Source organism: Chiloscyllium plagiosum, unplaced genomic scaffold (assembly GCF_037043375.1).
Source record: "Chiloscyllium plagiosum isolate Xiang-an unplaced genomic scaffold, Cpla_swu_hap1 HiC_scaffold_10, whole genome shotgun sequence".
In the NCBI taxonomy this organism is placed as follows: Eukaryota; Metazoa; Chordata; class Chondrichthyes; order Orectolobiformes; family Hemiscylliidae; genus Chiloscyllium; species Chiloscyllium plagiosum.
The window spans coordinates 93845965-93918053 of NW_028270148.1; positions in this window are offsets into that span (position 1 = coordinate 93845965).

Here is a 72089-nt window from a genome sequence, read left to right on the forward strand (position 1 = left end):
GTGACTGTCTGTATGGAGTTTGCACATTCTCCCTGTGTCTGCGTGGGTTTTCTCTGGGTGCTCCGGTTTCCTCCCATTGGCCATGCTAAATTGCCCATAGTATTAGGTGCATTAATCAGAGGGAAATGGGTCTGGGTGGGTTACTCTTTGGAGGGTTGGTGTGGACTGATTGGGCTGAAGGGCCTGTTTCCACACTGTAAGGAATCTAATCTATAACTTAGACTTGAACGGTTAGGGTTAAGTTGAGGTAAATAGGAGTTAATAGACAAACTGTGATCAAACACAGAATTGTTATGGTGTAGATGGATATGATGGGCTCATGCACTGCAGTTTATCAGGTGAAAAGATGTTTGCACTTACGCCAATATCTAGTTTTCCATGTAAATTGTGCTGAATCTTAATCTGTGGTCATATAATTTGAGCACAGGAAAAGATTTGTACCACTGTGCCAATAGACACTTGAATGTCGCAATTCTGTCCCTTGACTCTGCATCTACTTATGAATTGATCAATAATTTCTGAGGGTTGTGTGCAAAGGACATGAATTTCCAATAATATTTTCAGTCCAGCATATGTGAAATGGCTGTGTTGGTATTTAACTCAGAGTTATTCTCCTGCCTTTTCCCCGTACCCCTGCCCATTGTTTCCAATTAAATAACATCGAAAGCTCTCTAGAAAGCCTCAGTTGAACCTGCCTCCACTACAATACTTGACAGTGCATTCCAGACCCAACTACTTGCGATGTGAAAAAGTTCCTTTATCCCCCCACTACGCATTCGCTTGTTTTGCAAAACTGTGCTCTCGGGTTTTTGATCTTTTGATAAGTGGGAACAGTTACTCTGGATTCCCACTGTCCGGACCTCACATGATTTTGTAAACATCTATCAAAATTTGAATTGAATTGAATTGAGTTGAATTGAATTAGCTTTATTGTCACATGTACTGAAATGAGTATAGGGAAACGTTTGCAATTCATCAGTTACTATACCATCTTAGGTGCAAAGGTAGCTGGTTATAGATTGTTCGAGACAAGCTCTTAGGAAAAAAATAAGAGAAAAATAAAGAAATAAAATTTTAAAAAAATATCTTAGCCTTCTCTGCTCCAAAGGAAAATAGTCACTATTGTTCCAATCTTTCCTCATGACTGAAGTGCCTCATCCTTGGGACCATTCTGTTACACCTCTGCCACCCTCTCTCAAATGCATTTGAGTCACAGAGATGTACAGCGCGGAAACAGACCCTTTGGTCCAATTCGCCCATGCTGACCAGATATCCCAACCTAATCTAGTCCCATTTGCCAGCACTTGGCCCATATCCCTCTAAACCCTTCCTATTCATATACCCTAGACTCTGACCTGCTCTTGTAGCCACTGTGTTTATTTGGTGATTCCATTTGAGTTTCTAGTCAATGATAACCCCTAGGACGTTGATAATGGGGGAATTCAATGATGTTAACACCATTGAATGCCAGTGGGTGGTGGTTTGATTGTCTCTTATTGGTGATCACAGTTATGTAACATTCAATGGCGTTACCATCACTGACTTCCTCCACTATCAATGTGCTGGGAATTATCATTGACCAGAAATGCAACTGAAATCACCACATAAACACAGCGGCTACAACAGCAGGTCAGAGACTAGGAATACTGCAGCAAGTAACCCACCTCCTGACTCCGCAAAGCCTGTCCACCATCTACAAGACACAAGTCAGGAGTGTGATGGAATACTTCCCACTTGCCAAGATGGGTGCAGCCCCAACAACACTCAAGAAGCTTGACACCATCCAGTATAAAGCAGCCCGCTTGACTCGCACCACAGCCACAAACATCCATTCCCTCCACCACCGATGCTCAGTAGCAGCAGTGTGTATTATCTATAAGTTGCACTGCAGAAATTCACCAAAGATCTCAGATAGCACCTTCCAAAACCGACGTCCACTTCCATTGAGAAGGACAAGAGCAGCTCATACATGGGAACACTACCACCTTCAAGCTCCCCTACAAGCCACTCACCATCCTGTCTTGGAAATATATTACTGTTCCTTCGCTGACTCTGGGTCAAAATTCTGGAATTTCCTCCCTAATGGTGGATCAACCCATAGCAGGTGGACTGCAGAGATTCAAGAAAGTAGCTTACTACCACCTTCATCAGGGCAACTAGGGACAGGCAGTAAATGCTGACCAGCCAGTGATGCCCACGTCCCAGCAATGAATATTAAAAAAAAGTCTCTTGCCAATGTAGAGTCAACACGCTGAGCAATACAGTTATAAATGGATATGTATTGCAATTCCAAATCTGTAAACTCCATTGTACTGCAGGGCCAATTCAGAATTGCTATTCAGTAGACAGTATTCAGTGCAGATAACACTAACCAATCATTGCTAGTCAATGCCCTCAGGAATACGTGATGTCTTGATCAAAGAATGGGAAGATGAAAGATTCACAGCACTGGCTTGTGGGTAACATATTATCTAACCTGAACATGGGACAGAATGTTTGAACACTGATGGTACGTGGAATCCAGTACAAATCAACAGAATATGCCCAGAATCAAGGTTGCATCAAGTACAAACATCAAAATGCATGGCAGTGAGTCCAAACAGATGCCAAATCAGAACAACACCACAACCATATACACCCAGGCAGTTCCATTGCAAACAGAACAGTCTAGGACACAACACCAGTACAGTATGCTCAACCGACTGCCTGGAAGTGCACAGCAGCCTCCAACAATGATCACCAGAACTGAATTTGGATAAACAACTGACCAATATATTTCAGAATTATGTAAATGTATTGACTTGCATAATGACTTGATTAGACACAGTGTTATTTGCTGCCATAAATACAGTTTCATTCTTTCAGAGTAATCTTTTGTTTAAAAACAAGGGGAACTTTGCAAATGATGTATTTGTAGCTTTAAGGGAATACATGTCAATCATTGCCACTTTGACAGAATGTGATGTATTAATCCCATAACTTCATTAAATTTACAACAGAAGACGGTCGGGAGTTTAACATTTATACTTAGCGCTCTAGTTAATGTATCATTTGGCAGAATGCCTCATTATCAGAACTTTGCAGCAAGCACCAAGACATTGTTTGGTTGAGAAGGGTGAGGAGGGCATCATCTGTGAGATCCTTCATGTATGTCCAGACGGGACCTGATCGGGTGTACGCGAGAACTCTGTGTGAGGCTAGAGAGGTGATTGCCGGGCCTTTTGCTGGGATATTTGTATCATTGATAGTCACAAGTGAGGTGCCAGAGGACTGGAGGTTGGCAAACGTGGTGCCACTGTTTAGGAGGGGCGGTAGGGACGGGCTGGGGAACTGTAGACTGGTGGGTCTGGCCTTGGTGGTGGAAGGGTTGTTGGAGGGAATCCTGAGGGACAGGATGTACATGTATTTGTAAGGACTGATTAGGGAGAGTCAGCATGGCTTTGTGCGTGGGAGGTCATGTCTCACAGACTTGATTGGGTTTTTTGAGGAAGTGGCAAAGAAGATTGATGGGGGCGGAGCAGTGGGTCTGGTCTATATGGACTTCGGTAGGGCGTTCGGTGGGGTTCCCCATGGGAGACTGATTAGCAAGGTTAGATCTCATGGAATAAAAGGAGAACTAGCCATTTGGATACAGAGCTGGCTCAAGGGTGGAAGGCAGAGGATGGTACTAGAGGGTTGTTTTTCGGACTGGAGGCTGTGGCCAGGGGAGTGCTGCAGGCATCGGTGCTGGGTCCTCTACTTTTCGTCATTTAAATAAATGATTTTGATGCAAGCATAAGAGGTACAGTTAGTGGCTTTGCAGATGACACCAGGGTTGGAGGTGTGGTGAACAGCGGGGAGGGTTACCTCAGATTACAGCAGGATCTGGACCAGATGGGCCAATGGACTGAGGGGTGGAAGATGGAGTTTAATTTGGATAGGTGCGAGGTGCTGCATTTTGGGAAAGCAAATCTTAGCAGAACTTATACACTTAATGGTCAGGTCCTGAGGGGTGTTGCTGGGCAGGGGGACCTTGGAGTGCAGGTTCAAAGCTCCTTGAAAGTGGAGTTGCAGGTAGATAGGGTAGTGAAAAAGGTGTTTGGTATGCTTTCCTTTATTGGTCAGAGTACTGAGTACGGGAGTTGGGAGGTCGTGTTGCTGGTGTATGGGACATTGGTTAGGCCACTGTTGGAGTGTTGCATGCAGTTCTGGTCTCCTTCCTGTCGGAGGGATGTTGTGAGGCTTGAAGGGATTCAGAGGAGATTTGCAGGGTTGTTGCCAGGGTTGGAGGATTTGAGCTATGGGGAGAGGCTGAACAGGCTGGGGCTGTTTTCCCTGGAGCATTGAGGGCTGAGGGGTGACCTTGTGGAGGTTTGCAGGATTGTGGAGGGCATGGATAGGATGGATGGACAGGGTCTTTTCCCTGGGGTCAGGGAGTCCAGAACGAGAGGGCATAGGTTTAGAGTGAGAGGGGAAAGATATAAAAGAGACTTACAGGGCAACTTTTTCACACAGAGAGTGGTATGTGTATGGAATGAGCTGCCAGAGGATGCGGTGGAGGCTGGTACAATTACAACATTTGAGAAGCATTTGGATGGGTATATGAATAGGAAGGGTTTGGAGGGATATGGGTCGGGTGCTGGGAGGTGGGACTAGATTGGGTTGGGATATCTGGTCGGCATGGACGAGTTAGACCGAAGGGTCTGTTTCCATGCTGTACATCTCTATGACTCTATGACTCTCTGTGCCACATTGTCCCACATCTCCTTCTGGAATGTGCCTTTGCAAAGGAAGTCTGGAGAAAGATGCAGTGGTTTTTGTAGAGGTTCATCCTGAGCAGCTCCATGACGCAGGACTCTGCTCAACAGTCTGTTCTCCGGGACGCACACTGAGACAAACATTGATTGTGTCTGCAGGATCATCAATTCAGTGAAAGATGGTTTTCAGTCTGCCCAAAACTTGTTGGTCTTCCAGAGCAAGGCGTTGACTTCGACTGAGTATAGCAGACTGACACATTCCAATGTCCAGGACTGCATGCTGAAGGATGCATTAAAGCTTGGAGCATCTGCCACCAAGGTACAGTGAGGCAAGACCACCAATTAAGGTCTTTCTGCCAAAGTATAATGGGGAGATGTCCAGTTATTGGACCCTCCCAGTGCCTCAAATGTATGTAAATAGTGTCTTATACAAGTTAGAGAAGTCTTGGGCATGTTTGTTCTCCATATAAAAGACTGCAAACAGAATGAACTGTTCTTGTGACTGTATGTATATAAAGACCTTTTATGAATAAAGCATGTTATTGAAATTTTCAAAGATGTATTTTTATCTTCATTTGGAGGACCTACATTATTGTTTCATCATTCCTTGTCACTTGATTGTTCTGCTTACTTTAAGGAGAAGAATCTAAAATCCTTGTTGGCTAAAAATATTCAAGGCATTTTGTCATGTTGTCCTTAGCTATAAACTACAGCCATTTCCTCATCACAGATATTGGGTTAACTGGTAACAATTTCCACACCAAAAGACGGGAGAACAAGATCGAGGCTGATTTTCCAGAGCAGCGCTGAGCGAGTATGGAACTGTCAAAGTCCTGTCTGTCCTCTCCGCTGGATCTAAACAATCCCATGACTGCATTGTGAACAACAGACAGGCTTTGGAGTCAACCAACAATTAAAGCAGATGATCAAGTCATGATCACATTGCTGTATGTAGGACTGTGCTGTACACAGACTGACTGCTATGTTTCCTAGATTGTAGCAGTACTATTGTACTTCATTCCTGCAAAACAATTTTAAATGACCACAGGATGTAAATGGTGCATGTGAAGAGACAAAAAAAAGTGGTAATAATTTCTATTGTTGTTAAACCCAAACATGAGACATTATAAAGTAAAGGTTTTCCATGTTTAGTACAGGAAAGAATTGAACATCATCCCAGAGGAGAAACATTGCATGGAATTGAAAACTAAGGTAATGTCAGAAAGGACATTCTCCAATGTGCTGAATTACCAGCTGAATTTATGCAATGCTCTTCAATTGCCTGAATGTAGCATCAGCAGAAGGTTTAGCTGCTCTGTTGTGACTAGATTAAAGGTCTTTCTTGTTTGTGTGACCACAAGAAATCCTTCCCTGTTTGCTCTTGTTCTCCTAGTGTTCTTGGGAAATATAGCTCTTATACTTGAGAGGACTCCTGCGTCATAGGTCATAGTTCATCACTGACGCTTCCCTTAAGTTGTCTTCGTGAGGAGGCAAGGGATCAGCCCTGGCTGGCTTCTTTAGAAATTCCCCTTTCACTGAATAAGATCTGGGCTAATATGGCAAAGGGGGGTGGGGGTGAGGGCTGTGCGTGCGGAAAGAATTGAGTGCATGTTACTGACTGGTACAGTCATAGAAGAACACAGGGATCTACCACCTCAGGATTATAATAGCACTGTACATTACGGCCATTTAACTCATCCCAAATAACCACCATCTCAGCTAAGCTCTAATTTAGACAAAGATGTACCAAACCTAATACTTATTGGATCGACTGACTTTGAATGTATCAGGGATTGCATTAATTTGTAATGTGTGTTTAATCATGAAAGATTGCTGAAGGGTGAATTTGCACCATCGAAGAAATAATGGGAAGTATCACCATTCAACAGCAGTGAGTACTGACATCCAGAGGTTCCCGAAATCTATCCTCAAGTTTAGGCTACAAAGAGAGATAAAGCATTGGAAAGACTGCAAAGTGTAGAGATTCACTTCTTCAAAAGACTTGCACATGGACTTCAAATGTTCAATGAAAATGTCTTTCCAGTTTGGTGATTAAACTGCAAGATTTGCAGTCAAAGTTATTGTTCAATAAAGTACTAGTTCCGAAAGGGTTAGTGTTGTAGACTGCATTAAGTTCCATCCAATCAGATGATATCTGAAAGGCTTGTGGGCAATAAGGTAGAACACTTTAGGGTCTTATGGATTACTGACATATATCCACAGGCCGCCTCATAGCCTTAGTAACAATATTGATCTTACTAATGTAACTGTTTTCCATCATGAGACAAAATGATATCTCGTTAAGACAGGAGTGTTTCCTTGTTCAGACTCACTGGTGTTTGTTCCTTTACCAATGTTGGTCTAAAGGTTTATTTGGTTCGACGAGGGAAGGAGATAGTATCATAAATACATTGCTTGATACTGCAAGGTATTCTGGATGAAAAGACACCAAAAAGAGAGCTTCAATATTGATTGTTGCTGTTCTTGACAGTATGTCTGGGAACCTAACTGAGGATAAAGAATAATTTGGGTTGACATGCAAAAGTAGAATGTCATTCTCAATGTTCAGTATTCATCCATCGATGCATTGTTCCAAGGACTCTATAGTCAGATGTCACTGCAGTTGTTTTCTTGAACTGACAGAACTGGGCCTGAGAATAACCTGGGTTCAGGAGCAATCCCTGAGTATGGCTTCTAGTTCAGAATCTCTGTAACATGAGGCTCATTCTCCTCCAATATGACAGAAAAAGGACTGTCTTCAAGCTGGTAGAACTCTTGGAATTTCTTCATAAAATATCACCTAATTGCCTTGGGACAAAGCTTCAGTAAAAATGGTCTGGAAGATCTTCACAAAATGTCCAAATTTCTTCATATGGAAGGTCATGTTTCTGGAGGGGCTGAGGTAATGCTCACAAAATGAGACGTAAATATTATCTTGACAAAGTGTGTATTGCAGTCAGGTTGGAACATCTAGTTGCCATTGTAGAAGACCAGGTTAGACACAAGCTTGCCAACATGATAAAGATTTGTTCAGATTCTGTAAGATATAAATAAGTTTGTCAATAACATTACTGTTGAAGGTAAACGTTGCTTCAAAATAGTCTTTAACTGAAAGTACGTGACCTCCCAGAACCTGAATCTTGGCTATTGCTTGTTGAAGGTATACAATATGAAACTGTTCTAAATTATCAGTTGGCAAAGTAATTGTTGTGCCTGAATGAAGACAATATCTTGGTGTCAAACATCTTGGTTTTCAAGATTACTGATCAATAATCTTAGATCATAATATTCTGTTCTGGGTCAACACTATCCAATAAGAATGTATATGATCGCCATATTGTCTTGTTAATTTACTCCATTTTCTGGAATCTCCTTCATTCTTGAGGTGAACAGTTTGACTTACTTTTGCAAAACGCTTTGAAAATTACAAAATCTGCTGCAGTGAAGGCCTTGACCACCCCCTGCTGGTCAATCCTGTCCCATGTTTTGCCTTCTCACACCGAAATGCCAATACCACAGAATGGCAGGTCCCATCTTTTCCTCTTATTCACTGGGTAGACGGACAGCTTTGGGCCTAATCAACTGACATGTTCAGGCCAAGCTTCTGAGTTGCGCCCAATCACCCCATATGTTTGGGCCTTGCACTCAGCTTGCCTGGTACACTGGGCCACCCTGATCTGGCATCAAGCCTTGTCCGGTATACAATAAAGATTTGTTCAGATTCTGTAAGATATAAATAAGTTTGTCGATAACATTACTGTCGAAGGTAAACGTTGTTTCAAAATAGCCTTTAACTGAAAGTACATGACAGTCGAGAATCCTGATGAGCTGATTCATCAGAACCGCATCGTTGCTTGAGTTGGCTCCACCACATACAGCCACTTTGAAGAATAACTTTGCCTCACTTTGGGTACATCTTCAATAATGTCACCTCACTTCCAGTAAGTTTTCAAGTTGCTGTTCAAGAAAGACTCTTTCTTTGTGGTTCCTCAATCTTATCTCATGGTTACTCAATGTTGCAGTGGTTCCTTAACCTTGACTCATGGCTACTCAATGTTGCAGTGGTTCCTTAACCTTGCCTCATGGCTACTCAATGTTGCAGTGGTTCCTTAACCTTGCCTCATGGCTACTCAATGTTGCAGTGGTTGCTCAACCTTGATTCATGACTACTCCATGTTGCAATGTGGCTTTTCATATTCCACTGAGAAAAACATCACCATCAACTTGAGAACAGTGTCTCCACCTCTGCTACAATGTTTCAGTGTAGGCTGTTTGGCTCTCCATACAAGTTTGGACCTGACCTGTTGGCTTCGTTTAAACAAAGATTATTAGCAACATGCCCATGGTGGTGAGGCTGCAGGACCTGATGCTGTAACAGGTTGTACCAAGTTCCAACCTTCCAGCAGAGTCCTATCACATGACCATTGAGATCAAAGTTACATCACGTCTTACCCCAGAGGCTCATTTATATATTCATCAAACCTTATTTCTACAGGTTGCGCATTATAATAAGCAGGCAGTAGGAGGTTTGAGTGCGACTTCATTACTTTGCTTGGGTTAATCACATCCCTTTTTCAGATGCAGTTAATTTTATTTTGCCCTTGAACACACAGTCCAAGTCAGGAGTGAACAATTAATTTTTCCGGCCTGAAAAGTCTTTTATTAATCTAAATTAAAAGAAAATCTATTGAGAAGAGCAAAATGTAAGGTCAGCGTTGCATAGTGTCATTTAAGACATAAAAAGAGATAATTTGACCCATCTACAACATTTCGGCTCCTTATGCAGAAATCCACTCAGTTTCACTCACTCAAGTAGCTCCTGTGACCTTGCAAGTTTATTTCCTTCAAGTGCATATCATTTATTTTGGAAATCATTCATTGTTACTACCTCCACAACTCTTATGGACAACAAATTCCAAATCAGTGTCAAAATAATTCTTCTTCACACCTTTCCTACCCTTCCCCAGGCATGTCTTACCCAAAACCTTAAATCTGTGTCCCCTCATCCTTGCACAATAAGGTAATGTCATAATCTTGCACATCACTATCAAATCTCTTGCTCCCACCCCCAAAGTGTTAATTTGTTTTGAATTATTATCACCGCATGTACCTAAGTGCAGTGAAATATTTAGTTTTGCACGCAGTACAGGCAGATCATACCATTCAAGGTCATAGGGTGATAGAACAAGGAGTACAATGTTATGGATGCAAAGAAGGTGCATAAGAAGCAAGATCAACATTAGATTTGAAATCTGAGAGGTCTGTCCAGAAGTCTAGTAACAGCGGAGAATAAGTTATTCTAGAAACTGTTGTACATTTGTTTAAGCTTGGGTATCTTCTGCCTGACAGAAGAGGTTGGAAGAGAGGGGTCTTTGACTATATTTTCTGCCTTTCCAAAGCAGTGGGAAGTGTAGTTGGAGTCAACGGATAGAAGGTTGGTTTGCATGATGGACTGGGCTGTGTTCACAACTTTCTGTAGTTTCTTATGGTCCTGGGCAGAGCAGTTCCCATACTAAGCCATGCTGACAGGTTGAAGTTGAAGGGCAGAAAAGAGAGAGAGAGAGAGAGTTTTCACACAGCTCCCTGTTAAACTTCCAACCAGTTCAAGACTGAACTAAAACTGCTCAGCTCAGCTGGAGAGCTGACCGCTCCCCTTTCATTATACAGGTCGCTTCTAAAACATGATCACTTTGGCCTGAAGTCTCATGTGTTTGCATATAAACAAAAAGCCTCTCAAAATCCTTTTCATCTCTGTATCAAAGAAAACTGATCCAGAGCCCGATGATAGAATACTTTCCATGGTGCATCTGTAAATGTTGGTGAAAGTCCTCATGGACATGGTGAATTTCCTTAGTCTCTGAGGAAGAAGAAGCATCATTGTGCCTTCTTGACAGTCACATCAACGTGGGTGGACCAGGATGGATTGTTGGTGATTGTCACTCCTAGGAACTTGACTCTCTCAATCATCTCCACCTCAGCTCCATTGAGTAAAATCCTTTTTACTCTAAAGTACACACCTAGCCTTTTGAGTCAACCTTGTAGCTGAAATTCTCTGGAATCAGTTTGGTAAATCTCTCTGCATTCTGTCAAGAATCCTCACACCCTCATAGATATGCAGTGACCAGAACTGGCCACAATTCTCTATAAAGCTTTCGTCAGGCTACAACTAAAGGTTTTGCATAACTTCCCTACTTCTGTACTCAATGTCTCTATTTGTGAAGCCCCAAGATTCCTCATGCATTGTTAACCACACTCTGTCACAAAGATAGTCCCTTTTCTTCCTAAAAGCTGTTCCTTGGCTCAAGCAGACTCTGCCCTTCATTTGTTTTCAGCGGGGTAATAAATCAGGCCGGGCTCTGATCAGTTTGGTTTGATACAGAGATGAAAAGGATTTTGAGAGGCCTTTTGTTTATATGTAAACAGATGAGACTTCAGGCCAAAGTGATCATGTTTTAGAAGTGACCGGTATAAAGGAGTGGTCATCTTTCTAGCTGAGCTGAGCTGAATTGAGCAGTTTTAGTTCAGTCTTGAACTGATTGGAAGTTTCACAGGGAGCTGTGTGGAAACTCTCTCTCTTTTCTGCCCTTCAACTTCAACCTGTCAGCACGTGTTCCATTTACACTGTTTTTAAAGGGAGTTTGCTTATTGAGACTGTTGTGTATATTCGGAGCAGCATAATTAAGTCTAGTTGGATAGGCTGAGTTCTGTTGGGTTCTTTATTCTATTCTTTGTATTTCATTGTGTAATTTTGTGAATACGTTTTTGTCTGTTTTAAAATCTAGTAGTCAACCTCGCTAACTTAATCCAAGTATTTTTCACTGTACACTTACCAGAACAAATTGCAAAGTTATGGTCTGAGCTGCCTGCTTAAGAATGTTTTGAGTGGTCTGGCCTAGTCCATAACAATTCTCAATGTGTCTTGCTCCCTTTAAAGAATTGTGTACATGCATCCCTGAGATTTATTTGCTCCTTTGTGAGAATGGTACCATTACATCACTCTAGCCTCTTCCCATTCCTCTGTCAGAACGTATCACATCATATTTCTCAGTATTAAATTCCATTTGCCCCATTCTGTCATTACATCTATGACTTGTTGCAGACAATCCTTTGTCATTCCCATTTTTTTGCCATTCCCACAAGTCTAATATTGGCAGAAAATTTTGAAACTTTACTCAACATTTCTAAATCCAAGCAATTTATATATGACAGAAAAATACCTTACTCGTAGCGTTGACTTGTGTGATGTATAACTACCTACTGCCCTCCAGTCTGAAAAGCAATCATCTACCATGATGCCCTGAGTTTAATCTAATCTCATCTAGTCAATTCCTTTCTCAAATTGATGAGAATTGAGGAGGATGCAGCCATCCTCATAAATCTACCTTTTATAAATCTGTCCAGGCTCTCCTGAACTAAGTCAAACCTTTCCAAGTGTCTGTTAATTATTTTCCCCCTAATTAAGAATTTCAAAACCTTACTCCCCACTTGTGGGCGGCATGGTGGCACAGTGGTTAGCACTGCTGCCTCACAGCGCCTGAGACCCGGGTTCAATTCCCGCCTCAGGCGACCCAATGTGTGGAGTTTGCACGTTCTCCCCGTGTCTGCGTGGGTTTCCTCCGGGTGCTCCGGTTTCCTCCCACAGTCCAAAGATGTGCAGGTCAGGTGAATTGGCCATGCTAAATTGTCCGTAGTGTTCGGTAAGGGGTAAATGTAGGGGTATGGGTGGGTTGCGCTTCGGCGGGTCGGTGTGGACTTGTTGGGCCGAAGGGCCTGTTTCCACACTGTAATGTAATCTAATCTAAAAGTAAATGAACTGGTTTACGTGCTGGGACAGTCATTCTACCTCTTCTTAAATAAAGGTGTCTCATTTGCCAATCTTCAATCCGCTGGCTCTTCACCCAAATCGAAAGAAACTTGAAAAACTAAAGCAAGCTTGAAAAGCCTTCTCATTATCTCCACACCAATTTCTTTTGCTGACCTGGGTGTAAGTGATTCGGAACGACCATCATGATCAAAGTTCCCAGAAGCTCCTTCCTCTAAATTTTCAAACTGAACATTTCCTGCTCTCTCTGGTTCTCCTGATACTTTGCCACATACCTATTTCTTAAAAAAAAACACGCACACAATGAACTCATTAACTATGCCCTACACCGTTATGCACACACCGTCCCCTTTATCCTTAATCTGACCTATTCCACTTCTTCCTCCTTCTTTTATCATGTAATTTTGATAGCACAGTGGGATTTTGGGCACTTTCCAGTCTGGGTCAAGGAGAAGGCAAAGTAAGGTCTGTCCTCAGGCTTGGGCTTCAAAGTGACATATGTATTATACATTAAGACTAAATACTGATTACACAATAATCATAGATATACTAGAACCTGGCTTCCAGTTACATTTGGTAAGGATTCATCCATCCCTATTGAGTGTTCATGTCCATATTGTAGTCTGGTCTGGTGCAGAGTTCTTTCCAATGCATTCTGAATCCACAATACACTGTGGTATTTATACTCAGTGAGGTGCAACTCCTTGACATCATTACCATGTTTCTCTCGTGTCCTCAGGACCTCACACAACAATACCTGTTCACAGTTTACATGCCGGTTGAGGCTTTTGGCTTCGTTTTACATTGATCAACACTGTATTCTTGAACTCCTCCAGATTTCTTTTCCTCTTCACCTCCTCTCTCAACCTATCAGTTTTTATATTCTTGTCTTTAACGTTGAAGCTTTTGACAGCCATACATTTGGGTGCTGCACGTTCGGAGACAGAAGGTGGGAGGAAAAGAAAACAAGGCAGAAGGCTACATTTCATGAAGAACGCATATGTACAGTACAGCATTCTGACAATCCTGATGAAACAGCGTTTGGAAAAGACAATATGCCGATGTTTGAGGAATGCCATACTGTGTCAGAGAATTAACTAAACCAATTACTTGGCAAATTCCAACGAGGAAAGGCTGAGGCACTTGGGGTTGTTTTCATTGGAAAAAGAAGGTTTAGGGGTGACTTGATAGAGGTGTACAAGATGATTAGGGGTTTAGATAGAGTTGACCGTGAGAACCTTTTTCCACGTATGGAGTCAGCTATTTCGAGGGGGCATAGCTTTAAATTAAGGGGTGGTAGGTATAGGACAGATGTTAGGGGTAGGTTCTTTACTCAGCGAGTTGTGAGTTCATGGAATGCCCTGCCAGTAGCAGTGGTGGACTCTCCCTCTTTATGGGCATTTAAGCTGGCATTGGATAGGCATATGGAGGATAGTGGGCTAGTGTAGGTTAGATGGGCTTGGATCGACGCAACATCAAGGGCCAAAGGGCCTGTACTGCACTGTATTCTTCTATGTTCTATGTTCTATGTGTCTCCAGCAGAGTGTGTAATTAATATATATATTGGACAAAATTCTTTGGATGACATTAGGTATTAATAGTGGTGAGAAAAAAAGTCAAAATTAAATTAGGTCCTGCTTTATTATGTTTTATGATTTTATTTTAATTATAATTTTGTCAGTAAAGTCCTCTTTAAAATAAGTTTAACTTAAAATAGGTAGAATTGTCACAATCTTTTCAGGTGTTGGTTCTCATGGTTAATAAAATGGCTTTTAATAATACTTTCTGAATAATGGATCACCTCAGCTCTTGCAAAAACAATAATAGTTGCTACACAAAACCTTTTCCTTAAAGTAAGGCATTTTCTAGCACCATGATACGGCTATACCATTCATACTGGTATATTTAGAGCATTTGATTTTTTTTGGTTAAAACGGTGATTTGAAACCACAAAGTGCAGTTAATGATCATCCTTTATTCCCACGACAAAATCATAGCACTTACCTTTCTTGATTTAATGTTGTTTTTGGCTTTTCTCATGCCAATGAAATTCACCTGGAAAAGGTTGGGATTTGCAAGTAAAGAACTGCAAGTTGCAAGCCATTGGTTTAGATGGACACTTCCAGGGCAATACTGAGGGAAAGCTGCACAGTCTGAAGTCTGTCTTTCACAGGAAACATTAAAGAGAGGTTTTGTCTGCCTTTTGCATTAATGTACGAAATTCCATGGTCTAACTTTAAATAAGAAACTGCATTTATGCAGACCATTGAGTATAGGAGTTGAGATATCATGTTGAGGATGCACAGGACGTTGGTGAGGCCACTTTTGGAGTTCTTCATTCAGTTCTGCTCACCCTTTTTTAGGAAGGATATTATTAAATTAGAAAGGGTTCTGAAAATACACACCTTGTTATTGCTGGGACTGGAGGGTTTCAGTTATACCGAGAGGCTAGATAAGTTGGGACTTTTTTCACTGGAGTGCAGGAGGTTGAGCTACAGAGGTTTATAAAGTAATGAGGGGCATAGATAAGGTGAATAACAAAAGCCTGTTCCCAAGGGTTCAGGAGTTCAAAACAAGGGAGCATATTTTTAAGGCCAGTGGAGATAAATTTAAAAGGGACCTGAGGGGCAACTTTTTTCACACAAAGGGTGGTTCATGTGTGGAACAATTTGCCAGAGTAGGTAGTAGATGCAGGTCAAGTTGCAACATTGAAAAGACACTTGGGCAGGTACATGAATAGGAAAGGTTAAGAGGAATATGGGTCAAACATGGGCAAATGGGATTGACTTAGATTGGCAGGAAACCTGGTTGGCATGGACGAATTGGACTGAAGGGTCTGTTTCTGCGCTGTGTAACTGTATGAGAACTGCAGAAGCACTGCAAAGCACTGACTAAGTTAGCCAGCATCTGTAAAAACGCTCACAGAATTAAAGGTGTGGACATTAACAAGGGATTACACATCGGAGTGTGCATGGAGTTTGGATGGGCATCCAGAAGTGTGGAATTCCCTGCGTGCTAGGTTAGGTCCAGTCTATAATCCTGGAGGAGCTTCTGATCCCAGAATTTAAAATCCCATGAGGTTTTGTCCACAATCCTCGGGGGGAATGATCAGTCCTCAGTAGATTTTGCCCAACTGAAGGGGCAGTTTAAGAGTTTCCATGGAGAAATAGTCTGTTCCTCTTGACCCACAAGCAGTGCTTGAAAATCTCGGTTGGCCACTATTAAACTTACCGGGCAATTTAAATCAGAGGCACAGGAGAAGTCACTAGGACTGATGATCTTCTCATTATCATTTTGTTATTTATCTGGAACTCTGAGAAGGTGAAAGCTGCTATATAAATGGACATTCGTTCCCTTTAAACCTAGAATGAGAAAAATTGTACCATTTTAATGACTCATGGGTTAAATTCCTTCTTGGATGACTGGTTCTTAATCAGACAATGGCCTCATTACATGTTTGCATTGCCACAAATACAATGCATCAATTATTTTTAAATTTTCTGGCTGAGCTGTTTGGAACAAAGCCACAAATTTTGTCTTTGGTCTGAATTTTCCTCTGCGCTATTTCAGCCCTCATCAATCAGATTGAGGTCAAGCATTCGATTTTCTCTTTGAAATTGCAATCTCTGGTTTCCTGTGACCTTTATAAACTTATATTAAAATACATAACATAATTAGTGTTTGCCAATACACAGTGAGTCCTTTTCATAACTCACTGCAGGAGACATCTGAGACCTGAGCTGCATTGAGCATTCTACAGAGAGGATGCCCTGTTGACTGTCATTAACTCTGCAGGATCATCAGTGCTACATTGAAAGCTACAGTGTGTCACGAGGTATTAGAAGAGAGGAACAGCAGTGGGCCATTCAACCCATCATGTCTGTTCAATCATCAATCAGATCAAGGCTGATCTGTTGCTCAACATCATGTACCTGCTATTGTTCCACACATCTTCATGGATGACGCTATCAATCCTGCACAACAACAACAACAACCAGAATGTGCATTTTTATAGCTCCTTTCATTTACTAAAATGAGTTAGAGTGCTTCATGGGAGCATCATCAAGCAAAATTCAACCTTGAGACATGAAGGGGGATATTAGACAACTAAATATCTCATCGAAGAGCTGGATTTTAAGGAGCATTTTGGAGGAAAGAGGTTGAGAGGTTTAAGAAGGGAATTCTTTGGGGTGTGGGGTCGGGTGGGTAAGGGTAAGATGATTGGAATGAGATTTGACAGCAGGACCTCATAGAATACGAGTTCCCTAATTGTTAACATGATCCAGTTAGGGAGTCCTGGCTGACAGATATAAACAGGAGTGTCAAGGGTTCTGGTCACTCTAGGAGCCAGCTCTGCGCTACCTGGATCTGTGACATGTACTACACATGTGCAAATGAAGGGTGATTTGGTGATGGGATACTGGCCTCTGTGGAGTTATTTTGCAGGGTGGGGGAGCACTGTTGGGGATGGATGATTGTGGATGAGGACTGTCAATGGTATGGGGAAGGGGTGAGCGTTGTCATCACTGCTGAGGGTGAGTTTTGGGTCTTTTCCTTCTATAGAATGTACTTAAATGTCAACTCTGAGAGCTATCAACCTTGCCTGCACCTCCTTACTACACCTCTCCTAGCCCCAGCATTAGTCAGTCAGTATTAGAGATACCTCGAAAAATAGGAAGGATTCCAACAACACTATCAACAAATCAATGCTCTCAAAAGCACTTTAAAGCCAAAAGATCAATTACTTCACCATTGATTTCATTTTGCAATACTTTTGTAATTAATTTCCATGATTTATATCGAGGCAAATCTTATGGTATATTTGACAGTGGAGAGGGCACATAAAATAAAGTGGGTGGTCAGTCACTCACCCCTGTCCCCATATATCAATGGGTATGGGAGGTGTCAAGATGGCAAGGGGTACAGATGGTACTCTGGGTGGGGGATTTCAATGTCTACCTCCAACAGTGACTTGGCAGCAGCGCTATTGATTGCGCTGGTCAGGTCCTAAAGGACATAACTGCTAGACTGGGTCTGCGGCAGAGGGTGAGGGATCCAACAACAGGGAAAAACATACTTGGCCTCATGCCTAACAATCTACCAGCTGCAGATGCATCTGTTCAGGGTGGAGCAGGCTTGAGGGGCAGAGGGGTGAACTCCCCAGTTCACACATTTAAACCCCAGGATAGAAGGAAGGACGATACTTCATTTGGAGAGTTTCCTGTGCCATGGGAACGTGGGTGGGGGGTGGGGTGGGGGTGGGGTTGGTGCCATCACGATTTGGATGGAACACCCCAATTTGTGCCTTCTCCCCATCCGGGACTCTATAACCCGATCTCTCAACTCCCAGTTGCTAGGCTCCCCAATTTCTCTCTGATCTAAGACCCTGGACTTACCCGAGGTCCAGTACGGGTGGATCGTCTATAACGCCCGTTTCATAAACACGATTTGGGTGTCGCATGATTCGTGAATTGCAGACTGTCATTTTTATAAAGCAAACTCCTGTTTGCTGTTTCACCGTTCCATGCCCTATATTACCAGCGGCTGTGATTTTTTCTGCTGGTGCATCAATTGCAACACGTTGCCATCTATGTGTGTGTATTTTTTTGCTTCTATCTGCAAATAAGGCAGGGGGCGTGAACATTGGAATATTTTGATTATGCTCGGAGTTGAGGGAGGTGGGGGCTGAGGAGCAGGAAGAGAGATAGGGAGTGAAAGAAAATGTAAATACATCAATATCCAGCGAGTGTTGGAGAGGGAGCAAGGCCTTTTGTTAAGCAGAGGCTCAGTTGCTGGCTATCTGAAGCTTCAACACACTGAGATTTTACAAGAGAGGGTGTATGTGTGTGGAAGGGGGGAGGTGTGAAACTAAGGATGGACCCTCATCTCCCCCCACCCTACCCATCCCCAAATTGTGCCTGATCCAAGTTCACCCAGTCTCTGTTAGAAAGGGGATTGGGGAGGATCTGAGAGACCTGGACCCTCATTCTCACTGAAACCTGAGACCCATCAAAACCTCCAGCCGTTCAGAGTATCCCAGCCATTTAGCAACCCCCTTTTAATAAAAAGAGGTTTTACTCACACTGAAAAAAAAGCTTCCAGGAGTTTCACAAAGTTTACTGGCAAAGAGCCAGATTCTGGATTAACTCCACTGCACACGGTGCCGGGAATACAACAATACTTTGGGAAATTTCTGGCACTGCTGAGGCAGGTTGGCCAACAGATCATGAGGATGTGACCAACTATGCCTGAGATGGGTGCATGTCCCACAGTCCCCATGTTCAGGCTGCTCTCTGAGCATCATGGTTGAGGGGGGAGCCTGTTATAAAATTGGTGAGCTGCTGATAAATGCTTCCAGCAGATTTGGGAGGGAAGCTAATAGCTTTAAAAACACTGAAGAACATTAAAACAAGACTTCTGACACCACTACATGGTTGCTGGTCTGCAGAGGTTGAATTCCAACAGGGCCTGGCCTTACTGCACCTTGTTGGCAACTCTCTCTAACTGTGGCTGTGCCTGTGAGAGGGGCAACAAGTCCAGTACAAACAGGTAAGGCCACAGTTTGAATCCTGGTGAGTGACCTGTGCTTTGCTCTCACTGCTGACTGGAAGAGCTGAGTAAGGATGACCTCCATAAAAATAGATATTTCTCACAGAATACAGAGTTTGCTGTGTTTCATAGTTCACAATAGTGAATGTTTAGCACGAGTACAGACCATCGAACGTGTGCTTCAGCAAACTAGCTTGCTAGTTGTTCAAGTGTAACAGGCCTCATCGGCAGAGTGCTTTCCACCACTGTACACCACGTCAATGATAATAGTCAAATAATCAATTGTAAGTCAGAGATTGATTAACTCTGAGGGGTAGTTTATTTAAAACAGTAAAATACATAGCATTGCAAGTTATGAAGCAGATATTACTACAACCCATTGCAAATCAACTGTTCCCTATATTTAGTTTGCAGACCCAAAGTAGAATAACTGCCAGTCAAAATATTGCATTCTCCCTCTGGGCTTCTATTCCTCTCTGTCTCTGTTACTCCCTCTGGGCCTTTGTTACTTACTGTCTCTGTTACACTCTCTGTCTCTGTTACCCTCTCTGGGCTTCATTTACTCTCTGTCTGGCCTCTGTTCCTCTGACCCTGTTATTCTCTCTGGCTCTCTGTTACTCTCTCTAGGCCCTTATTCCTCTCTGTGTTTGTTACTCTGTCTGGACCTCTGATATGTGTATATGTCCGAACGCAAACTAATAAGCAGAATGTAGCTCTCAATGGTGGGATCAGAAGTGGCTGTCACTTCTGCTTCCATGTTGATCTGTATAAGGGTGGTTGAACACTCAGGTGCCCCACATGTGATCACAGAGCAGGCATGAGGCCATCAGCTGACTGAACTGGAGGTCAGAGTGGGTCATAAATGGCCGTGTCCTCAAACAGTCAGTCTCTGCAGACTGCACAAACTGCTTCTGATTCGGAGAAGGCTTTGCCCAAATGGAGGGCCACTGGTAAATCTCTTTGTGTCTCACCACCTCCATCTCCTTTGACATCAAGCATCAATGGATCTCCATCACTCTCTCTTTCATCTGACAATTCATCCATTTGGATCCCTATCACTCACTCCCTTGTCTGTTTTTTCTAGAAAAAAAGAGCAGTACAATGGTTCAGTTATGCCCCCACCGCAGGTTCTCCACCTACTGTCCAGGAAAACCCAGGAGTTTCTCTTCCCCAACAGTGGCTATAGAGTATCCCCTTGCTTGACGCAGCTGCTCTGGATGGATAGTGCAGAACATGTGAGCAAACGTTAGGTCCACCAAATATTCTGGGTGCAGTGATGCAATTTGAGAGAAGCAACCGAGAGAAACACAGTATATTCTAGATGGTATAAAGACTGTACTTCTTTATTTTCTGTATTTTTGATGGGAAGAAGGGTTGTTTTAAAAACTGAGCACTGCAGGAAAGTGAAACCGTCCTGGAGAACAGGGATTGAAGAACAACAAATTCTGGAAAGCAAAAGGATCATGTCAACCAACTCTGTTGAGAAAGGCCTCAGTTGAGAACTACCTTCCCAGCTCTTCTCTCCACCCATTACACCAATTTTGTTATTGTGTGTATCGCGGGGAGTTTATTTAGGGGGTTTAGAGTTTTAACTCACAGAGTTACATGTCAGCAGGGTGTCATTGCTTACTTATAGTTAGAATCATTTTACTTGTAAGTTTTAGAATCATTTTTATTTATCCCTGCCAAGTACAGAAGTTTGGTCTGCGTTTTCTGATAATATCAATCTAAACACACAGGTAAATGAAGGAATTTTGTGCCCTTTGATAAAATCTTTTATTTTTTCTGCTAACTGTGGGAATAGGAGAGTTTGGTTTCCAGTATGCTACTTCAGTGAGCTGTAACAAAGGTACCATAGTATGTGAGTTTAAGACCTGAGGGTCTTTGGGATACAGACTCTCAAACCCTACAGTGTGGCTGGGCATCTTGAAAAGGTGAAGAAAGTATATGAGATATTGGGATTTGTAAGATGGAGCATTAAATACAAAAGCTAAGAAGTTATGGTAAACGTTTCCAAATCTTTGGTTATGTCTTCATTGGAGTTTTATGTATAAATATAACGTTCAGGAAAATGTCAATGCCTTGGAGAGACTACAGAGGAGCTATCGAAAATGCAAAACCTGTGCATGGATATTTTTCCATCCTCACCCCTATCAGCGTTTTGGAGAGACCATTCCCTCTGCGACTCCCTTGTCAGATCCATGTTCCTCACCAGCCCCCACCCCACTCTTGGCACCTTCCCCTGCCTCTGCAGGAAGTGCAAAACCTGCGCCCATACTTCCCTCCTCACCTCCGTCCAAAGCCCCAAAGGAACCTTCTACATCCGACAGAAACTTACCTGTACCCCCACCAATGTCATCTACTGTATCCGTTGCACCTGATGTGGTGTCCTCTACATCGGGGAGACAGGACGTCAACTTTTGGATTGTTTCAGAGGACATCTCTGGGACACCCGCACCAACAAACCTCTGCCTTCCCCCCACCCCACCCCGTGCCTGAACACTTCAACTCCCTCTCCCACTCCACCAAGGACATGCAGGTCCTGGGCCTCCTCCATTGCCAAAACTTAACCACCCGATGCCTGGAGGAAGAATGCCTCATCTTCTGCCTTGGGACCCTGCAACTATATGGGATTAATGTGAATTTCACCAGTTTCCTTATTTCCCCTCCTGCCACCTTATCCCAGTCCCAAGCCTCCAATTCAGCACTGCCCTCTTGACCTGTCCATCGTCTTGCCCATCTATCAGCTCCACCCTCCTCTCCGACCTCTCACCTTCTCCCCTACCTTCATCTACCTGTTGCATTCTCAGCTACCTTGCTCCCAGCCCAGCCCCCTCCCACTTATCTCTCAGCCCCGACCCACAAACTTCATTCCTGATGAAGGATTCATGCTCGAAACGTCAATTCTTCTGCTCCTCAAATGCTGCCTGACCTGCTGTGCTTTTCCAGCACCACACTCTCGACTCAGATCCCAGCATCCTCACTTTCTCCTTGAGGAGCTTTAACCCCAGGTTCATGCCAGGAATTATCATTCAGTTATGTAAATAGATCCGAGAAGCTGTAATTGTTCCTCGTGGGGTTGAAGATTAAGGAGACACCTGTTAGAAGTATTCAAAATTATGAGGAGTTTAGCAAATTTTTCTCCCAGCATTGTGTTGACCATGTAGGTATGAGGAGTAAAGTTGAAATGCAATTGGCAAGGGGAGAAGTCAGAAATGTTTTCACACAGTGTGTTATTGTAATTTGGAAACAGTTGCAGAATCAGATACTATTGCAACTTGCAAAAGGCAATCGGAGATTTGGATGTTTGAAGAGAATTTACTTGGAAGTTTAGGGGAAAAACAGAGGTATGGAACAAAGTTGAACAACACATTCAGAGTACTCAAACCTAACAGGATATATTGCCTCTCTCTGTCCTGTATGATTAAATGATTCTACAGTATATAACATAGATTCTATAATCAGGGTGGTGGGCAACATGCAGGGAAGTGAATATAAGGAATATTGGACAACCGTGATCCTACTGAATGGTGGAGCAGGCTCGAAAGCCTGACCTGTTCCTGTTTCTTAGGGTCTTTTGGTCTAATATCTCAATAGATCATAAAACAGGAATGACTAAGTGAGGTGCATTTCCGGTGCTATCATTTTAAACATGTATTTAACCCTTTATTTCACTGAATGTCTTCACTTGCCTTTCAATAGTTCCTGCTTTCATCATAATCACAAATCTCAGTCCTTGAAAGGAACATAATGATCTGTTTCTTTATTAGCTATTAAATTCCTGAATGAATTAACTTTCCTCATTTTTATTCTGTTTTATTTTCTTTCCGGAAACATTACACAGACCTTGAAATATAATTTATATTCCGTTCAGGGTGTAATGATGTTTCACTCTAACCAGGTCAGTTCTCCTCCAGGATATGTCATGTCCAATAGGCCTTCTGAATTTATGAGCACAGCAAAGCTTTTGATTTTATTTCCTGTGACCTTGATATTCACTATGGTCACCTTGAGGTCAAGCTGCATATTTTTCAAGTCAAGTTTCACTGGGAGCAACATACAAATCTCTCCCGTCACATATTCCCTTCCCCTCCCCTGTTAGCCTTCCACAAGGGTCGTGCCCTGTGGGACACCCTGATTCACTCCCACTTTATTCCCAAACCCCTCCCCCACCCTCACTTCCCCCTCCCCCTACCCTCTCCCCCCCAACCCCATAGTTCCATGGCACCTTCTCCTGAAACTACAGAAGGTTTAACTCCTGCATGTTTACTTCCTCCCTCTTCAGTGTCCAAGGGCCCAAACACACCTTCCAAGAGTAGCAGCACTTTACCTGCTCTTCACACAATCTAGTCTGCTGCATTCGCTGCTCGCAATGTGGTCTCCTCTACATGGGGGAAACAAAACGCAGACTGAGCGACCGCTTCACAGAACGCCTACTTTCTGCCTGCAAAAAAGACCCTGATCTTCCAGTTGTCTGCCACTTCAACACACCACCCTGTTCCCTGGTGAATATCTGTGTCACAAGCTTTCTACAGTCCTCCAGCGAAATTCAGTGCAAGCTAGAAGAACATCACTTCATTTTCTGCTTTGGACTCTACAGCCTTCTGGATTCAATATCGAGTTAAACAATTTTAGGGTTTAATGCACCTTCTCATCCCCTTACCCCAACCCCTTCTAATCACATGGTCTGCTATTACATACAACCCATTGTTAGACCCTAATTGTCTCCATTCATAGCTATTCATTCTCCCAGGCTAATCGTTTTACAATCCTTTGTCTGTCCAACTGTTGGTTTCTCTTTTTGGGCTCTATCTCCACCTATCAGTTACTCCTTACTGCCTGCCTTCTGCATAAAACCCTACTTTTTTCCAGCTACCATCAGTTCTGAGGAAGGGTCACTGGACCCAAAATGTTAACTATGATTTCTCTCAACAGCCCCGCTAAGCCTTTCCAGCAATTTCTGTTCAAAGTGACACAAATCTTTCTACTCCACTTCAATCCCACCCACTCAGAGAGCAGTAAGGGTATGGAATGCTTTGCCTGCAACATTAGTAGATTCGCCAACTTTAAGTACATTTAAAGTCTCATTGGACAGGCATATGGATGTACATGGATAAGTGTAGGTTATATGGGCTTCAGATTGGTATGACAGGTCAGTGCAACATTGAGGGCCGAAGGGCCTATACTGCGCTGTAATGTTCTAATGGCAACTTCATGATCGCATCATTGCTGAAGTACCTGATGCAAATGACTTCAGAGTCTGATGATTTTGATATCTAAAATCAAAAAGATCTAAGCATTTTAAATTGTAGGTTTTAATTCCCAAACAGAAACACTTTGATATTACCAATGAGGAACAGCCTTAATCCAAGATGTTTATCATATTTGCAATTTCCCTCTGATCACTTTTGATTTGGAAAATGTCTTGCATATATATCCTGCCTTTCACTACAGCAGGTCTTCTCATAGCTTTGCAACCCGTGTAATATTTGTTGAAACTGCTGTAAAGCAGGAAACATGGCAGTTCATGTGGATATAGCAGGATTCCAGAAACACCAGTCAGATAAAAAACTAGATGAGCTCGCTTTAGTGATGTTAGTCATAGAGTCATAGAGATTTACTGCATGGAAACAGACCCTTCGGTCCAACCCGTCCATGCCGACCAGATATCCCAATCCAATCTAGTCCCACCTGCCAGCACCCGGCCGATATCCCTCCAAACCCTTCCTATTCATATACCCATCCAAGTGCCTTTTAAATGTTGCAATTGTACCAGCCTCCACACTTCCTCTGGCATCTTATTCCATACATATACCACCCTCTGCGTGAAAATGTTGCCCCTTAGGTCTCTTTTATATCTTTTCCCTCTCACCCTAAACCTATGCCCTCTAGTGGTGGACTCCCCGACCCCAGGGAAAAGACTTTGTCTATTTATTCTATCCATGTTCCTCATGACTTTGTAAACCTCTATAAGGTCACCCCTCAGCCTCCAACGCTCTAGGGAAAACAGCCACAGCCTATTCAGCCTCTCCTTATAGCTCAAATCCTCCAACCCTGACAACATCCTTGTAAATCTTTTATGAACCTTTCAGGTTTCACATCTTTCCGATAGGAAGGAGCCCAGAATTGCACGCAATATTCCAACAGTGGCCTAACCAATGTCCTGTACAGCTGCAACATGACTTCCCAACTCCTGTACTCAATATTCTGACCAATAAAGGAAAGCATACCAAACGCTTTCTTCACGATCCTATCTACCTGCGACTCCACTTTCAAGGAGCTATGAACCTGCACTCCAAGGTCTCTTTGTTCAGCAACACTCCGTAGGACCTTACCATTTGGTGGCGATGCCAGAGAGAAAGTGCATAGTTTCTGCAGTCATGACACAGCAGAGAAGGTGCAATGATGATTATGTATTATTGATCATTGCCAGAGTCATGTGAATATGAACTGCAGAGACTCGACAAGAATCTGAACAGACTGACCATGCTGATGGAAGTGGAAAATGCAGCGATGTAATGTCAAATGCAAGGATTGAGATCAACCTAAAGAAAGAAAAATAAGACTTTCTAAGACTCACCAGGAAGTCGCAGAATGCTGGGAAAAGACGGGGGGGGGGGGGGGGGGGGGGCGGCGGGGGGGATCAGAAAGCAGTGAGCACTGACTCAAAACAGCTGGCAGAGTGATGAGGTCAGCCACAGTCAATCAAGGAGCTCCAGAGCTCAAACAAGACATGAAGGCTGATCGCATACTCCCAAAGCCAATCCAAACAAATCAATGAACTGCTCCAGACTAAGGAATGGAACATTTGCATGAAAAGATTTAAGACGTTTTGAAAATTGGACAAAAATAGGCAAACAACCAGCTCAGTTTGTTGTGAGGAGACAGTGAGGTCTGCAGATGCTGGATATCAGAGTTGAGAGTGTGTTGCTGGAAAAGCGCAGCAGGTCAGGCAGCATCCGAGGAGCAGGAAAATCGACATCTCGGGCCAGAGCCCTTCATCGGGAAAGGATTTTCCTGGTCCTCGGATGCTGCCTGACCTGCTGCGCTTTTCCAGCAACACACTCTCAACTTAGTTTGTTCTGATGTGCGATTCAGGCCATTGCAAATGATCTAGCTGTAATTGATGAAAACACCGTGTTGTACAAAATGTTGATGAGAAGTTTAATAATAGAGCATGCTAAATTTAATCAGGGTAGACAATCCTGGTGAAAACATGGGTACCATCATGGATGATCTTTGGAGACTAGTGACGAACTGCTCTTACAAGGCCTGAAGACAGAACTATTTCACGATGGGATCATAACCAGAGTCTCAGGTGAGACATTTCTAATATACAGAGCAGAAAAAGAAAAACAGAGTCATAGAGTTACAGCAGACATGAAAGTGCTTCAGAATGTAGGTCTCATACTGAATGAGGAGTATGAGCTCATACAACAAAGTATTGGGCACATAGTGGCACAGTGGCTCAGTGGTTAGCGCTGCTGCCTCACAGTGCCAATGACCCGGTTTTATTCCAGCCTCGGGCGACTGTGTGCATGGAGTTTGCACATTCTCCATGTTTCTGCATGGGTTTCCTCCCACAGTCAAAATATGTGCGAGTCAGGTGGATTTGCAGTGCTGAATTGCCCATAGCCATAGGTGCAGTAGTAGGGAGTAGGTGAGTGGGTCCTGGTGGGTTACTCTTCGGAGGGTCGGTGTGGACTTGTTGAGCTGAAGGGCCTGTTTCCGCACCGTAGTGAATCTAATCTAATCTAAATAATCCAACAATTGATATCATAGCAGAACAGTGGTTAGAACTACTGCCTCACAGTGCCAGAGACAAGGGTTCAATTCCACTCTTGGGTGACTGTCTGTGTAGCGTGGGTTTCCTTTGGATGGTCTGGTTTCCTCCCAGTCCAAAGATGTGCAAGTTAGCTGGATTGGTCATGTTAAGTTGCCCATAGAATCCAGGGATGTGCAGGCTAGGTGGATTAGCCAGGGTTACAGGGATAAAGTTGGGGCTGGGTCTAGTTGAGATGCTCTTTGGAGGGTCAGTGTGAACCTGATGGGCCAAATGGCCTGTTTCCATACTGTAGGGATTCTATGATTATGAGATACCCAGAAAATCAACACCACTAAACATTTTCCAATTGGAAACATTCTGGAGTTTCAAAATGAGATGATGCTCAGAATTCAAACAGTTCAGATTGAGATGAATGAGGTTTAACTCAGCAACTGAATAGATGTAGGGCAATACCAGCCAATAGCAGACACACTGAAGAGGTTACAAATGAGCACAGCAGTGAAAGCAGATTTTGAAGTTATAGAAACCGTTAGAAGCTTACAAAACAGAAGTTGCAAAGCTTTCACCGTCGACAGAAAGAAAGCTGCATGAAATCTGGGAAGCACATTGATGTGATGTATAATGCATCCCATTGCAGAAATGCCCTCTGCAAAACTGGCCAGATTGTCATTCTATATCAGTACTTCAAGCAGCAGAAACACCTCACTGTCATCGATGACTTGTCAGTCTTCAATCGGATGTTAGTGATACCGAGAGCACTTAGTCTTGAAATTGATAAGACAATTTATCAAGGTCATTCGAACATTACAAAGTGTTCTGCATGAATGCAACAGTCAATACGTTGGCTTGGAATTTCCAATTCAATACAAGAAATCAACAATAATAATATTTTTTGCTTGCTGAATTATCAAAAGATGAAAATACCGCTATTACCATCATCTTTTCATTAAGGCCACTGGATCACTTGGGAATTAATTTATTTTAGTTCAAAGGAAAAATCTTCATTATTGTCATTGCTTACTACTAATCAGCTACACAAGAATATGGCTGAAATAGTGATCAAATCACTCAAGAGAATCTGGACATGCAGATTTCTGGACATGTTAGTCACACACAAATATTCACAGCTTGTTAATGAGTAGCATTTGATATGAATATGATTTTATTTTTGTTACAAGTTCGTGTCATAATTCTCAAGTGAACGGAGAAGCTATGCAAAAAAGCTCATGTAAATAAGATATGATTGAAAAATGTGAAGGCTCATATTTAGCATTATTGAGCTGCAGATCACCACCACTGCAGAATGGATTAGCACTGATGAAGGGGGGAGATTGAGAACACAACTTGCACCTCTGTCTCAGAAACTATAGCCAAAAATCACAGAGAATTGGCAATGTGTAAAGGAGAAAAGAGGAGCCATGGGACAGCTAGGTTTGAAATTTTAATAAAAGATACAGAACATGACTGTTACAAGAGCTGGTTACAAGAGTAGAGATGAGAGATATAGAGAGAAGGAAAGATCACAGAGAGAAAAAAACACAGCAACTATAATCTTCAGGGCTGAAACAAATCAAGGGATAATCAGTAGGAATTGTGACACATTGATATCATTAAACATGAAACCAAAAGAAACGTGGAATTATTTCTGAAAAGAAACGGAACAAGAGGATTCTACAACCACCCAGGAGAGAGACACTCAGTCCGAGAAAAGGAAGAGTGTAAAAGCATCCAAGAGGTTCGGGGTGGTTTATATAAAAAAAAAACCGGGCAACATGGTGGCACAGTGGCTAGCACTGCTGCCTCACTGTGCCAGAGACCTGGGTTCAAATCCCCCCTCGGGCAACTGTCTGTGTGGAGGTTGCACGTTCTCCCCGTGTCTGCGTGGGTTTCCTCTGGGTGCTCCGGTTTCCTCCCATAGTCTAAAAATGTGCAGGTTAGGTGAATTGGCCATGCTAAATTGCCCGTAGTGTTAGGGGAATGGGTCTGGGTGGGTTGCTCTTCGGAGGGTCGGGGTGGACTTGTTGGGCCGAAGGGCCTGTTTCCACACTGTAAGTAATCTAATCTAATCTCTGGAAAAGACCCAGAGATTGATCAAAGCACCATAAAGATTAGCCTTGTGAAGTCTAAAGCTTTGGAGGGGAAGATGTTCTTCAGGGCAATAAAGTCTTGGGGGGAGATTAGATATCAGCTTGCGAAGCTTATTGAAATGTGTGTAATTACAATTCTGTAAATATATCTTTTTATGGACAACACCTCGAACTTGAGAAACAACATTTGGGAGATTAATTTCAGTTGGGCCCGGTTCACATAATACATATTTTCATTTTGAATAGTACTATGGGATCTTTGACAGGGCAAGGGCAAATGGGGCATTGTTCCTTATGTCTCAATCAAAGGGTGGTGCAGCACGCCCTCAGTTCCTGTCTAATTTCAATGTTTCTGAGTGGGACTTTAGCTCAGCTGAGAATGCTCCCATTCTGCCAGGCCTGAAGGTTCAAGCCACTGACTATGGTTTATCATTGGATATACCAGCAATCTAGTCCACAAAAGATAACACCTACTGACCATAGTTGTGGGTCTTGGAAGTTTTGTTCACTGTTAGTGACGCCAAATTATTGCCTGCTCGCCTGAAGAGACCAGCAGTCTACATATGACCAATTGATGTGAAAGATTGCCAGAAAGGAATTCAGTCTGTTTGGGCAAGATTCTCTGTGTCTAAGACATTCCCTGTGAATTTTCCTTACATTAATTTGGCAAATCTGGGTGCACTGTTCGATTAGTATTCATCTGATAGATAGCATCCAGTTGGTCTCAGAATAGCCTGCCATCTGATCCCAGCCTCCATTGGATAATAACTCCCATCAAGATGTGTATGCACGCCATTACAAATGAACAGATTATCGGTAAAGACCTATTAAGCTGGTGCTCTTTGTTACCATGAAATAGAAGACTAAATGGAGTGACCAGATGCAGTCTTCAAAAGAATGAATTGCTTGCATAAAGGTAGAGCAGGTGTCTGCACTTGTAGTGGCTTGTCCAAAACTGGAGTTATCGAAATAAGGTCATTACAAGGAAGGAATTCAGGAGAAAGATCTTTACCAAGAAAATGATGAGAATGCGGGGCTCACTACCACGTGGGAAATGGTCGAGATGAACATCAAATGAAGACAGGAAGGCAGGAAGGTTAAAGGATATGCTGGAAGGGTGAGATGATGTAAGATGGAAGGAGGTTTATGTGGGGTGTAATATTCAGCATAGATCAATGGGCTGAATGGCTTGTTGTACATTCTACATGGTTTGACACATGAGGGAAAACTACCTGGTGTCTATTTCTCATTCAGTTCTCCAGAGTCTGCCTGATGCAAGTGCTGTTAACAGCGAGAAGCCAGTGATGAGGAACCACTTAAATATCCAAACTGAGGCCCACAGAATCCTGTTTACAATTATTGGGAACAATTCATGAAATTCTGATTCACATATTTGTACCAGTTGCTGGGCAGCTTTCACAACTGATCTACAAGGTACTGCTCTGGGCTACTCAGGAAGAGGCCCCAGCATATTTAACATTTTTTGGGGGAATGTGGGGACACCACACATCTTGGTCGGAGTTATTATCCCATGGAGGCTGGGAGCAGGATGGCAGGCTATTCTGAGGCCAACTGGGTGCTAACAATTGGATGAATCCTAATCGAACAGTCTGCTGTCTCCAGGAGGAAGAACACAAAATGCTTCACCGTGGGAAGAGAAAGATTTCAACCCTCATAACTGGCCCCTCACAGCTAGCAAACTATGGCCTAATGGTATCTTAGCTGGACTGTTATCCCAGAAACTCAGCTAATGTTCTGGGGACCCAGGTTTGAATCCTGTCATAGCAGATGGTGGTATTTGAATTCAATAAAAATCTGGAATTAAGACTCTAAAGATGATAATGAATCCATTGTCAATTGTTGGGAAGCCCATCTAGTTCACTAATCCTTTAGGGAAGGAAACCTCATCCTCACCCACAGCAACGTGGCTGATTCTCAACTGACCTCTGGGCACTTGAAGGTTGGCCCAGAGGTCAGAGGCGGATAAAAAAAAAATGGAACAGTCACACAAGTTTGGGACTAATGTTTTTAAGACCCAATGCAGGTGGAGAAACAAAAATCATGTAGCCTCCCCTTCCCATACCCTTACCTAAGTTGAAATAAGATATTAACATAAGACAACGCTTTCAAAGAATTAATTGAAACTTGCAACAGTATAGATCGTTAATCACGACACCGACCTTGCCTTTCAGTTTATGGACCATCTTCAACAGTTTTAATTAGATTATAGCCTTGCAACTTGTACAGTTTCATTATTTGGTATAGCATGTCTATTTCTGTCTTGTTTCAGGGATGAATCACCCCTTGTCTTGAGTTCTATATTGAACACATTTATTAGTTGCTAAATTGTGATCCCCGAGGGATTGCAGCTCCACAGTTTTGCATCAGAGTAAAACTGGACTGTGGATGTGGCAAAACAAACAGACTCACATTTTCCTGTCACATTAAAACCATTGGAATCTCTGCAACTAAATAAAATGTGCAGCTCAGGTTGTTATTGGTCAAATGGTTTTCAAGGCAGCGGAAAACCTGGACACCCTACGACTGAGAAGAGTAGGCATACAGGGATGTCTTTGAGTTCCCCTTCAAGTTACACACCCTCTTTACTTGGACCAATATCACAATCACTGATCAAAGCTTGGAATCCCCTGCCTGACAGCACAAGAAGTGCTTTCACCGCACTGATGGCAGTTTAAGAATGTCCAGCACCACCTTCTCAAGGATAATTAATAGTGGACATAGCCAACTGCCGCCGCGATATTAACCGCCCCCTGAACTCCCCCACCCCTCTCTCCCACTCCAACCTCTCACCCTCGGAACGCGCAGCCCTCCACTCACTCCGTTGCAACCCCAACCTCACTATCAAACCAGCAGACAAGGGAGGCGCGGTAGTAGTTTGGCGCACCGACCTCTACACCGCTGAGGCCAAATGCCAGCTCGCAGATACCTCCTCTTACTGCCCCCTTGACCATGACCCCACCTCCCACCACCAAACCATCATCTCCCAGACCGTCCATAACCTCATCACCTCGGGGGATCTCCCATCCACCGCCTCCAACCTCATAGTCCCACAACCCCGCACCGCCCGCTTCTACCTCCTGCCCAAAATCCACAAACCTGACTGCCCAGGCCGACCCATTGTCTCCGCCTGCTCCTGCCCCACCGAACTCATCTCCGCATACCTTGACACCGTCCTGTCCCCCTTAGTCCAAGAACTCCCCACCTACGTTCGGGACACCACCCATGCCCTCCACCTGCTCCATGATTTTCGCTTCCCCGGTCCCCAACGCCTTATTTTCACCATGGACATCCAGTCCCTGTACACCTCCATCCCCCATCACGAAGGACTCAAAGCCCTCCGCTTCTTTCTTTCCCGCTGTACCGACCAGTACCCTTCCACTGACACCCTCCTTCGACTGACTGAACTGGTCCTCACCCTGAACAACTTCTCTTTCCAATCCTCCCACTTCCTCCAAACAAAAGGAGTAGCCATGGGCACCCGCATGGGCCCCAGCTATGCCTGCCTCTTCGTAGGATATGTGGAACAGTCCATCTTCCGCAACTACACTGGCCCCACCCCCCACCTTTTCCTTCGCTACATCGATGACTGTATCGGCGCCGCCTCGTGCTCCCACGAGGAGGTTGAACAGTTCATCCACTTCACCAACACCTTCCACCCCGACCTCAAATTCACCTGGACAGTCTCAGATTCCTCCCTCCCCTTCCTCGACCATTCTATTTCTATCTCAGGCGACCGAATCAACACGGACATCTACTACAAACCGACCGACTCCCACAGCTACCTGGACTACACCTCCTCCCATCCTGCCCCCTGTAAAAACGCCATCCCATTCTCCTAATTCCTTCGACTCCGCCGCATCTGCTCCCAGGAGGACCAGTTCCAAAAACGCACAACCCAGATGGCCTCCTTCTTCAAGGACCGCAATTTCCCCCCCGACGTGGTCGACGATGCCCTCCACCGCATCTCTTCCACTTCCCGCTCCTCCGCCCTTGAGCCCTGCCCCTCCAACCGCCACCAGGACAGAACCCCACTGGTCCTCACCTACCACCCCACCAATCTCCATGTACAGCGCATCATCCGCCGTCATTTCCGCCACCTCCAAACGGACCCCACCACCAAGGATATATTTCCCTCCCCTCCCCTATCAGCATTCCGTAAAGACCACTCCCTCCGTGACTCCCTCGTCAGATCCACGTCCCCCACCAACCCAACCTCCACTCCCGGCACCTTCCCCTGCAACCGCAGGAGGTGCAAGACTTGCGCCCACACCTCCCCCCTCACCTCCCTCCAAGGCCCCAAAGGAAACTTCCATATCCGCCACAGATTCACCTGCACCTCCGCACACATCATCTATTGCATCCTCTGCACCCGATGTGGCCTCCTCTATATTGGGGAGACAGGCCGGCTACTTGCGGAGCATTTCAGAGAACACCTCTGGGACACCCGGACCAACCAACCCCAACCACCCTGTGGCTCAACATTTCAACTCCCCCTCCCACTCCACCAAGGATATGCAGGTCTTTGGACTCCTCCATCGCCAGACCACAACAAAACGACGGTTGGAGGAAGAGCGCCTCATCTTCTGCCTAGGAACCCTCCAACCACAAGGGATGAACTCGGATTTCACCAGTTTCCTCATTTCCCCTCCCCCCACCTTGTCTCAGTCAAATCCATCGAATTCAGCACCGCCTTCCTAACCTGCAATCTTCTTCCTGACCTCTCCGCCCCCACCCCAGTCTGACCTATCACCCTCACCTTGACCTCTTTCCACCTATCACATTTCCGACGCCCCTCCCCCAAGTCCCTCCTCCCTACCTTTTATCTTAGCCTGCTGGACAAACTTTCCTCATTCCTGAAGAAGGGCTTATGCCCGAAACGTCAATTCTCCTGTTCCCTGGATGCTGCCTGACCTGCTGCGCTTTTCCAGCAACACATTTTCAGCTCTGATCTCCAGCATCTGCAGACCTCACTTTCTCCTCCAGTGGACAGTAAAGGCCAGCCTCGTCACTGCTGCCCACATCCTGGGAATTAACCCAAAAGTAAAAAGGTAGATAAAACACTGAAGCTTCTCTTACAAGCTGGCAATGATGCAAGGAACACTGAAAGGGGCATTGGTGGAACTGAGATGACTGGGAGGTTGGAAATGAAGGGGAAGGGAATGAGCAGGACATTTTAAGGCATCACATTATCATGGGGAAAGGGGTTCTTGGAAAATGCGATGATCTTGATGTTCCTGTTTGGTTTTCTAAGAAGTCTTGGTGATGTGAAAACCCAATTAAAACACTGACCAATTAATTCCGAATCTGTCAAGTGTTAAAAATATTAAATGTTTTGTCATTGAGCTCTTTTGTCAATTTTGCAGCAGGAACACTGTGGGCAAGATCAAATGCACAAGAGAACACAATAATCCATAAAAGTGAACATATATAATTGCAGTCGAAAGGGAAATGTCATCTTGCAGCAATGCACAAATGAAGGCCTCACTTTGTCCACTCTCTGCTACCTGTGATTTCCAACATTGCCTTAGTGATCTCCCCCAACTCTGCACAGCTCGCTTCGAGCTCCTTCCCAAAATTCACAAACAGGACTGACTGGGCAGACCCATTGTTTCTGCCTGCTCCTACCCCACAGAACTCACCTCTTCCTACCTTAACTCAGTCTTTTCTCCCCAGTCCAGTCCCTGCCCATTTACATCTGTGATTCCTCTGACACTTTACGGCGGTTTCAGAATTTCCACTTTGCAGGGTCCAGTCGCCTCCTCCTTACCAAGGCCCACGGCTCTCTGCTTCTTCCTGGACCAAAGGCCTGAACTATCCCCATTCACCACCACCCTCCCCTGCTTGGCCAAACTCGAGCTTAACCCCTCTCATGTTCCTCAGGTCAGAGCACTGGCCGTGGGTACATGCATAGGCCCCAGTGATGCCTGTCTCTTTGTAGGGTATGTGGAACATTCCTTGTTCCAGTCCTATTCCAGCCCCCACCTACAACTCTTTCTCCGGTATACTGATGACATCATGAGTGCTGCTTTCATCCAGAATTGGAAAAGTTTATCAATTTCGCTTCAATTTCCATCCTGCTGTCACCTTCATTTGGCCCATCTCTGATTCCTCCCTTCCCTTCCTCGACATCTCTGTTTCCATTTCTAGGGATAGGTTGGCCACTATAAACCCACAGGTTCCCACAGTTATCTGGACTACATATCCTCTCACCCTGCTTCCTGTAAAGACTCTATTCTATTCTCCCAATTCCTCCGTCTCCATTGCATTTGTTCGGCTGAGACCAACTTTGACATGGGAGCTTCTGAAATGTCCACCTTCATCCTCAAACGAGGATTCCCCAACCCCATGGCTAACAGGGCCCTCAACCAGGTCTGACCGATCTCCTGTACTTCAGCCCTAAATCTTCTTTTCCCTCCCACAACAGAAATAGGGTTCCCCTTGTCCTTACCTACCATCCCACCAGCATCCACAACCAGAGGACCATTAGCCGCCATTTCTGCCACCTCCAACAAGATGCCCCCACTAGGCACATATTCCCTTTCCCCCTCCTTTGTGAGCCTTCTGCAGGGACCATTCCTCTGGGACATCTGGTCCTCTCTTCCTCCGCTCCCAATGACACCCCCACCTTACCCCCACGGCACTTCCCCCGCAACTGCAGAAGGTGTAACACCTGCCCAATTACTTCCTCCCTCCTCAGCATCCAAGGGCCCAAACACACCTTCCAGGTGAAGTAGCGCTTTACCTGCACTTCACGTGGTCTAGTCTACTGCATTCGCTGCTCACAATGTGGTCTCTTATATTGGGGAATCGAAATGTAGACTGGATTGCCACTTTGCAAAACACCTACATTCTGACTGTAAAAAAAGACCCTGGGCTTCCAGTTGCCAGCCACTTTAACTCACACACCCTGTTCCCTGGCCAACATCTCTGTCTCAGGCTTACTGCCGTGCCCCAGTGAAGCTCAGCGCAAGCTGGAAGAACAGCACCTCATTTTTCGCTTGGGAACCTGCAGCTTTCTGGACTCAGTATTGAGTTCAAAGACTTTAGGATTTGAGCTCTCCCATGTCCATACTACCCCCACACAACAGCCCTTGTTATTACATTGTCTGTTATTGCATACTTTACCCATTGTTAGTCACTAACATCCTAATTAATAGCTATTCACCCTCCTGGTCAGATTGTTATTCCCTCTTTTGTCTGTCCAACTGCTCTTCTCTCTCTCTTTGGGCTCCATCCCGAATGATCATTTACTCCATACTCCCTTCCCACAATGTATCTTCTACATATAAACCGAAATGTTCTTAGCCACCATCAGTTCGTAGGAAGGGTTACTCAACATGAAACATTAACTCTGATTTCTCTCCATAAATGCTGCCAGACCTGCTGAGCTTTTCCAGCAATTTCTATTTTTGTGTCCTATCAGTACCGCCTTCCCACTCTTGCCCCTCCCTTCCTGTTGACTGGGTTAACCATTGTACCATGGGCTTGGCTGATGCTATACTCCTCCAACGATCCACTAATATCCAGAACAGAAAACTGACTAGTGAGCGTCACATGTGGGCATGCCTGCATTAGCTGCCCATCTGTTTTTGGACTGCTTGCCATTAAACCATTCCCTATTTGCCTGCTTGACCGTAACTGGCTGCATGTGCTGTCCGTGTAGTTCTTTGCCTCGCGATTGTACATCAGTGACTCTAGCCATTGCTCTAGCTCTTGGTAAAGACCTGACCGATTAGAAACAACTTGGCTGCTCCCAATTTAAATGAAACTTTGCAGTTAATTGCCAGACATCATTAGCTGGTGTATTCTCCATGGCAATGCCTCTACCAATCAACATTTCCACTCATGCTGAGCTCTAAACCCTGGTGCTCAGGGCTATACATTTTCTACACATGGGTTAATCTCCATCATGAGTATTATCCACAATGGTTCCCATGCCACAGAACGGGCAGTATACTTGCCTGAGCTTTCCTTCAATGCCTTAATTGATACCTCAATGTAATTTATTTACTATAATTTTAGTTACTTTAACTTACTTTAACTATACTTTTCTATTAATCTCAAGTTTTTAATGAACAGTTAAAAAAAAATTCTTCTCCCTTTCTCACAAATATTTCCTTCTCCTTCGCCCATACATTCTTACTTACCTTGGACACGATTTTCATAAAGACCAGAGCTGAAACATGGTTATGAACAGTAGCTGTTCAAAGACCAATCAACTCATGACTTTCATGGTCTCACCTTCAGCTTTTTTTCCTCCTCTCCCCATGTTGTTTTATCTGGTGTTCACTCTCCCACCAAAACTCTGAGGTCCTGATGATTGTCTCCAATCATCCTTTTCACACTCATGTGCGCACATACAATCTACCCATAACAATGCCACAAAATCAGTAGCTGCCATTCTCTGGTTCATTTCTCAGGGTAAAGACTTGACCCATTAGAAACAATCTAACTGCTTTAAATAAAAAACACTTTGCAGTTGATTGTCACTCATCATTAGCTGGTGCATTCTCCTTCACAATGCCTCTACCAACCAGCATTCGCTCTGATACAGTGAAAGCATTGTTTTTCTTGATAGTTCTTGTGAATTGTCACCTAAAGTGTAAGTCAAAATGTTTTTACGAGCTATGTCTTTTTCAGCAATACCTAACAAAGCATTTATTAAATGGTGAAATAAGTGTAAGGGGCTGAATGGTCTATTCCTGTACCTATTTCCCTCAGGCACACAAAGACTTCAGTCCTGCCAGAAACTAGATACAGGCACAGACATTCACTGCTTTATTAAAGGTTACATGTAACTATAAAAAGCACAGTGATGCTTTGCTGTGGAAGATCACACCTATAAGTTGTGTTCTGCTTTCTGCACGTCTAATCACTCATTCATCATCTGATCTTGCAACGTAAACATGCCATTTTTTTGAGCTTAACTACTTCACACAGTCTCAACTTAATTTACGCCATCAGTCTTTATTAAGAATTTTAAAGAACTTGAAACATTTGTTAATTAATGCTTTCTTTTTGAGTAGCATCAACAACGGTAATAATTTGCATTTGTATAACCCATTTAATAAAGGAAGATGTGTCAAGGTTTTACAGAAATATAAATCAGACAAAAAGTGATGAGTCCAAGAAAGGAGACATTAGGAATGGTGACAAATCAAGGCTAATAGAAACTTTTGGCGTACAGCTTAATACAGGTTGGGTTATATATTTTATGTCTGCATTGCAGATATGTTTGTCTCCAATGTTATAAAAAGCTTTGAATAATTCAGGGTTCAAGTTATACAATGTGTTGTTTGCCCTCAGGATCAGGATGGTAGATTCTGCAGGTTTCCTCCTGTAGCTCAGGCGCAGCTCCTTCAGATCTGAGTCAACAGGTTGTGAGTTCAGTCAGCAGGCAGTTTGACCAGTCTATAGGATCTTGTCTTTACCGCTGAAGGAAATGAGTAAAGGCAAGAAATAAGCTCTTTTCAAACAATAGGTAGGCTTCAGCCTGTGCTGTGTTGGCCAGGGGTTGGTCATACACACAAACCGCAGCTTGTGAACTGAAGTTACTTGAGTTCCCAGCTTGGGCAAACTTCAATAAGTTAGGAATGGTCATAAGATGCAAATCCTTATTTGATGGATGACTAATGAGGTAAGGCTACTGGTGTCCTTGGGCTGGAGCCAGTAAGGAAAAAGCACAGACTCAGCAGATGAGCTAGAAGCAATGAAGAATTAGACACCATAGTTCAGGAAGAGAAGGAAAGAGGATGAAAGTAAAATATTTTAGGCGTGGCCGAGCAAAACCTCTGGAGATCAATCTTCGCAAAGTTGAGGACCCCATGCTTTGAAGCGTAGAGATGACACTGAGTACTTGGGGAATCACCTGGCCAGTGTGAATTCCTATTCTCAGGTATTAGCCTTTGAATTATTTGACAGTTCAGCGAATGTCATAGAAACCCAATGGATCTGCGCACAGATTTTAGCTTTGTATGAATTGCATGCCTGCTGTTAATTTTTTCTGAACCAAGCAGAATGACTTTTATGTCTGTTTTGACAGAACTAATAAAGTTAGTGATTAGTTAACACAGATTTGGCTCTATTCCTTTTTATGCTGAGCTAATAACTGCTGTGGAGGCTGTAACCGAGCAACGGCAATAAGTACAATGCTGGGTCCTACAGTTTGAGAAGAATGCCAAAAGCTTAGAGAGGGTGTAGGATAAGTCTTTCTTTAATCCTTTCCGAGATGAAGCACTTCAATTTTGTGAAGAGGCTGGAGACGTTGAGGTTGATAATCTTAGAGTCAACAGGGTTAAAAGCAATTTGATGGAAACTTTCATATAGAATAAGCGAGAAAAAGGTATTTCTGGTGACAGATGAGTTAGGAACAAGAGGACAGAGATACGAACTGATTGGCAAAAGAACTGGAGATACTTGCTGTGACGAGGGTGAAAACACTTTTGTACACAATACGTTGTCATTTGGAAGGCATGACCTGAAAGAGTCAAGGACGCAGGTGCAATAGTAACTTGCAAAGTGGGATTGGGTAGAGGCAGGACAGGAAAGCTTTGCAAGTCAATGGGAATGAGTAGGGATCCAGGCAACTGTTAGGTAGGACAGTTGAACTGAAAGGGTAAATTTGGAAATTTTGGAATAACTCCACCCACTGATATGTAAATAACTGTCTTGGGAAGAGATAATCAGTTCTAAGCACACAGTTCGAGTTTGCTGTTACTTGGAAATTAGTTCTACAGTGTACAACCATCTATACATCTCGTTACTATTAACTATGTTCAAGGAAATCTTGAAGTCTGATCTGAGTCGCATTCAACAAAGAAGACACCATACTGAAAATAATCATGAAGTCAATTTGGCACTACTTCAATGAGCTCAATACACTCCTTTCTATCGTCACCAATTTGGACTGAACCAAATAGATTTCTGTGTGATTGCATTAGGTTGGAGATGTGGTGACCCACCATTGAGTGGTGTTTAAAATGATAAACAAGAATTAGACAGGCTAGATACAGAGAAACTATTTCCTTGAGGAGTCGTGGAGCTGGAACAGGGTCCCATACTGAAAATGAGATGGAAATAGTTTATGAGGGAAATCAGGAAATACATCTTCCACACAGATTCATGAAGCTATGGAATTCTTCCCCCCAAAAAGGCTATAAACACTGGAGGTCAACTGAAATTTTCAAGATTGAGATAAATAGATTTTTTGTGAGGTAAGACATATGGGACAAATGCAGCATGTCATGTGAGAATATGCTGAGAATGGGTGAGAAAGGGTAGGTTGGGCTGAAAGCGGCCCATTTCATGTTGGGTTGGGAAAAAAGCATGGAAGGATGGAATCAGGCTCTAATGTTATTGAACTCAGTGTTGTCCCAGAGACTGCAGGGTCCCTAAATGAAAAATGTGTCCAATTCTGGTCTCTCTGTTATAGGAAAATGTTGTTCAACTTGAAAGCATTCAGAAAAGATACACAAGGATGTTGCCAGGATCGGAGGGAGAGGCTACAGGGAGAGGCTGAGTAGGCTGGGGTTTTATCCCGGAGTGTTGGAGGCTGAGGGGTGACCTTAGAATCATAGAATCTCTACAGTGCAGAAATTATAAAATCATGAGGAGCATGGATAGAGTGAATAGCTAAGGTCTTTTTCCCAGAGTAGGGGTCTTGAGGACATAGGTTTAAGGTGAGAGGGTAAAGATTTAAAAGGGACCTGAGGGGCAGGTTTTTATACAGAGGGTGGTGCTTGTGTGGAATGAGCTACTACAAGAATTGGTGGAGGCTGGTACAAACACTTAAAAGGCATCTGGATGGGTACATGAATAGGGAGAGTTTAAAGGGATATAAGCCAAATGCTGGAAAATGGGACTAGATTAATTTAGGATATCTAGTTGGCACAGATGAGTTGGACTGAAGGGTCTGTTTCCGTGCTATGTAATTCTGACTCTATGGGATTGGATGTGAGGTATCAACCAGTCATGTAATTGAATTGAACAAGCTTTAGAAATTCACATACTCCTTCCTGTTCCAATATGTCTGGTTTGTGAAGCTCGCTGAGTTTGTTGAGTTTGTCCCTTTATTTGTGACAAAACATAAATTCAAATGAACTCTAAATTACATCAATCTAGTTTGAAAAAAAGATATTAAATGCTCGAAAGAAACACAGAATCTAATTGCTTTCATGTTTTTCTAGTGGATGATTCATCAATCCTCTCAAATATTATGCAAAGGCTCTTGCATTATTAAATTTAATCTGAAATTCTGCTACAATAGCTAGCTGAATTTACATGGTGATAAATAATGAACTTGTCTGAACTTTCTGATAAAGAGGACTTGTGCACAGGATGTATGTGAGTGAATGATTAATTTGATGGGAACATTGTTATAAATGAACTCAACAATGTGATTTTGTTCAATTTTCGAGCATATTTGTATGAATAGTTAATGGGGAAGGTATATTACAAAAGGAGCAGGAGTAGACAATTCAGTCAATTATGCCTGCCCAATATTTAATTGGATCATGGGCTACATGGTGGTTCAGTGATTAGCACTGGTGCCTCACAGTGCGGGGGACCTGGGCTCAATTCCCCACTTCTCGGGCAACTGTTTGTGTGGAGTTTGCACGTTCTTCCCGTGTCTGCGTGGGTTACCTCTGTGTGCTCCAGTTTCCTCCCACAGTTCAAAGAAGAGCAAGTTAGGTGGATTGGCCGTGGGGAGTTTCAGGGATAGAGTGGGTCTGGGTGGGATACTATTCAGGGTGTTGGCATGGACTCGATAGGCTGAATGGCCTGATTCCACACTGTGGGTAATCTATAATCATGGTAATCATGGTAAGCATCTACCTTGCAGCTACTTTCCCATGCTATCTTTATAATATCTTGATATCATTCGTTTCCAGCAATCTATCAATATTTGTCTTGAACATGTTCAATAATTGAACTTCCACAGAAATTCCTCAGAAAATCCTCCATATCTCAGTCAGAAATGGCCTATCCATTGTCTGAGGTTATGCTCACTTGTTTTAGACTCACTAACCAGAGGATACATCTTATCTGTAAATACGCTGCCATATCCTGTTGAAAGTCTAGAGAATAAAGTACCATTTTCATTAATTATTTCTCATAAGAAAATACAAATATCCCAAGGATATATCTGATGAACCTCCAGTGCACTCCTTCTATGGCAAGTATATTTTTCCTGAGATAGGGAGACTAAAGTTATACACAGTAGTCCAGGTGAAGTCTCACCATGGCTCTATATAACAGCATGATAGGTCTTTAATTCTGTACTCAAATCCTCCTGTGGAAGGACCAGTATATTATTTTCTGATGAAGGGTTTATGCCTGAAACGTGGATTCTCCTGCTCTTCAGGTGCTGTCTGACCTGCTGTGCTTTTCCAGCACCATACTCTCAACTCTGATCTCCAGCATCTGAAATCCTCACTTTCTCCAGGTACATGATTTGCCCTTCTAATCACTTGCTGCATCTGTATGCCATCCTTAGCTGACTCATGAACAAGTCCATTCAGATTCATCTGGGCATCCACACTTCCTAATTTCTCACCATTTAAGAAATAGCTTATCTTTCTGTTTTTTCTGTCAAATAGGGGACCAGTTAATGTACTTTGGCTGGATGTTTGGTTTGCAGTATCATTTAGAGAGGGAAGCTGCCATCCTTAACTGGTCTGGCCTACATATGATTCCAGACCCACAGCAATGTAGTTGACTCTCACCTACCCTCTGGGTAATTAGGAATGCAGTAATGAATGCCGGCCAAACCAGTAACATCCACGTGCTGTGAATAAATAAAGAAAAAGTCAACATCTTCCCTTGCCTGAGGCATGGTGACCCTCAGGTTAAAGCATCACCAGCTGTGTTTCTAATGAGAGAATGGGACAAGGGGTGAATTTACCTTGACCTCATCAAAGTGGATTCATATTATATTCTACCTCTCATTTTCCTGTCCACTCACTTTGCCTGTCCAAGTCCACTAGAAATCTCCCAAATCTCATTCCTCTCTAGGTCTGTGTCATTAGCAAATCATACAGTCATATAGCATGGAAATAGGCCCTTTGTCCCAATTTGTCCATGCCAGCTAGGCTTCCTAAACTGAAATCGTCCCATTTGCCTTCATTTTACCTATATCCCACTGAACCTTTCCTATCCATGTACCTGTTCAAATGTCTTTTAAATGTTGCAATTGCACCCACCTCTACCACTTCCTCTGGCTGCTCGTTACATACACGCACCGTCCTCTGCAGGAAAAATTTGTCCCTCACGTGCCTTTTAAATCTTTCTCCTCTTACCTTAAACCTATGATTTCTAGTTATGGAATCCCCTCCCTTGAGGATAAAACCTTGGCTATTGACCTTGTCTATGCACCTCATGATTTTATAAACCTCCATAAGGTTAACACTCACGATGTTATTTTTCAGGAATTATGTACCTCCACCCATAGGTCTCTCTGTTTGACAAAACACCCCAGAGCCTGACCATTAATCGTGTAAGTCCTACTCTAGTTTGTCTTGTCAAAATGCAACACCTCGCATTTATCTGAATGAAACTCCATCTGCCACTCCTCGGCCCCCTGGCCCAGTTGATCATGATCCCGTTGTACTCTTAGATGCCTTTCATTGTCCAGTATACCATCAATTTTGGTGTCATCTGCAAACGTACTAACCATGACTTCTGTATTTAAAGATTAAAATTGACCCCTCATTCAAATAATTTATGTAAATTAGGATCAACTGAGTAATAGGCACTGACCCTTGTGGTATCCTACTAATAGCAAAAGAATCACCTATTTATTCCTATTCTCTGTTTCTGTCTGTTAAACAATTCTTTCTACATTCTAATATATCACCCCCTCCCCGTCTCCCCAGTTTCATGTGCTCTAATTTGATTTGCTAATGATGCTTCATTTGTTTCTTTCCAGTCTCCACAGGAATATTTCCAAATCTATAGAATGTTGAAAGATAACCACTAATGCACTATTTCTCTGACCACATCCTTCAGAACACTTGGTGAAGCTTGGGGGAATATCACCCTCCAATCTGGTTACATTTTCGAAGAGACTTTCTTTACTGGTGCTAATTGTTTTCAGTTTCTCTGTTTCACAAGTCCTTTGGCAGCTGAGGATTTAAGGGAGATGTTTTGCATCTTGCTCTGTGAAGACAGACAGAGAAGGTGGAATGTTATAGAGACCTGAGCGATGGGAGCTGTGCTGAGATTCGGGGCAGAATGGGGCGAAAAGGGCCATCATGATAATGAGAGCATCTCGCTGCATTTCGTCTGCTTTGCATGAGCAATCGCAAGTTCAGGGAGATTATTAAACATCTCACTGATGGCCCAATATACCTTATTAATATCCAGCTTTTAACCTTACCAAACTCACTAAAGAAACTAAACATCAAGGAAAAGCAACCCCCATAGGAACCAGAGCTGGTATTTGGTAGCTTCAACTCACTGCTTGCTCCAAAGGTCCTCATGTTGTGCACTGGGCACCAACATCTTGAGGCATGTTGCACGGGCACTAGTCACATACAATCCGCGCCCATGAGCATTAACATCTGACATGTGCCAGCCTTTCAGAATCATCATGCCACGTCTCTGGTCCACGGACATGATGCTCCTGCCCTGCTGTTGCTGTAATGGTGGAGCAAGGACATTGTGTGTGAGGGAACACACCCAGCTCGTGGACTGGACCAGACTGCATCTCCAGGCTCATTGTTCACTGTCACAGCGGGCACTTACTCAGAGCCTACCTGGAAGATCAAGGCAGCCCTTGCTCTGCATTTTATTGTGTGATGCCCCCCTCAGCCAGAGATTCATATCTCACTGTTGTCTTGCCTTGCCATTTGGTGCAGACACAAGAGTTGTTGGCTTGTCATCTTTGCCAACTTCCCTCAGTCAAGTCAAGGGTGGTACCCTTCCCTTGGGTGGGAAAGCTGGGTGGTGAGTTCCCAGTGCTATAAGTCAAGGGCAGTCTCGGATACCAATCCAAAGGCTTGGAAGCTGACAGCCACCTGCCTTGAGGTGGTAAGAGACAAGACGCTCTCCACATGAGGGGTGAGGAACCAAACCTCAGGCAGTCTGCCACCCATCCTGACTCTTTCTGCCAGCTAGGGGGCTTTGTTCCTCCTGGAATGAGACAGAGGGAGGTATTAATGGAGATGAAAGTGAGTGGCACAGCTGTCACAGTTGGTGTGGATGGGAAGGTGTCCCGAGTGTGAGAGTAGGCAGCACAGACTACATGTAGGGATTCATGGCGGTTGGGGTTGGGATTGGGGGTGGGTGACAGTGAGCTGAGGCAAAATGTTGCAGGCAATAGTCAGAGTGATAGAGCATGAGACTTGGTGGAAAGTGGATGCAGGAGAAGGAATAGAGTGAGTGTGAGACATTAGGGAGAAGTGGAGTGGAGAAGGACGTTGACCTTTCTCCAGTGCGCTCTTCCAGACTATTTTAAACAAGGAGGGGGGCATCCTTGGACCAGGCATGGTCTTGTGTTGTGGCCTCCACTGCTGGTTCTTAGAGGAGGATGATGTCCAGCTCTGCAGCACCCCATCCAGCAGGATCCTGCCCTTACAGCTGATTTCCCCCCTGTCAACCATCCCTGGAGCAAGTGTCAGGAACTGTGCAGGGCAGCTATGGGCTGGCAGTGCTAGTCCAGGAGCACAACAGGCTTTTAACAATGGTATGACCACAAGGGATGTCAGTGAAGTCCAGGATATCTGCTGCATGATGAGTTGATCTAGAAACAACACTTGCAAACATGAGGTCAGAGCTGAATATAAGGGATGTCATAGGGATGAGGAAAGTGGTTAATGAAGCGCATTTGTTATGATATGGTGAGAAATGTCATCAGGCTTTGCGGCAAAATCCTCCAAAGAACTCAATTGGACGTAGTCAATAAAATGTATGATTGAATCCAAAGTAATTATTCTGTTTCTCTGCCATTTCCCTATTCTCTACTAGATTCTTTTGTCTTCACCTGTAATGCTCACAGATTGGTCTTGATTAATCTTTTCTTTTTCACATATCTAGAGAAGCTTTTATAGTCCACATTTATGCTTCATGTATTCCTGTTCCTGGTCAATCTTTTGTGGGTTACAAATTGCTCCCAATCCTCAGCCTTACCACTTTTCCTGGCACCCATAGAAATTATTTTATTTGATTTGATACAATTTTTAACTTCTTTATTTAGCAACAGGTTCCAGTTGGATTTTGGTGCCTTGAAGGATTGTATATCTGCTCTGGACTATGTAGTATTTCTTTCAATAATAGCCATTGCCTTTCTATCATCATATCTTTTAGTGTATTTTCTCAATCCACCATTACCAATTTATCCTTCAAATCTTCAGAGTTTCCTTGTTTAGATTTAAGGCCCCAGTATAAGAATAAATTAATACTACATTAAAACTGAATGTGAAATTCTATTTTCTTATGGTCATTATTTTCAATGACTACTTTATAGTAAGGTTTCTTATTAGTCCTTTCTCAGTTTGAAATGCTAAATCTAGAATCCATAGCTAGTTCTTCAATGTACTACTCCAGAAATCCATCTTGCACACGTGCTAGAAATTCCTCCTTCACAACATCAGATTAGGCTTACCCCAGTCTATATGTAAATTGAAGTCACAATTTTTATTCTGTTACCCATGTTAAGAAAATCTGCATTTTACTGATTTATACTACTACCAGCAATACTACTACTATTCAGTTGGCTATAAACAACTCGCACCAATGTTTCCTGTTTCTTGCTGTTTCTCAGCTCCACTGAAACTTCTGCATTGTGATCCTTTGATTTAAGATCCTCACAAAGTAATGCACTGATCCTGTCTCTAATTAAGGACACTAAACCACATCCTTTCTCTTTGTGCCGAGCCTTTCAAAATGATGAATAAATATCTTTAGATATTCAGTTCCTAACCTAGATTGTGCCAAAGTCACCTTTCTGTAGTGACAATTAAATCGTAGTCACTTCCCTCAATTTATTCCTTCAGATCATCAACCTTGCTGTCCATGGTACATGCATTCAAATAGAATGCTTTTAAGCTACCTTTTTAGCGTTATTTTCCATTATACTCTGATATGATTACTGCTTTTGTTTTGTCCATCTTCTCATTTCAGTTGCTACCTCTCTACTTTGTGATACTCCTGTTATGGACCAGACCAGAGCCCCTCAAAATATTTTAAGAAGGAAGCCTAGACTCTAACCTTTTCTATCTTAAAAGTACATGTGAAGTGCTGTGTGCCAGATGTGATGTGACTGGTCAAACTACTTGACATTAAGCAAAACACAATTTATTTAAACACTAGAGTTAAAATACACACAAAGAAAGAGGGATTTAGAATAACAATTGTATAACAGATACAGCAACTATTACTAATTAACTGTTTCAACATAATAACATCCCATAATCACACCCCTTGACACAAAAATAAAATTCAGACAGTCCAATCAAGGAAGAAAAAACATCAAGAGAAAATTCAGAGAGACATTTACTGAAGTTTCCAACTCTGTTGAGACCCCAGTAGTTTCTGATGTTACTGAAAAACCAAAACCCAAATATTCTAATCTGTGAGAGCTGGCCACACCCAGTCAGGTTGTTAAAAAAACAAAGAACAAAATAAATTGCAGCACAAGAACAAGTCCTTCGGCCCTCCAAGCCTGTGCTGATCCAGATCCTGTAACTAAACCTGTCTCCTATTTTCTAAGGGTTTGTATCCCTCTGCTCCCTGCTCATTCATGTATCTGTCTAGATACATCTTAAATGATGCGCACCTCCCCACTTCTGCTGGGAATGCATTCCAGGCACCCACCACCCTCTACGTAAAGAACTTTCCACACATATCTCCCCTAAACTTTTTCCTTCTCACTTTCAACTCATGACCCCTTGTAATTGAGTCCCCCATTCTGGGAAAAAGCTTCTTGCTATCCATCCTGTCAATACCTCTCATGATTTTGTAGACCTCAATCAGGTCCCCCTCAACCTCTGTCTTTCTAACAAAAAAAATCCTAATCTACTCAATCTCTCTTCATAGCTAGCACACTCCATACCAGGCAACATCCTGGTGAACCTCCTCTGCACCCTCTCCAAAGCATCCACGTCCTTCAGGTAATGTAGCGACCAGAACTATACACAGTATTCTAAGTGCGCCAAACCAAAGTCCTATACAACTGTAGCATGACCTGCCAACTCTTGTACTCAATACCTCGTCCGATGAAGGAAAGCATGCCGTATGCCTTCTTGACCACGCTATCGACCTGCGTTACCACCTTCAGGGAACAATGGACCTTAACACCCAGATCTCTCTGAACATCAATATTCCTCAGGACTTTTCCATTTACTGTATAGTTAGCTCTTGAATTGTATCTTCCAAAATGCATCATCTCACATTTGTCTGGATTGAACTTCATCTGCTATTTCTCTGCCCAACTCTCCAATCTATCTATATTCTGTTGTATTCTCTGATCGTTCCTTTCACTATTTGCTACTCCACTAATCTTAGTGTCGTCTGCAAACTTGCTAATCAAACCACCTGTACCTTCCTCCAAATCATTTATGTATATCACAAACAACAGGGGTCCCATCATGGATCCCCATGGAATGCCACTGGTCACAGGTCTCCATTTTGAGAAACTCTCTTCCATTACTACTTTATGTCTCTTGCTACCCAGCCGGTTCTCTATCCATCTAGCTCGTACATGCTGGACTTCACCTTCTCCATCTAATCTAACTCAATCAACAACAAACAGCAAACATTCCAATGAGGATAATGGACAGACACCTTTCCTCACTCTGTCCCAAATTTTAGTCCATTGCTTAGCATGCTTTCCTGAACTTTGGAGTGTGTTGGCCTGCAACACTCAGTCCAGGATAACTCCATTCAGAGGAAGACTAGATACTTTCAGGTAGATGAAGTGGTGTCTTTCAAGTTGAAGGTCTTCCAGACATTATTGATATTTGCTTTGGTAAGTCCCAGGGATCAACCCATACTGCATAGAGCCCTGCTAGATGAAGCTGATTGGATTGAACCCCTTCCTGAGTCTCTTCCTGACTGCAGCCCCTTTGAGAGCAATGCACAGAGCAGGTGAGCTTCCCTACATGTAGCAAGGTGCTGTCAGGAAGGACTTCACCAGCCAAGCTACACGGTGATGCTTCTTTATAGGTTCTGGTGATGAGCTATTCACCAAGTGACACAGAGAATGAACTGACAAGATCTACCACCTCCTTCTCCAACAGAGTTTCAAGGATGTTATGTGTTGACCACTGCCCAATGCACTTGCGTTCAGAAGTGTTTTTCAACATAACCTATTCCACAAGGGAAGATAGTATCACACCATTCAATTACTTGGAGCATTCCTTGGCAATCTGGCCAGAGCCACTTTGCAGAACACTGAGGACAGGTAAAACCCCAAAATGGAGTGATACTTAGTGCTTGTATATTGAGGGTCTATGCACAGCATATCACACAGCTACATGATGGATGTACTCAAGATTTGGGGAGGGACTCTGGAATTCAATACAAAACATTAGGAACACAGTTTCAATCAATGAGTAGTCAATGGAAAGCTTTCCTATCAAACCTGGAGCCAGGCGGCGCTGTCTCTCCCATCCTGTTCTTGTGATGAATAGCACCTTTTTGCTGAGTCCATCAGGAAGGATATAGAACATAGAACATAGAACATTATAGCGCAGTACAGGTCCTTCGGCCCTCGATGTTGCGCCGCCCTGTCATATTAATCTGAAGCCCATCCCACCTACACTATTCCATGTACGTCCATATGCCTGTCCAATGACGACTTAAATGCACTTAAACTTGGCAAATCTACTACCGTTGCTGGCAAAGCATTCCATACCCTTACTACTCTCTGAGTAAAGAAACTACCTCTGACATCTGTCTTATACCTATCTCCCCTCACTTTAAAATTGTGTCCCCTCGTGTTTGCCGTCCCCATACTTGGAAAAAGGCTCTCCCTGTCCACCCTATCTAACCCTCTGATTATGGGGTGGCTATCCTGGTTAGTGCAGGCAGTCAGGTCAAATCCTTCCTGTATATGGACAACGTCACTGTCTTCTGCTCGGATGCACGGTGAGAGCACAGGCATTTTAACATCTGCAACCCTTTCAGACTGGCTTCAGGAGCCAAACTAAGTTGAGACAGGAGCAAAGTCATTTTCTTTGGGAACTGGGCTGACCGAAATTTTGTCCCCTTCATTGTCAGGTCAGGTTACCTGAGGGTGTTGAGGATTTGGTTCAGAGGGGCTGGGCCATGTGCTAAAAACTGGGAGGAACAAGTAGCCATGGTGAAACAAAAACTGGGTACCTTTCCATTGTAGAGTCATCTGCAGTGAATGCAAGTGGTGGAAGTCTCACCCATTCCTCACTCCGACACTCTGGCAACCAATCGACTCATCTTCTGTTTTACCTGGAGGTTGAAGATGTAACTTAATTGCAGGCAAACAATGGAGAAACCTCCAGATAAATGGGGTAAAGGTGCAATCAACATTGCCCTTGTCATGATGGTCACCTTTGTGTACAGTTGCATATCACACAGCTACATGATGGTCCTGCTGATAAAGACCTGGTCCTGCTGATAAAGCAGGTTTCCCCCACTCAGTGCCACACATCGGCAATCATTATCCCCGAGTAGCTCTCCGATATATTCCTGCTGTTGGAGTATAGGCTTGGTCAGGATGAATCACCTACTCTGGAGCAGACCCAACCTGATTGATGATGAAGTTGGACAGAATTTTGTCATCCACATTCCGCTGTGAAATGGGTCTTCAGTTTCTAATTTCCTCCCTCCCCCTATTTTGCTTTAAATAAGGGTGATGATGCCTTTCCACATGGATTCTGACATGCTGCGAGCCAGAAGCAGAGTCTTGTACACCTCCAGCAGATCCTGGACAATCAAGCCCCTCAGAGGTGAGCACAACTTGGCTGCTAAACTATTGCCTGAGGGTATTTTACACTATTCAAAAGACTCAAGGATCTTAATCATCACCGCTAGAGAGTTAATGTTTTTCCCAGACAGTCAACCGTAGGAGGCAGTGGTCAGAGAAACAGAGTAGCTTTTTGTTGGTGGGTCTGACCACAATCACGTGGAACACAAACATAGAGTCATAGAGTCATAGAGATGTACAGCATGGAAACAGACCCTTTGGTCCAACCTGTCCATGCCGGCCAGATACCCCAACCCAATCTAGTCCCACCTGCCAGCACCCAGTCCATATCCGTCCAAACCCTTCCTATTCATATACCCATCCAAATGCCTTTTCAATGTTGCAATTGTACCAGCCTCTACCATATCCTCTGGCAGCTCATTCCATACACGTACCACCCTCTGCGTGAAAAGGTTGCCCCTTAGGTCTCTTTTATATCTTTCCCCTCTCACCCTAAACCTATGCCCTCTAGCTCTGGACTCCCCAACCCCAGGGAAAATACTTTGCCTATTTATCCTATCCATGCCCCCCATAATTTTGTAAACCTCTATAAGGTCACCCTTCAGCCTCCAACGCTCCAGGGAAAACAGCCCCAGCCTATTCAGCCTCTCCCAGTAAATCAGATCCTCCAACCCTGGCAACATCCTTGTAAATCTTTTCTGAACCCTTTCAAGTTTCACAACATCTTTCCAATAGGAAGGAAACCAGAATTGCATGCAATATTCCAACAGTGGCCTAATCAATGTCCTGTACACCCGCAACATGACCTCCCAACTCCTGTGCTCAATACTCTGACCAATAAAGAAAAGCATACCAAACGCCTTCTTCACTATCCTATCTACCTGCGACTCCACTTTCAAGGAGCTATGTACCTGCACTCCAAGGTCTCTTTGTTCAGCAACACTCCCTAGGACCTTACCATTAAGTGTATAAGTCCTGCTAAGATTTGTTTTCCCAAAATGCAGCACCTCGCATTTATCTGAATTAAACTCCATCTGCCACTTCTCAGCCCACTGGCCCATCTGGTTAAGATCCTGTTGTAATCTGATGTAACCCTCTTCACTGTCCACTACACCTCCAATTTTGGTGTCATCTGCAAACTTACTAACTGTACCTCTTATGCTCGCATCCAAATCATTTATGTAAATGACAAAAACTAGAGGGCCCAGCACTGATCCTTGTGCCACTCCACTTGTCACAGGCCTCCAGTCTGAAAAACAACCCTCCATCACCACCCTCTGTCTTCTACCTTTGAGCCAGTTCTGTATCCAAATGACTAGTTCTCCCTGTATTCCATGAGATCTAACCTTGCTAATCAGTGTCCCATGGGGAACCTTGTCGAAGTCCATATAGATCACATCTACTGCTCTGCCCACATCAATCTTCTTTGTTACTTCATCAAAAAATTCAATCAAGTTTGTGAGACATGATTTCCCACGCACAAAACCATGTTGACTATCCCAAATCAGTCCTTGCCTTTCCAAATACATGTACATCCTGTCCCTCAGGATTCCCTCCAACAACTTGCCCACCACCGAAGTCAGGCTCACTGGTCTATAGTTCCCTGGCTTGTCCTTACCACCCTTCTTAAACAGTGGCACCACGTTTTCCAACCTCCAGTCTTCCGGCACTTCACCTGTGACTATCGATGATACAAATATCTCAGCAAGAGGCCCAGCAATCACTTCTCTAGCTTCCCACAGAGTTCTCGGGTACACCTGATCAGGTCCTGTGGATTTATCCACCTTTAACCATTTGAAGACATCCAGCACTTCCTCCTCTGTAATCTGGGCATTTTGCAAGATGTCACCATCTATTTCCCTACAGTCTATATCTTCCATATCCTTTTCCACAGTAAATACTGATGCAAAATATTCATTTAATATCTCCCCCATTTTCTGTGGCTCCACACAAAGGCCGCCTTGCTGATCTTTGAGGGGCCCTATTCTCTCCCTAGTTACCCTTTTGTCCTTAATATATTTGTAAAAACCCCTTTGGATTCTCCTTAATTCTATTTGCCAAAGCTATCTCATGTCCCCTTTTTGCCCTCCTGATTTCCCTCTTAAGTATGAAAGGACAGACTGAACATCCAATCCAGCCTCAACCATTCTCGGTTCCACTCTGCCTGCAAGTTACTGAAGGTGTCGAGCATCTTTCATCCTTTTCCATTTCCACGGGGCAGGGGTGGTGCGGGGGGTGGGGGGAGGTGGTGCCTGGACGTCATCTCTTGACTGCTGTTAGTCCTGTTGGGTTGTCCAGTGCAGCAAAGTTGCAGTTGAAACCATGGCCTAGAGTGACCAGGCTGGATGTTGCCAGCAGCAGTGGGAGTTGCTAAACTAAGTCCAACCTCTTGCTGGTTGGAACCATGGTGTACAAGTTAATTAACTGGAGAAAGGCTTTTGTATGTTACATCTGCCTTGAGGATGTGCCTACACTCTACCATTTTTACCACTGGAGATGGTGACACTGCATACCAACAGCAGAATAACTAAGCGGAAGAATGACCAGATCGAAGGTCCAGTGACCATGGTGACCACTACCTATAGGAATTGAGGCATGGCATTGCATACACCTGCAGGTCCACAGGTCAAGAAATCTTAGTTTCAAACACATTGGGTAATAAACCTAATGTTACATATGTTAACGACAGCAGTCAGCACTGGTAGAAATTTTGACTTTAGCAGTCTGCTCAGGGAATAAAATTTACTATCTCCTTCTCCCGCAAAACCTTCACTCACTCTTCTAACTGATGCTGGCTGCCTCTGGGCTCATGTCTAACTCACCTTTGCGAGTGAATCAAGGCATGCAGTGATTAATGCACTGACCAGCTGACAGGCACGACACCTTTACCTGCCCTATGAAGCAAAAAACAAAATTGGGATATATTGTTTATGAGATTGATAGCTATGTGCTAATATTGCAAGGGCTGTGTCTTTTTACTATTTCTTAAAAAAGGTTTAAATTGAAAGGGCTTTAAAAAAACAGCGTTTATCAGTGCAGCAACAGTTTTGAAAGAAAATAAACTGATCCCCATGGTGGGTGTTATAAACTTCTGTTTGAACAAACAGGAAATGAAGTTTGGAGCTGAGGGATCTACAGGAACAGGTTTTTTCAGGCAAAAAGAAATTGATTGGTCTATGGACGAGTGACCAATTAGCAAGACAGAGACCTTTTTGCCTCCTAAAACCCTCTGTGTGATTGTTTCTCAAGCAACTGAAAAGCTTTTAAGTTAGATACAACTTACTGAAAGTGAGTGATTACTTCTTCGCTGGCTCAGAAGTGGTCTCTCTTTTCTCTGCAGTCAAAACTAACTGTAAACCTGAAGAAAATCAGTTTATCTTTCCTGCAACAGTTGTAAGCTGTGGCTTTTAACTGGTAATTCAGGGACTTTGTTTTAACAAATGAACCAGCCACCCCGTGTCTCTTACCAACCAGTGGAAGGATCCGTAGACTGCAGTAAAGTGCTGGCAGCAGAAAAGTCACAAGGATCATCTTGACAACAGAACCTGGGATCAAAGACTCCTGAAGTGTCTGTCTTGTTTTCCCATCTTTTAATGACCTATTTTACCCTGTGTACTTGTCATCATGTGTGTGTATGTGTCTATAATGGGTAGTTTATGAGGGGCATCAGATTTTTATTTCATAGTGCTACATGCCAGTGGGGGATGTGGTCTGCGCTTTCTAACAAACTGGCTTTCAAAGTCAGGTAAACCTGGGAATATTTTGTGCTTTATAAAATCTTTCACTTTTGGTATGACTCCAGGAATGGCTAGACTCAATTTCCAGCACTTTACCACAGTGAGAGAGTTAACAGTATCAATGATGTCAGATCACTTGGGATTGAAACGTGAGGGTTAAAGGTTCCAATGAAGTCCTGCTTACTATATTTAATGCTTCATTAATTAATGTTATTTGTTTGTATTAATATATTGTCCAATCCTTCTCTGTCTACATTTCCCAGAACCTACTTATTACATTTCTACATGATGTGTAGCAAAAAGCCAATTTACATGGCCCATCCAGGCAGTTCCATTGTTAAAAGCCCCACAATGTCTGACCAAAAACACTTGTTAAGATGATAATGCATTGACTGCTTTAATTAATACTCCATTGAATGTTTTTTTCTGGGGTGACAATTGCTGTAATATAAAAGGAAACGTAAATGATTTGGGTGCAGTGTGCTTCCTCTTATCAGTGTTTGTTTAGTCAGATGAACTGTAACTAATGATAGTATCACAGGCTAACAATTCAGCACAGCATTGAGGGCGTTCTGTGCTGTGTATTGCATGAGAATTCAGCTGCAGACAGGGATTATTGAACTAACATTTACACCTCCTTAACAGAGAGGGCAGCAGAGAACTTTATACGCCATCTAAAAACATTTATGCAGTTTAATGTAAAATGATGCATGTACATTATTTCCCAGACTATGATAAAAATAAAAACATCATTAATACCTGAAGATTTAACAGGTTAGGTCATGCATTTGTTGTTACTGTAATCACAGTAACAAAATGTGATTTTTAAAAATTCATTCATGAGGTGAGGAAAGTTACTGGCCAGGCCAGCATCTATTTGACCATTCCTATTTACCCAGAGGGCAATTAAGAGTCAGCCACATTGCTGTGGGTCTGGAGTCACATGTAAGCCTGACCAGATAAGGAAGGCAGTTTGCTTCCCTAAAGGACATCAGTAAACAAATGGTTCTTTTTTTCCTGACAATTGGCAATGGATTCATGGTCATCATTAGACTCTTAATTCCAGATAATTATTGAATTCAAATTTCGCCATCTGCTGTGGTGGGAGTTGAATCTGGGTCCTCAGAACATTACTGAGGTTTCTGGGATTAACAATCCAGTGATAATACCACTAGTCACAAATAAAAACTTATTTCTGCTTCCTTCCTATATCCTTTTAATTCTTTTAACCTACCAGAATTATTTTCGTCTTTCTATCTGGGTACATCCTTCTATTTCCATTCACTTTACTCTATCTTCTCAAACTTTCTGGGTATATTAAAGCTAAACTTTGAATTTGGCCACCAATTCCACATATTGGTTGTGACATTCATTGATTTGTCTGAATTAAAGACACTGATTCACATTGCCGTATTGCACTTTGTAATACCAGCAGACTTTTAGTTTCTTTTTGACTATCATTTTCTTCCTAATTTTCACTTTGTGCTGTTGGAGAATTTTGGGCAATAGGAAGTTTCTCATTCTCTCCATTTGACAGGTTTCCAGCTTTAGGCAAATGACCTTAATTATACTGATGGATTCTCTCACCAGTCTTCATGAGGTATTTGAAAGCATCCAGCCTCTTTACAGCAACTCCAACAACATACTTCTCCTTATCAACCTGGCGGTCTTTCACAATTACCGTCTAACTACACTGAGCTTCTTAAATTTCATTCCTCAGTATCACAATTGATCTTCCATTTATCTTGTGTTTTTTTTTACTTTTTTATTGACATCAAGTTTAAACAAACAAAAAACTTGCCTTAAGAATGTGTCCAAACACTAACTTGAAAGGTGAGCAACCTGCCTTGAACTGTGGGGTTGTTCTGTAGAAGAACAGAGAAATGAAGAGAAAAATAGAAATTATTGCCCAGCATGTCACCCAGCGAATAATTTTACAAAAACTCATTTGTTTCAGAATAATTTGACAATGGGTTATGTTGTGATATTACAGTGCATTTGACTCCATTATTATGATTGAGAAATACTTCAAACCTTTCTGCCACAAACTGTGAACCATTATCTAACATCAACATCTTTGGCAACATGTAAATTGCAAAACAGCTCTTCAAATCTGCAATAGTTTTGTCACTTCTAATATTAGCTATGGATTCAGCATTTACCACTTGATTTGGTTGATGTTCAAAATTTTATTGATCAGACCAGACCCCCTCAAATATATTATAAAGGTAGCCTAGAGCCTAACTTTTCTTATTTTAAAGGTAAATACGAGGTGCTGTGTTCCCGATACAGTTCGATTGGTCAAACTACTTGATGTTAAGCAAATTACAATTTATCCAAACACTATGGTTAAAATACAACAAAAGAAAAAGAACTTGGAATAACTTAACTCTATTGGAAAACTTACCAGAATAATAGATACAGTAATGATTACTAATTAACTATTCCAATGTAATAACATCCCATAAACACAACTTTGGCAAAAGGCAAATGCAGAAAACAGATTTTGGCTCATATGCAATACAGCAGCCCGGGAAGGAAACCTCAGCTTTTGGCTGTAATTGAGTGGGGAAAATAGCTTCCACTTTTCCAAGACCCCAACAGCAGCTGCTGTTGTAAACTAAAAAACTAAAAATCCTAGTTCTGTGGGTGGGATCTTGTTCACACTCTTTCAGGCTACTTCTATTGTTCCAGCTTTAAAAAAAACCCTCAAGGCTTTACAAGTTGTTTAACCTCTCATAGACTGCTCAGCGCCTATCCCCCAATCTTTCTCCCTCTAAAAAGAAACCAGAACGAAACACACCTCTTAAAATCATTGCATCATTGCAAAAGCAAGGTACTGTTTCCCTCCCACCTCAGGCAGCTAAAAATGCGTTCTTCTCTATAACATTGTAACTATAAAATGAAAGGAATTTTGGTTAGTCGTTTCTCATTGTGAAACACACTTCACAACATCATACCAACTCTTCAATGTCTCTATCCACATTTGACATGAAAAAAAAGCTCCTTCTTATGGGCTATCCCTATATATTCTAGTTGCTGTTCCACCACCATTCTCTGTCTAAATGGAATAATGACTCTTAAACATCATAGGACACAACCTTGATCTGCACTCAGGCAATTTTTAAAAATGAAACATTCCTGCAATGTCTCATCATCACAGTCTTTAGGCCAATCATTCATGAACTATGTAAGCCCATTAATGATCGATCATGGACAAGTGGGAGAGGTGAATTGAATTATTCTTACTGTTGTTCTTCTTGTCCAAAATAAAGGAGGCTTTTAATTATTCTTTTCTTATTTCCTTTACCTTCCTCAAAATAGATTGTGACATGTTTCCCAAGCCATATTCATGATGTCCGAGTAATATAACCAATTGCAAATCCTTTAGCTTTGAAACAAATTAGGGTTTCAAAATCAAGGGAATAGACTGCAATATAGATTCACATGTGTTCAGCCGAGAAAGGTAGCAAAGATCAAAGAGTTCCAAAGGAATTCAAACCAACAATATCTGGATTAATTCATGTGAATGAGAAAATCTGTTTAAGACAATGTACAGTGGAGGTTCTGCTGTTGGCTTCACACAAAACATCACGCCATAGGAACTCAAACACTATTGATTTGCAAATTAAAGAGAAATAGATATAAGGTTAATTATACAGCTTTGACTTTTGTTCATCATTCTGCGTCAACAGCAAAAGACAATGGTCTGACAAAAGGTCACTGGGCTTGAAATGCTAGCTTTGTTTTCTCTCCTCACAGATGATGCCAGACCTGCTGAGATTCTTCAGCAATTTCTAATTTCGTTTCAGGTTTCCAGCTTCCATAGTTCTTTGTTTTTATCTTTGTGCTTTCTTAACTGATCTCTGACAGATGGAGCCTTACTGATTCCTACTGTAAGTTACTTGGCCAATTTAACTGTAGCCTCAACTTTATTGCATCAGGGAAATTATCTTGCTTCCTCCTACTACCAATGACATGGAATAGGATATATCACTAACATCAGCCTCCTGTTATGGGACAAATACGTCTCACGCTAGTTTTTTGAAAGGGAATGTGACCTAGACAATCCTTGTGAATGTCTGTGACTTGGAGTGTTACCACAAGTTGGAGTGTTATTGTTTCCTTTGTATGGACACGTTGCCTGGTTGTCACAGCTTTTCTGACACTTTATTGCACCTTGTCTAGAGATAAGTAGGTGGCCACTGTGAATCTAGATTTATGACTCAGAGACTGTGAACCTGGTTAGCTTGTCTCACATGGAAATATGGCATTCCCACATTCCGGCTTAGGATAAGAATTCCCTTGAAATGTTCAATCATCCCCTCCACCCATTTCCATGGCTATGGCCTCCCCCCAGATCAGTTTATTGCCTTTAGTAAATTCTTGGCTGGGGCTTTTACTTTTCTTTAGGCCTACGAACAATGTTAGTAAGGATACTTTTGTAGGTTTGTGCCACACGCATACAGAGTGGCTGTAATGTGAGAGCGTCATCTGAAATAATCTTTCTTGGCAAATGCTTCCTATGATGAAATATTACTGTTAAGGAAATTTCATTCTTGCCGTGTCATGAGTCCAGAATTTCAGAATATTCCATACTTTTCGAGTTTTGAGGGGCCACACCTCCATATGGTTGAAGAAAACATTTATCGTTATCATCTATTTGGTTCATTTCTAGCAAATGAGAAACCTTTATTGATAACTTTACCCATCTCTTTGTTGGAGTTGATTCCCCTATTGTCCCATTTAAACTATTTTATCAATTCCAAGATGGAGGACGGGAAAAATTTCTGGCTGTAACAGCTGATTTTTTTAAAATCTATTTTAGAGGTTGGAGGTGATTTCCTTGAATTCCAGGAGCAGCAATTACTGATTTATATGCTGTTGCGTTGTTTTGGAACTTTGGAAAAAAAAGTCAAAACAACAGCAGTTTTAAAAGGGGGAAGAACAGACAAAGAAAGCACATGGTGAGGTCATTGCAGAAGAGAGAGAGAGAGAGAGAGAAAGAACCTGCACAGTTATTGTCTTTGCTGTTTGAATTCGTGTATCACTGGACATCGGAGTGCAACTGGGAAAATTATCAAACAGTGAAATTCACAACTGATCTTGCAGAACTGTTGGGCGAAGTAACAGCACAAAATCAGATAAGTTAATCGTTGTTTTAAGTGTGGCCTACAGAGAATCTGCAGTAGTGAGTAGAGTAGGTTCTTTCTTGATTATATGTTTTTGGAGATATGTCTCTTGATTAAACTTAAAATATAAGCCATATAACCTGAGACAGTGTTTGTAGAGGAATAAGACAGTGTTATTTTCTGGGTCTGTAGATTGTGAAGGAGCAAAAAATGGCCTTTAGTACAGTGATATGTTCTTCTTGTTAGATGTGGGAGTTTAAAAAGAGTTTAAGGGTTACTGTGGATTATATCTGCCATAATTGCTGCTGGCTGCAAATCTTATCAGATTGAATGGATCGGTTGGAGAGACAGTTAGAAGCAATGAGCAATTTGCAACAGCAAGAGTATGTGATGGATGGCAGTTATAGGAAGGGGGGAAAGTCTCAGATACAGTCACATAGATGGGTTAACTCCAGGAAGGGTGAGAGAGGTAGGCAGCTAATGCAGGAGTCTTTTGTGGATATCCCCATTTCAAACAGATATGCTGTTTTGAAAATGTAGGGGGTGATGGATTCTCAGGGGAACGTAACACAAACAGCCAAGTTTCTGGTGTTGAGACTGGCTGTAATGCAATGAGGTGTATGTCGGGTTCCAAGAGATCAATTGTGTTAGGGGATTCTGTAGTCCGAGGTACAGACAGACATTTCTGTGGCCAGCAGCGAAAAAGCAGAATGGTGTATTGTTTCCCTGGTGCCAGGATCAAGGATGTCTTGGAGAGGGTGCAGAATGTTCTCAAGGAGGAGAGGGGCCAGCAAGAGGTCATTGGCCACATTGGAACCAACAACATTGGAAGGGAAAAGGTTGAGAATCTGAAGGGAGATTACAGAGAGTTAGGCAGAAATTTAAAAAGAAGGTCCTCGAGTGTAGTAATATCTGGATTACTCCTGGTGCTGTGAGCTAGTGAGGGCTGGAATTGGAGGATAGAGTAGATGAATGCATGGCTGAGGAGTTGGTGTATGGGGAAAGGATTCACGTTTTTGGATCATTGGAATCTCTTTTGGGGTAGAAGTGGCCTGTACAAGGAGGACGGATTGCACCTAAATTGGAAGGGGACTAATATACTGGCAGGGAAATATGCTAGAGCTGCTCGGGAGGAATTAAACTAGTAAGGTGGGGGGTGGGGGAACCCAGGGATGTAGTGAGGAAAGAGATCAATCTGAGACTGGTACAGTTGAGAACAGAAGCGAGCCAAACAGTCAGGGCAGGCAGGGACAAGGTAGGACTAATAAATTAAACTGCATTTATTTCAATGCAAGGGGCCTAACAGGGAAGGCAGATGAACTCAGGGCATGGTTAGAAACATAGGACTGGGATATCATAGCAATTACAGAAACATGGCTCAGGGATGGGCAGGACTGGCAGCTTAATGTTCCAGGATACAAATGCTACAGGAAGGACAGAAAGGGAAGCAAGAGAGGAGGGGGAGTGGTGTTTTTGATAAAGGATAGCATTACAGCTGGGAGGAAATTCCCGGAAATACGTCCAGGGAGGTTATTTGGGTGGCACTGAGAAATAAGAAAGGGATGATCACCTTATTGGGATTGTATTATAGACCCCCTAAAAGTCAGAGGAAAATTGAGAAACAAACTTGTAAGAGATCTCAGCTATCTGTAAGAAAAATAGGGTGGTTATGGTAGGGGATTTTAACTTTCCCAACATAGACTGGGACTGCCATAATGTTAAGGGTTTAGATGGAGGGTAATTTGTTAAGTGTGTATAAGACAATTTTCTGATTCAGTATGTGGATGTACCTACTCTGGAAGGTGCAAACCTTGACTTACTCTTGGGAAATAAAGCAGGGCAGGTGACTGAGGTATCAGTGGGGGAGCACTTTGGAGCCAGCGACCATAATTCTATTAGATTTAAAATAATGATGGAAAATGACAGACCAGATCTAAAAGTTGAAGTTCTAAATTGGAGAAAGGCCAATTTTGACAGTATTAGGCAAGAACATTTGAAAGCTGATTGGAGGCAGATGTCCACAGGTAAAGGGACAGCTGGAAAATGGGAAGCCTTTAGAAATGAGATAACAAAAATCCAGAGATAGTATATTCCTGTTAGGGTGAAAGGAAGGCAGGTAGGTATAGGGAATGCTGGATGACTAAAGAAATTGAGGGTTTGGTTAAGAAAAAGAAGGAAGCATATGTAAAATATAGACAGAATAGATCAAGTGAATCCTGAGAAGGGTATAAAGGAAGTAGGAGTATACTTAAGAGGGAAATCAAGAGGGCAAAAAGGGGACATGAGATAGCTTTGGCAAATAGAATTAAGGAGAATCCAAAGAGTTTTTACAAACACATTAAGGACAAAAAGATATCTAGGGAGAGAATAGGGCCCCTCAAAGATCAGCAAGGCGGCCTTTGTGTGGAGCCGCAGAAAATGGTGGAGATACTAAATGAGTATTTTGCATCAGTATTTACTGTGGAAAAGGATATCGAATATATAGACTATAGGGAAATAGATGGTGACATCTTGCATAAATGTCCATATTACAGAGGAGGAAGTGCTGGATGTCTTGAAACACATAAGAATGGATAAATCCCCAGGACCTGATCAGGTGTACCCTAGAACTCTCTGGGAAGCTAGAGAAGTGATTGCTGGGCCTCTTGCTGAGATATGGTATCATCAATAGTCACAAGTGAGGTGCCGGAAGACTGGAGGTTGGTTAATGTGGTGCCACAGTTTAAGAAGGGTGGTAACGACAAGCCAGGGAACTATAGACTGGTGAGCCTGACTTCGGTGGTGGGCAACTTGTTGGAGGGAATCCTGAGGGGCAGGATGTACATGTATTTGGAAAGGCAAGGACTGATTAGGGACAGTCAACATGGTTTTGTGCATGGGAAGTCATGTCTCACAAACTTGATTGATCTTTTTGAGGAAGTAAAAAGAGGATTGATGAGGGCAGAGCAGTAGATGTGATCTATATGGACTTCAGTAAGGCGTGCGACAAGGTTCTCCAAGGGAGACTGATTAGAAGGTTAGATCTCATGGAATACAGGGAGAACTAGCCATTTGGATACAGAACTGGCTCAAAGGTAGAAGACAGAGGGTTGTTTTTCAGATTGGAGGCCTGTGACCAGTGGAGTTCCACAAGGATCGGTGCTGGGTCCTCTAATTTTTGTCATTTACGTAAATGATTTGAATGCGAGCATAAGAGGTACAGTTAGTAAGTTTGCAGATGACACCAAAATTGGAGGTGTAGTGGACAGTGAAGAGGGTTACTTCAGATTACAACAGGATCTTGACCAGATGGGCCAATGGGCTGAGAAGTGGCAGATGAGTTTAATTCAGATAAATGCGAGGTGCTGCATTTTTGGAAAACAAATCTTAGCAGGACTTACACACTTAATGGTAAGGTCCTTGGGAGTGTTGCTGAACAAAGAGACCTTGGAGTGCAGGTACATAGCTCCTTGAAAGTGGAGTTGATAGGATAGCGAAGGCGGCATTTGGAATGCTTTCCTTTACTGGTCAGAGCATTGAGTATCGGAAAGATACTGTGAAACTTGAAAAGTTCAGAAAAGATTTAGAAGGATGTTGCCAGGGTTGGAGGATTTAAGCTAAAGGGAGAGCCTGAAAAGGCTGACCTTATAAAGGTTTACAAAATTATGAGGGGCATGAATAGGGTAAATAGGCAAAGTCTTTTCCCTGGGGTGGGGGAGTCCAGAACTAGAGGGCATAAGTTTAGGGTGAGAGGAGAAAGATATAAAAGAGACCTACGGGGCAACTTTTTCACACAGAGGGTGGTACGTGTATGGAATGAGCTGCCAGAGGAAGAGGTGGAGGCTGGTACAATTGCAACATTTAGATGGGTATATGAATAGGAAGAGTTTGGAGGGATATGGGCCGGGTGCTGGCAGGTGGGACTAGACTGGGTTGGGATATCTGGTCGGCATGGACGGATTGGACCGAAGAGTCTGTTTCCATGCTGTACATCTCTATGACTCTATGACTCTAATTACACACTGTGCTGTCTGAATACAATGCACACAGAGTGGTCCCTCAAAATGCCCAAAACCTCTTCAAAATCAACTTGAGCTGTTCCAGCATAAGACAGAATACTCTTCCATCCTTAATTTATTGAGAGAAACAAGAGGTGAACAAGAATTCAAACCCAGTCTCAACATCGTCTTTCCTCTCAGGCTATCACATGCTCCATTGGCAGGTAGCCATTACTGAATGACCTGTATTTACCCCTCCACAACTGAGATGGCAGCAGAGAGGGCTACCTACACAATATGCTGCAATGTTGAAGAAACCACCTTCAGATGAGATATTAAATTGCTTGCTTTCTAAGGGCATAGGAGGGCACTGCAGTAGACCAGGTTATTCACTCTTGCGTCCTGGCCAATATTTACCCCTGAAGTAGCACCAAAATTCACTGATGGTTTGGTTATTTATCAGGCTGTTATACTTTGTGGGATTATACTTTACACATGTTAGTGCACTTCATTTCACAAAATAGCTAACTGGCTATAAAGGGTGTTCTTAGTTTCCTCTTTTAATCACTTTGCGCACTTCAAGACATTTCCAGGCTCCTCTCTAATGTTTCACACATTCCACTAAAATAATTTGCTGCACTTTCCTGCTCGCAGAATCAATCAATGAGCTGTTTCCATAATGGACCTGAATCTCTATAATCAGATGACTATTTTGTTAAACATTTTATGCTTGGATTGGCATTGATGGCCCATTCAAGGACATTGCCTTTGCTATGACTCTCTGCTTGGCTACAAATCACACCCAGGATCATAGAGGTATTATTTGCTGCTTGGATCTAATTTGTTTCACCCACTGAGTGATAGGTTTCACAGGTTAAGGCAAGGCCAAAGAAAATTTAAGGTCAGTATTATTCTAGCATTGGAATGTGTAAGAGAATTGGAGCTTAATTCATCTTTAAAGTCCCATACCTGCTTCAACATGTATTTTTACCCCTAAATTCAAGCTTTATTCTGAGCACTAATGGAAAAACTATCATCACTATATTCCAGTGACTGACCTATCAGTCAATAGTTATTCAACACTGTGAGTAATTAGAGGAACAGAAAGGACTTGCATTGATGGAATACTTTTTTTTACATCCTCAGGACATCCCAAACCACTTCACAGTCAATGAACCAACAAGGGCCAAGCGAGGAGGGTAATAGAGTGAATGTCTGGATGACACAGTTTAAACAACCGTCAAATTGCTCGAACTCATCCAGGATATATAGTGATGGATGCGAGTACAGTTACAAAGTTTAAAAGACATTTAGATAAGTACATGAATAAGGTCTGTTTAGAAGAATATGGGCCAAGCAGAAGCAGGTGAGACCGGTTTAGTTTGGGATTATGGTTGCCATGGGCTGTTTGGACTGAAGGGACTGTTTCTGTGCTGTATGACTCTACGACTCAATGATTCTATGATACAATCAGAAGCAATTCCACTTGGCTCTAGAGTAACACTATTCACTACCAGCACCCTACTGCTGTAATGTACAACACTCTGCAGGATGAATGACTGTAACATTTTGATGCCATCTCTCAGCTGCAGCACTGCTCATGGTCATTAACTAGATTCGCCGTAATTCAGTGGTAGCCCTGTTACCTCTAAGGCACACAATCCTTTCAGATGGTGAGAAAGATCCTATTCCGTTATTCCAAAGATGGGCAGAGGGTTCTTTATTCTGTCCTGGCTAGTAGTGATCCCTCGACTGACACCACGAACAATAGTTTATCTGACCTTTAACACATCACTGTGCGTGAGGCCTTGCTGTGTGCAAATTGGATGCTGCATTTTCTACAACGTATTGATAGGTTTAAGGTAAGTGTTCGAGTTAGGGTTAGGGTTGAGGTTGGGGTTAACCTTAACCCGAATTTCAAAAGTGGTTCACTGCTTGGTAGGTGTATTGGAACTGCCTGATGTGCTTATGTAAATACAAGTCTTCCTTTAGCATTGAGGTAGATGATTAGCCATGATCGCATTGAATGGTGCAGCAGGTTCAAAGGGCTCCTGGGCCTACTCCTGTTCCTAGTTTCTACGTTTCTACATGTGCTTTTTATTTTTCATGCTGCAATCATCCTGACTTGGACAGAAACTTCCATTCCGTCTCCATGGGTGGATTGTATCTTACCTGAGGCACAAAGAATGCAGCAACTCATAGAGAAGACCAATCACCATCTTCTTGGAAATAATGTGTAATAAATGTTGGCCTTGCCAATGAAACCTATATTCCAAGAATGAGTTTCTCAATAATTCATACTTAGGAACCATGTCTAAGGTCCATCACCAAATATTATGCTGCAGGATTTGCAATTGATATTTTATAACAACTAGAAGAAAGTCAAAGAGTTATACAGCATTTGGTCCAACTCATCCGATCAGATATCCTAAATTAATCTAGTCCCATTTGACCCTTATCCCTCTAAACCTTTCCTGTTCAGATACCCATCCAAATGTCTTTTAGATATTGTAATTGTACCGTCCTGCACCACTTCCTCTGGCAGCTCATTCCACACATGCACCACCCTCTACTTGAGAAAGTTGCTGCTTAGATCCCATTTAAATCTTCCCCTCTCACCTTAAACCGATGACCTCTAGTTTTAGACTCTCTTACCCAGGGTTAACCCCTATTCATGCCCCTCATGGTTTTATAAACTTCTGTAAGATCACCCCTCAGCCTGTGATGCTTCAGCGTATTCAGCCACTCCCTATTGCTCAAACCGTCCACAATATCCTTGTAAATCCTTTCTGAACCTTTTAAAGTTTCACAACATCTTTCCTAAAGCAGGGAGATCAGAATTGAACGCAGTACAGCTGCAACATGATCCCCCAACTCCTGTACTCAATGCACTGGGCAATAAAGGCAAGGGAGCTAAATGCCTTCTTCACTATCCTGTCTACCTGTGACTCCACTTTCAAGGAACTATGAACCTGCGCCCCAAGGTCTCTTTGTTAGACAACATTTCCTAGGACCTCTCCAGTGACTGTAAAAATCCTCAGAAAGCTAGTGAAGGAATGTATAAAACTGGATTAATGAAGTTTAAAGAGAATGTCACGACTGTGGATATGCATGACCTCACCTTTCTAACCAGGCTCTGTTACGATTCATGATTCCAAGTCACAGAGGTTGCTTCCTTTTAGTTTTCCTGTGGCAGAGTCAATTAATTTCAAAAGGAGCAAGAAGATGCATTACTTGTCATGTGTCTCTATGCGATGGCAGATGCTTGAATCTCAGTTTGTCCATTCATGCCTTACAGCTTTCCAAAATTATTTTCTACATATAATTTTGCGTCAATTGTCATCTGTTTCTGTTGTCAAAGATCCACAATCTATAAAACCTAAGTTTGGTATCATCCATTCAGTACTCTCTGCCAATCCAGCTGTCACTCAATGTAGCACCCTCACTTTGGAGTCAGACATTTGTAGATTGCTCTCCAGAGACTTGAGTTTATGACTGAGGCTAATGACCCTTTACCAGTTTGAGAGAATGTTTTTAAGAGAGACATTACACCAAGGCCTCAACTACACCCTTGCCAGAATATAAAATATCTCATGGCATTATTTCAAGGAAGGGCAGGGAAATTTTTGGTTTTTTTGACCTGCATTTATCCCTCAACAAACATTATTAAACAGATGACCCGGTCATTCTCTCATTGCTGTTTGTGGGATCTTGCTATGGACTGATTAACTGCTGTCTTTCCAACATTACAACAGTTGCCATGCCTCAAGAGTTCTTTCATGGCTGTAAACTGCTTTTGGACACCCTGGAGGTTATGAAAGGCGCAATATAAATGTGATGACTTTCTTAATGTCTCCCAGCTGTCTACTGAATCTCTAGTTGAAATCTCGAAGAAATGGTATTTGGATCCAAGTGACAGAGAATGACAGAGCACAAAAAGAGACAATTCAGCCCTTGATCCCAGTGGTAACTCTTCGAAAGAACTATCTAATTAGTCCCCTCTTTGTAACCAGCCGTCCCAAAAATTCCTCCCTTACAAACAATTATCACATTCCCTTTTGGAAGTTATTATTGAATCAGCTTCCAGATCATAACAAGTTGCTGAATGCAACAAAACAAAACACATTAAAAACATAAGGTTATAGTAGCAGAATTAGGCCATTCAGCCCACCATGTCTGCCTCATTATTCAATTATCTTTCTCAACCCCATTCTCCTGCATTCTCCCTATAACCTTTGAGCCTCTTACGAACCAAGAACCTATCTATCTCTGACCTAAGTACATCCATTTTGCCTCCACAGCCCTCTGCAGCAATGACCTAAACAGATTTCCCACCCTCTGGCTGAAGAAATTCCTCTCCATCTCAGTTCTAATGGGCTGTCCCTTCACTCTGAGGCTGTCCCTTGATTCCTAGTCTCTCCTAATAGTAGAAACATCTTCTCTACATCCACCTTACCCAGGCCTCTCAGTATTGTGTAAGCTTCAGTGAGATGCCCTCCCCAACCTTCTAAGCTCCATGGAGTACAGACCAAGTCCTGAACTGCTTCAAATATGACAAGTCCTTCATCCCCGAGAACCCCCTCTGGACTCCCTTCAAGGCCAGCGGGTTATTTCTTAGATACAAGACTCAAAACTGCTCACAATATTCCAAATGCAATCTGACTAGAGCCTTATGCAGCCTCAACAGTATATCCTTGCTCTTGTATTCTAGCCCTCTTGAGAGGAACACTAATATTCCACTTACCAATCAAATTTGCATGTTAATCTTCAGAGAATCCTGAACTAAGACTCCTAAGTCACTTGGTTCTTCAGATTTCTGACACCTTTCCCTGTTTAGAAAATGTGCCTCTGTTCTTCCTCCCAAAGTGAATGACCTCACACTTTTCCACAATGTATTCCATCTGTCACTTCTTTACCCACTCTCCTAGCCTGATCAAGTCCTTCTGCAGCCTCCCTGCCTCCTCAACACTACCTGTCCCTCCACCTATAGTTGTGTCATCTGCAAATCTAGCCACAATGCTCTTAGTTCCTTCGTCCAGATTGTTTAAGTATATTGTGAATAGTTGTGGTCCCAACACTGACCCCTGCAGAACTCCACTAGTCACCAGCTGCCACCCTGAAATAAGCCCCCTTAACCTTACCCTCTGCCTTCTGCCAGTCAGTCAATCCTCTAACCATGCCAGTACCTTGCCCCTAACACCATGGGTTCTTATCTTATTTAGCAGCTTTCTGTTTGGGCCCTTGTCAAAGGCTTTCTAGAAATCCAAATAGATTATGTCCATTGGCTTTCCTGTCTCTATTTTGTTGATTAGCTCTTCAAAGAATTCAAACATATTGGTCAGGCATGACCTCCCTTTGGTGAAGCAGTGCTGACTCTGCCCTATGTTATCAAGCACCTCCGAGTACTTCTTAATCTCATCCTTAATAATGAATTCTAAATTTTAACAACACACGAGATTAGGCTAACCAGCCTATAGTCTTTTATCTCTTTGTCTTTTTATACAGGGGTGTGACATTAGCTATTTTCCATTCCTTTGGAACCCTCCCAGACTCCAGCAATTCCTGAAAGATTACTGCCGATGCCTCCACAATCTCTTCAGCTATCTCCTTCAGAACTCTGGGATGTAGTTCATCGAGTCTGGGTGATTTAAATTAGATTAAATTAGATTCCCCACAGTATGGAAATAGGCCCTTCGGCCCAACAAGTCCACACTGACCATCCGAAGAATAATCCACCCAGATCCATTCCCCTAACCTATATAGAACCCTGACTAATGCACCTATCACTATAGACAATGTAGCAATTTAGCAATTCACCTGACCGGCACACCTTCTTCTTATTGATGGCCAATGCACTCACCTCTGCCTCTTGACTGTCTTGAAATTCTGGTCTGCTGCTGGTGTCTTCTACCATGAAGACTGATGCAAAGTACCTATTCAGTTCCTTCGCTATTTTTTGTTCCCCATTACTAGTTATCCAGCCTCATTTTCCAGTGGTCCAAAGCCTACTCTTGCCTCTTTGCTGCCTTTTATATATCGATAAGAACTCTTGCAGTCTTCATGTATATTACTAGCTCACTTAATGTCACATATCATCTTCTCCCCTATTATTGTTTTTTTTAGTTACCCTCTGCTAGTTCTTAAAGGCTTCTCATTCTGCTGGCTTCCCGCTAATCTTCACCTTATTGTATGTTTTTCCTTTTGCTTTTACGCTATCTCTGACTTTCCTTGTTCGCCATGGCTATCTTGTATATTTCTCCATTCCTGAGATGAATTTCTGCTGTGCCTCCCGAATTAACCCCAGAAACCCCTGCCATTGCTGGTTCACTCTCTTCCCTTCTAGACTCCCCTACCAGTGGCACAGTAGGGCTAAGTGGTTAGCACTGCTGCCTCACAGCTCCAGGAACCTGGATACAATTCCAGCCTTGGGCGACTGTCTGTGTGGAGTTTGTACATTCTCCCTGTGTCAGTGTGGGTTTCCTCCAGATGCAGTGGTTCCCACCCACAAAGATGTGCATGTTAGATGAATTGGCCGCGCTAAGTTGTCCATGGTGTTCAGGGATGTGTAGATTAGGTGCATTAGTCAGGGGTTAAATGTCAAGGAATGGGTGTGGGTGGGATACTCTTCGGAAAGTCAGTGTGGACTTGTTGGGCCGAAGGGCCTGTTTCCACACTGTGGAGATTCTATGATTAATCAACCCTGGCCAGCTCCTCCCTCATGTTTTTATGGTTACCTTTACTCAATTGGAATACTGTTACATCAGATACTAGCATCTCCCTGTCAAACTGCAGGGTGAGTTCTATCATTTTATGGCTCCCTAGGAGTCCCTCCACCTGAAGCTCCCTAATCAAGTCTGCCTCGTTACATATCACCAAATCCAGAATTGGCAGCATCTGTGAAGAGAAATCAGAGTTAACGTTTCGGGTCCAGTGCCCCACTCTGATTTCTCCTCACAGATGCTGTCAGACCTGCTGCACTTTTCCAGCAGCTTCTGTTTTTGTTTCTGATTCACAGCATCTGCAGTTCCTTTGGTTTTTATACACCAAATCCAAAATTGCCTGTTTCCCAATTGGCTGTACCAGAAACTGCTCCAAACAAATCTCTTAGATGTTCTACAAATTTATTTTCTTGAGATCTGTTACCAATCTAATTTTCCCAGACCGCCTACATATTGAAGTCCCCCATGATTATTGCAGTAGTGCCTTTCTTACATGCCTTTTCTAACTCCTGATTTATTTCTTCCCCATTTCCTGACTACTGCTAGGATGCCTGTACACAGCTCCCATTAGGGTCTTCCTTCCTTTATGCTTCCTCTACCTTCAAACTCTATAAAAATTCTAGATATCGATTTAATTTCATTTCTTACTAACAATGCAACCTCAGTCCCTCTGCTCATCTGCCTGTCCTTTCAATAAGGTGTGGAGATTTAGTCCCCAGCCCTGATCCCCTTGCAGCCATGTCTCTGTGAAACCTAAACATCATACCCACCAATTTCAATTAGCACTCATTTACCTTGTTGCATATACTGTGTGAATTTCAGTGCAACACCCTCAGTTCTGCATTGAACTCCTCCCTTCTCAAAGTTGTCCCCTTATCTGCTCTGCCTGAAGTTAGATTCCTGACTCTTTCCACAATCTCTTGTGCTATTACTTCTTCTGGAAGCTTGAATGACCTGTGCTAAGCCCTGCCCCACCCTCCCAACCCTTTAAGTCTTTCCAGAATTTTCCATGCAACCAAACCTAACTAATTTTTTTGCCCATTGCCTTCATTCTGTATCATTTCGTCCGTACCTCTTCTGCCATTGGAACCTGTTTCTCCACATTTCTGCAGCATCCTTTTTAACATAGAACATAGAACATAGAACAATACAGCGCAGTACAGGCCCTTCGGCCCTCGATGTTGCGCCGATCCAAGCCCACCTAACCTACACTAGCCCACTATCCTCCATATGCCTATCCAATGCCCGCTTAAATGCCCATAATGAGGGAGAGTCCACCACTGCTACTGGCAGGGCATTCCACGAACTCACGACTCGCTGAGTAAAGAACCTACCCCTAACATCTGTCCTATACCTACCCCCCCTTAATTTAAAGCTATACCCCCTTGTAATAGCTGACTCCATACGTGGAAAAAGATTCTCACTGTCGACCCTATCTAAACCCCTAATCATCTTGTACACCTCTATCAAGTCACCCCTAAACCTTCTTTTCTCCAATGAAAACAACCCCAAGTGCCTCAGCCTTTCCTCATACGATCTTTCTACCATACCAGGCAACATCCTGGTAAACCTCCTCTGCACCCGTTCCAGTGCTTCCACATCCTTCCTATAGTATGGCAACC